The sequence below is a fragment of the Haliotis asinina genome, chromosome 3 (genome assembly GCF_037392515.1).
Source record: "Haliotis asinina isolate JCU_RB_2024 chromosome 3, JCU_Hal_asi_v2, whole genome shotgun sequence".
NCBI classification, from domain to species: Eukaryota; Metazoa; Mollusca; class Gastropoda; order Lepetellida; family Haliotidae; genus Haliotis; species Haliotis asinina.
The window spans coordinates 73,696,193-73,768,281 of NC_090282.1; the positions used below are offsets into that span (position 1 = coordinate 73,696,193).

Genomic DNA, 72,089 nt, shown 5'->3' on the forward strand with positions numbered 1-72,089 from the left:
ACTACAGTCAAGGACATGATGCAGCTACTTGGAGTTGATATTATACAGTGTATGATCTAAAGAAATATGAGACGTCTTTACTTTTTCACACTAAAGAGTCGTATCCAAAATCAATGCAATGTCTGCCTGACACTCGATTATTTACATATCGGTGTCATATAGCGGTAATAGTGCTGATTGCAGCAACAAAGAACAAATAAACAAACGAATAAACTAATCTAACCAAAGACCGACATTTGTAAGCATTATAACAAACAAAACAACATCGGAAGCATACTCATACGGGCCGTTGCTTCCAAAATAGTCACTACGTTGGTGTTGCGTGTACAAGGTAATCCTTGTGTTAATACTATAGTGACAAGTAGTTCCCTATCAGAACTGTATCTGTACTGTAATGTATTATTGTGCGTTAAGGATTCCATGTCTGTGGAGAAGACGTACTGAAATCATTTGCTTATCCATCTTTGTCAAATGTCGCTTCGACTCAGATGAACATGCCATTCTGATTGACAATTGATTCAATCAAACAAATTCATGTTGATCTGATTTGTTCATGTGACGTTCATTATGATTTACGATCATAGATTTTCATGCCAAAGTTAAGACTTTACAAAAACAAATAATTGACAGAGAAAAATCACAGTCGTTAAAAATGTTTGTTTGTCTTGGACACGGATCAATGGAGGAGCACCTTCTCGAATCCAAGATGGCGACTTCCTGTATGTCCGCACGCACTTGTTTTCCCATTATTGATTGAGTAAGTTTTAACCAATGAAAACACGCGAACGTAAAGGAAGACAAATCATGTCATTACTTTACCTCTTGTTGGAAGAGAAACAGAATCGCTCAAGCGGTGTAATTTTGGCGTAGCAATTATTCTTGTCATAAAATTCGATTATAGAAATGTCAGTAAACCTATTTGAGATCTTGAATAGCATGACTGGAAGAGCCAATAGGTTTTGATGGTTGTAAATACTAAACTGAAAAATATCAAAGTTTGCTGCGATCGTTCCCATTCATTTTCTGAGGAACCGACATTCGTCTGGAGCAGCTGAACGCATTTGATCTTGTTCAGTGGGAGCAACTCTGCCAACAACGTTTACAGATGGTTGTATCTGACTGCAAATACACTTTTCTTTATCCGAAGTGCTTTTCAATAATTAATAAAAGTAACATATATCCATCACTATAAAAACAAAACAAACTGAAGAATCAGTTTGAATTACAAATTCCAAGTGTGTTGAGTAAGTTTTTGGTGAATTCAATGTTTCAATCTGCATTTTGGGGGCCATAGATCCAGCTGCAAACGCTTTCATAGCCACCAATAAGGACGCCTTGTTGGCACATGGCAATGGATCGTGTTTACCTGCAAATAACCTTATAGATTTTTTCACTTACGCCAATCGTTGTATGCGATCATGTTTCCTGGTAGTAAATATGCCTTTTACTTCACCATTGACATATGTCAATCATATTTGTTATCACTCAGATTTGACATTGATTCACCTTCTCGACTCTCCTGCTGTGATAGATTGCAGCTCCAAGTCGTCATATCCCTGTGTCTCCCTTCCGTTCTAATTTCCCGTAACGTTTTTACAATCCATGTTCTATTTACCTGTTTTAATTTCATTTCAGTGAAAGACTTGACATATATATGTATTTTCGGTGAAAAAATAAGAGTATTTTTAAGTTGTGTTAACACAGTATTCTTAATGTAAATACCGTCTCGACGTTAATATTTGTGCGACCACGTCATATAATTAGTCTGTATGTGTGAATACAGTCATTGAAACGTTCTAGTCTATATAGATCATACATATCGATATTTCCATCAAAACTTATGTGTGAACTGACTGGATTTATGTAAATTTATGTAACACCATCGTTGGAACAGGGTACCGTTAACTATTCACAAGCACAGTGTTGTTACGTTTTAGAGTGATCCATCCATACTTGCTTATGAAAGAATTGACTCTGCTATAAGTTTTCTCTTTCACTAACGCGCGTGCCAATCTTCAAACGTATTGTAGTAATGATTCTGCCCCATGTGGGGAACACATATTTTTCATTGTCTCAAATATCTTTTCATCAATAGTATCGCTATCAACATCTGCGTTTAAGGTTCCGTAGAAAGAACCATTCATCCTGTCAACGTTCAAATGCAAAAGTCCAGTAAAGGTCGATGATTACACGGAAAACCTCAATAAACAGTTATCAAACAAAATAGCGTGTTTTTGTTGACTCCTTTTATGTTTCCGTGTGACATGTGTTTTTATAAGCTGATTAATGTTACAATGTACCCACTGGTTTCTGAGTACTTTCAAGGAGCATCACAACTGAAAACAAAGAACGATACAGCTGGCTTTCTACGTCCTTGACCCAGTGGACGTAACATACTATAACAAAACAGACTGCTGTGATTAAAAGCCACAGATCTGCATATATTTTATGACGGAGCCATCATACAACCACGTTGTTATCTGGCTATTAAGAAGAGGATGTGCTTAGGAGCTTCCACTGTGATAAACGCTGAACGATGGGAGAGAGAGAGATATTAGCATGTGTGTGCGTGAGAGTGTGTGTGTATGTGAGTAAAGATACACTACAGGGTCACATAGGGCATATTACGATATGAAATATGGTTCAGAATTTAGTAAATGACAACAAAGAGGTATTCGTGATCTATTACAAAGCTGAAGTTAGTACATGCATGTACTTATAAAGCGGATTTATTGCTGCTACATTTGATTTATCCCAGATACGATCAGTAACTGTTTACGTATATAATAACATGAAGCATTACGTTTGTCACGACTATCAATGCCAAGCATCCATTCTGGTACTCAAACACGAAATTGCGAGACTATTCTTCTAAGAAAACGGAAGACTAACCGTTCTTCAGACCTCAAAGAAGCAAAACACTAAAGACGAGTTTTTTCCAATCAATAATTATCGCTTCTGTATAAAACCTGAAGGAAAATGTTTTTCAAAGTTGTTTTCTATTATTGAGAGTATTTCATTGTTAATTTTAAGAGTAAATCTTGCATTCTGAAACGGCTTCTACTGATGCTACTGGTGCTACTACCTCTACTCGTAGTGGTTGTGGTGGTACGAATGACACACAAGTAAATACCACAGTGACTGTATATATTATCCAGTGTAAATACATTATTCCTAGTATAAAACCCTTCGGTCTTAGCTAAGTTGACCAAAAGTGACTGCTTACTAACGACGATGAAAGACGACACTATCCAGAATGATTCGTTTCAGTATGGTCCAAGTTGTGTTGGCGTAGACAGCAAATAACGAATAACTTAGTGATCAGTAATTTCTGGGTCTGGTCTGTGGTTCGATGCCCAATAGAGTCGTGACAAAAGATGCGAAACATATTTCAGCTGACGTTATACTGAAGTATTGTTGAATACCGCGTAATACAATGTCATTCTAATGAAGATCACCCACTGCTAAAAACATTTGTGCCAATGTCTGGACAGGACTATATATACTATCCCAAAAAAGAGAGGCATAGGCTATTTGTATTGTTAAAAATCTATTAATGACCTTTTGTGTTCAAACATTCCTCAAAATATGTAACAAAAATGCTGATGACATGCACAAAAATCTATTTTACCTGAAAATGCTGATTTTAGTGATATTTCTTACAAGGATTACAAAAGCATAGCCATAACGCAACAGAAATCACCTTCTAGTTGAAATTGTGCAGCAATGACAATTCACTGTCTGGCAATAAAAATCCAGATTACTTTCAGAAAATGGCATTCGTTTTGAAGGAGTTTCAAGGTCAAATCTCTACGTCACTTGCCATTGAAAGAATTCATGCTGAAGATTGCCAATCTTCTGTTACCAGGCGTCTGAATGTTAGTCTGAGCAAGATATTATGGTTTGCAGCTCGTTGCATCAAACATGTATAGCAAATGACCGCCCCCGTACAGGTAGACCTCGAGTTACCACTGCAGCCCAGGATCGGTACATCCGGGTACTACAGTTGCGTGATCCTACTGCCACGGGTGAGAGCACGGCAGCCAGGATGTCAGGACTTTTGAGAGGATATCCGCTCAAACTGTACAGAACAGGTTGAAGAGATTGGTCTGAGAGCCTTTAAACCCGACATGGGGGTCGTGCTACGTCGTCACCAACGCACTCAACGTCTTCGTTATCTAAAAGTATCCATTTGGTATCAATCACCTTCTCTATACTGGTGTAAAACGTCATGCACTTAAGTTTATTTGTGGACTAGTTATACATGTGTTAAACACATTTTCGAAAAAAAAAAATCTCGTCTATGCTTTTCTTTTTTGGATAGTGTATTATAGACAGCGCATCTATTATGCGTGTGGTAGCTAGAACTGACGTAGTCCTCTAATGCCCTGGTGCAGTCAAGGTAACAGAGCAATCTTCATCATCACGGACACGGGATGCGGTCCACCTCACGTACCTGCGTCTCAGAGTCAAGCAGATTTTCCATTACAGGTGAAATGTACGCTTCCAATTAATCTAGTGTACAATACATTAGCTGCGAGCCGGCTGCAGAGATGTCTGTGTGCCGTTGTCCTATGCAGTCAGATTGATGATGTAAAGTAGAAAACATAAAAGTGTCTTGACTAATCACACATGTATCTTCATGTGGCAGGAACACATTAACAGAGTGTATGCCTGTAGAGTTCCTAATGCACAAAGCGTTAAGCTGAAAGAGGCAAGGAAAAATAGTTCCTTTAAAGAGATAAAACATTACGTTTATCCTGTATCACGTTTCATGTTAGTGTGTGTATTTTTTATTTTGTAATTTTACAGAACTTCTCTTCTGGGTATGAGGTTTGTCAGCATGTGAGCTGAGGAACTATAATATCTACAGTTTTGAGCAAAAGAGGATAGTGTTGAAGTTCAAATTAAGAAGGTTCAAGTGAATCATGTCTGTATACAAAGCGCGAGGGAGGTGGAGATTTGCCGGGAGTCTAGAGTAAAACGTTGCAGTGTACATATCTCGAGGCAGAGATTTGCGGCGTGTCTAGAGTAAAACGTTTCAGTGTACATATCTCGAGGCAGAGATTTGCCGGGTGTCTAGAGTAAAACGTTTCAGTGTACATATCTCGAGGCAGAGATTTGCCGGGTGTCTAGAGTAAAACGTTTCAGTGTACATATCTCGAGGCAGAGATTTGCCGGGTGTCTAGAGTAAAACATTTCAGTGTACATATCTCGAGGCAGAGATTTGCCGGGTGTCTAGAGTTAAAGGTTTCAGTGTACATATCTCGAGGAAGAGACCTGCCGGGAGTCTAGAGTAAAACGTTTCAGTGTACATATCTCGAGGCAGAGATTTGCCGGGTGTCTAGAGTAAAACATTTCAGTGTACATATCTCGAGGCAGAGATTTGCCGGGTGTCTAGAGTTAAAGGTTTCAGTGTACATATCTCGAGGAAGAGACCTGCCGGGAGTCTAGAGTAAAACGTTTCAGTGTACATATCTCGAGGCAGAGATTTGCCGGGTGTCTAGAGTAAAACGTTTCAGTGTACATATCTCGAGGCAGAGATTTGCCGGGTGTCTAGAGTTAAAGGTTTCAGTGTACATATCTCGAGGAAGAGACCTGCCGGGAGTCTAGAGTAAAACGTTTCAGTGCGCATATATCTCGAGGCAGAGGTTTTCTGGGTGTCTGGAATACGGGTTTTCTGTATACACAGCTCGAGGAAAAGGTTTAGCGGGTGTTAGTCTGCACTTTTGCCGGGTGTCAAGACACGGTGTTGTACAACTCTTCAAAACTTGAGGCCAAGGTTGCGAGTTGCGAAGGCTCAGTGTACATAGATCGAGTTAGGGGTTTGCGGGATGTCAATTCTTTCATCAAAGATAGAAAAATCTGTAAACATATGTTACTACAAATTCAAGTAAATGTTCCGGTTGAGGTTCGTAGAAACATGTCCTTGTCACCAGTTATCAAAGTCAGCGTCCTGGCCATATTTTGAGCTGCCTGTGCAGCTGAGATTTCTGACATTGTAAACTGACGATTAGGTGCCCCATTTTAAGTCTGCGTTCCTTTGTCAGATGGTATTTAACCCCCCAGAATGCAAAAGAACTACAATTTTCACTTTCCACAGAAAGAGCAACCCCACAAGTGAAACATTTTATATTTGGTCAGTTACTGAAAGGCGCTGCATCATGTTTTATGCATTTAATCTGGCAAAGTATACATGAGCTGAGACCATCGGAAACCCGTTTTCAGTTCCATATATATATCCGAACAATTTTGGTTGTCTTAAAGCTGTGGCTGGTGCTCGAAAAACACAATAAAATTATTTCGATCTCACTAAAAATGCTCTATGGTAAGGTATATGAATGTAAATAATAATTAATTGTGATACAAATGTAACTCATGCATAACATAGATTAATCAAATGGTGCTAAATGATTTGACGCATGATACTACGTATACTACGACCAAACAGTAACATGTTTTCTGACGATGCGGGTCGGTGTGTTAGCCTAGTGGTTAAAGCATCCGCTCGTCACGACGAAGATTCGGGTTTGATTCCCCATAGGGATACAATATGTATCAAATTTGATATTGCTGGAATATTATAAAGGCGTCGTAAAACCACTCACAATGTCAATAAACCTACACGATATCGTCATATTAATATAAACGCATAAACCATAAAAACACCAGCAATTATAAATACATATCACTCGATATCTTTAATTACTGAGAGATGATTACTGATCGTAAAACGTCCAGTGTTTTTGGATGGAGATCAATATGACAGCACCGATACAGTTTCAGACTGAAGCGTCAGAATACCGACAAGGTATCTATCAGACACGGTTATGACACTGAGGCGGTAGGACCGTGGCAGTGAATCAAAGATAATGGGTGCGAGAGAGTAAGTTTCGACAGAGTCCATACTTTCTCTGAGAGATTTTTTTCAATGCAATAGACAGCTCCCTTCGCTTGAGTAACCTAACATGCCATTACATATTCTAGGTTCCCGTTGCGTTGCCTTGTCCTACATTCGCGCTAATCAATTCGCTGATGTATGGGGTCGGCTAATCTCACTCCGCTCACGACGCTGTCTTGGTTTGTGACGTTGTCGGGAACTATTCACCTCACCATGATGGTAAAAGAAAGTGGTTTCACATGTAGATATGACATCAAGCGACCGATGTAAGACATAAAAACTGACGGGCTGAAACAATGCGATGCATTGCAAACGACTATAACGGTTGTGTTCTGGAGCATATGTGTGCTGTGAATCAAGGTTACACAACAGCAATGTTTTCCTACAGACTAGTCATTGTTAAAAGATAGTATCCATCACATATCACTTGTAGACCTGTGTGTACTCAGGCCTTGAAGTAGGAACAAAAGCAAGAACATTATGTAGTTTAACCAACTTCTATTCTGACTACAGAGATGTGAACACTCAAATTTCAGTCCCGTAACAAAATGTCAACCGCTAGAATTTCTCTGTGGTGATATTCACAGAAGGCATCATGTCAAAACGAGACCAAATATTGCCACACATGGTCAGTTTTAATTCCGCCATGAGTGTCCATTTATGAAAGCATAAAATTCCTGCACATATTCATCCAAACAACTGCCACATGTCTCAAGCCCTTCTGAAGGCTGCCCACGTTTGGATTATGTTTCACAACGTTCTGATTGTACATTTCCTGTCAATTCAAATCGTCAGGTATACTCTCTTTTGCTTGACATATGTGTACAGTGCACATAAGTGGGATCATTTGAGAGAGCAATATCGAAACAAACATGTCAAAATGTTCAAATTTTGAAACGCAATTTATAGACAGAACAAAAACGTGATCATGAATATTTCGGGGATGTTTTTCTTATAAAACTGTGTGCTCAGTTGTCACTAAATAAAAATATTCCCTGAATTATTCATGACGCCCAAATTCGTTTTTCAGTATACTCAGAGGTTCCTTCAATCACAATTACATGGACACGTAAGAATTACTACCAGCACATCCGTCGATTTCCGACCCTCCATTACGGACCAGTAAGTTTCGTCAGGGATAGTCTTGATCCAGCCCATCCAATACGCTTACCGGCTAGGTCTAGCAAGAACTATGCTCCCAAATCGATAAGAATCTATTTATTTCATTCAAAAGAAGAGCAGTCTTTCGTTTTGTTCGTCACGGAAGGACGACAACAACTGACATAATAAACGGGACGACAACCCACACCACACAAGAATGGAGTTAAATTTTTACACCATATGTTTATGAAAAATTAATATCGAAACAACTCAAACTAAGTGAAACACTGATAGTTCGAAACCACCTTTTTCCCGAACAATACCTCCTTGGCACATCTACATTCGTACAAAGGGATATTACTCTACAACCCAGTAACATTATGTTATTGTATGAGGCGAATAAAGGATCGCGTGATTTGGCTGGAGAGCTGATCGATAGCGTGTCTAGCGTGATAGCGTGGAATGGTGCTCATTATATCCATCAGGGGTTGTGCAGATTTATCTGTTAAGCTGTAGTGTCAGAACTAAATGGGTTCCACATTGAAGCCTTATGAAGTCAAGTTTAGCACCTGACTTGGGTTTTGGGGACGAAGTATCACCTTTGAAGAACTGGTACGTTGCTCGCACAACTTAGATGTTTTTGAATAGCAGTATTTATATATAGCAAATAGAATTACTAATAAAAATATTGTGCAAAGAAATGATGTGTTATTGTGTGCACAAAATAAAACCAATAACGTATGTGTTTACCATTGTCCGTAAAATTGGTTAAATGCATATACATGGTTTATTCTTGCAACCGACCAATCTGTATACCACCACATTTATAATATATAACTTGTACATGATAATAATCGAGCCTGGACCAGGCAATCCAGTGATTGACGTCTTTGAGAGTCATTCTAGACGTTGTATAGGTGAAGGTGTATTCTGTAATGCTTGGTAACGGTGTTGACCATCCAGAGATTGGTTGAACACCATGGACATCGTTCTACGCAACTGGGGCATCATGTCATGTGTCAACCAACCCACCCGATCCCGTTAGTCGCCTTTTACGACAAGCATGGGTTACAGAAGATCAGTTCTAAAGCGGACTGTCACGAGCATACAATTGAAAGATACCTTGTAAGATTCAGTTAGCGTACAAGGAGGCTCTGTGACTGTGTGGTTTCTTTATCGAGATGTACTTAAATCGAGTGTTTTTATTCAGTGTAGCCTCGTCTGTGAATATAGTCAAGTAACGGTGGTGGCAGCACGCCCAATAATATAGACAAGTAACGGTGGTGGGAGCACGCCCAATAATATAGACAAGTAACGGTGGTGGCAGCACGCTCAACAACATAGACAAGTAACGGTGGTGGCAGCACGCCCAATAACATAGACAAGTAACGGTGGTGGCAGCACGCCCAATAATATAGACAAGTAACGGTGGTGGCAACACGCTCAACAACATAGACAAGTAACGGTGGTGGCAACACGCTCAACAACATAGACAAGTAACGGTGGTGGCAGCACGCCCAATAATATAGACAAGTAACGGTGGTGGCAGTAGGCCCAATAATATAGACAAGTAACGGTGGTGGCAGCACGCCCAATAATATAGACAAGTAACGGTGGTGGCAACACGCTCAACAACATAGACAAGTAACGGTGGTGGCAGCACGCCCAATAATATAGACAAGTAACGGTGGTGGCAGTACGCCCAATAATAACCCAGTTAATCCTATCCTTCCTCATCCACTCAAGCAACTTTAATTTGGCATGGGCTGCTGAGGATCATTTCTATTTAGGATGGACAGGAGTTGTAATGACGATGTGGTTGAAAAGGCAGATGACTACAAAACCATTTTAGAGTGAGTGTATGTTTATATTTGGGCGGAAATCGGAAAACATTATGATCCGAGAGGTGAATCACCTTCGTGGAACCCATGAACATGTGTATGTTGCTGATAAACCTAGAAAGGTCATCATCAGGATCGTGATTCGATTCCATGATCCATAGGTTCCTGTCGTGACCAAGGGGCTTAACTCTGAGCAGCGAATGGCTTCTTCTAAGACGACAGTCCCACCTTTGTCCCCAACAACAACCCCCAGATGATTAAACAGAAACGCAATGTATATGGGTTGATTTTGATTGAATGTGACTCAGACGTGAAATGGGTGAATATTATTTTAAAAATCCAACATCCTCTCGTTTTTTGTACATCTCTTAGGTTGCTGATTCATCTAAAATGATTGATGCGTTCATTCATGTTGTATCCTGCTACATTTCACTTGTAACATATCACATAAACATTAAAAAGATTACATTTTTTCTTATCCTTGCAAGAAAATGCACTTCCCTGAGAGTTAAGATGAGATTTGATAGTTTCTTCACTTTTTATAACTGAATGTACAGATGAGCCTGGCTAGAACACTTGTCAATAAAGAGTATTTCCATGCTATTTGAAATGCCTACACTAGGCTATTGATAGCGTTCAATGACTCGCTCTCGAATATACCAAGGTTTACTCCCTGCCTGCTCTTGGAGTTGGGATGTAGAACACACAGAGACAATAGTACCCTTTTTGCCAATACCGTAATTGGTTGCATTCATTCACCAGTCGGAGACCTGGCGCGGCAGCCTCTAATCACAACATTATCCACTGTCGTAAATGCCTTTATAAGTAGCCAAAAACTCCCGAAAATGTACGCAGTATTAGAAATGTCCTTTAAGATTTATTTGGAACGTGAAGATGGTTTTGTTGCACGAAATCTCGTGTCGCCAACCATCCCAATAGCCAGTGTGATGCCTCTGTAAATCCTATCCCGCCCAAAGGGGAAATACGATCAATACCCATTTAACTTTGGAAGGACTTGAAAAAGGCATCTTTCTTTTCTACATAGGATGGACATTTCGACTTCCTTCCTCAATAAATCTCTCAGGTTTTCGATATTGGCAGAATTTGGTTCCACAGTGCGTGCAGGCCTTTGTGATCTATAAAATAAGTTTAAGATTCTTCGAATTTCATAAATTTACGAGGATTTTGTAATGGGGGTCTCATTACAGATCTCGGCATGATAGCTAGCAACTGTAGACAACTAGGAAGTGGACACACATGAACGTAATTTATGACTGAACTATGAAGAAAGGTCGGAGAAGGTTACCGATGATAAACAAGTCTGTGTGCTTTGACAAAAAAGCCTTGTTGATGTCTATCGTGTAAACCGGCGTCCAAAAGAAACGCCACCAAATATTTGCTGGTATAAAACCAAACAAAAGCACATTATGATACCATAAAATGTTTTATTGTAAAACGCAATCATTCAGGCACAGTATTTATAATGGATAACAAGAAGAGAAAACGACGCATCTCGTGAACTACTGACGCATGAATGACATTGAGGTATATTATCCAGTATTCGGTCACCAATGCAGAATCGACTGGGTGTTGTTGCAACTTTCTTGGCACATATTGTTCAATACCGGGTGTAACATACCCCAGCAGTGATGCAGGTCTGAACTCGGCGTCGAGCGGAATAGGAGAGTCTTCTTACGTCTTGATTAGGAGTCCGACACCAACTGCCAAAACATTCCTCGTCAATGGCTGATTTCAGCCTTTTCAAATACGACGTCCCAGTTGACCCCAAAGTGCTCAATTAGGGGCAGTTCTTGAAGAGCTGGAACCTGATTTCGTCACTAAGGAGCACTCTACCGCTGCTGCCAGTGTGGCACAGTCCTGGTCCATCTCATCCTGGAACCTCAGTGTTGGCAAGTCAACACCATGCCCTTGGAAGGTCGATAGGCACCGAGGCCATGACAGTGGAGTTGTCTGGCCAGAGTCTGTCTGCTGACTGGATGTCCAAGGCTGTTGGCGATCACTGACATCACAATGACGCATTGGTTCCACGGTTGACACACTCATAAATACCAGTCTTCTTGTTTCGTAGTGACGTTCGGTCTACTACTCTTTGATTTGTCTGTATGTGTTACTGCCGGTCTGTCGTAGACGTGTGACAAGTTTGACGATGGTGGGTTTGCAGCATCCCATGGTCCTAGCCACATGCTCTACTGTTGCTCTCACCTATGGCATGTCTATTGCGCTCTCCTTCTGCTCTAATGTTAAACGAGGCTTGTTCCTGGTTGCCAGTCGATTAACATGATGTAAGAGAATAAATCTAGTCAGCGTTTATACCCTAGTTTGATACGTGTAACTTTGTTCACGTGTAACTTTGTTATTGTATGCGTATAAATTCGTTTTCTTTTCACAAAATACGAAATGCAAGTGCTTGTGTTCACCGGGAATGAGATGCTGTGTTTTTAGCTATTTTCAAAAAGACTGACGATTATTTTGACTATTTGGACACTAATTTATATTCTTCGTCGTTGGCTTTGCTGGAACTTGATGTTTGCTTCGGCGTGTTTGACTCAAATTAAATGACACTCACGTTCACACTTAACTCAGCACAGGAGTGAGGTGAATCAGACCAATTACGATAAGCTGCCCTTTTGACACAAGTTAGGTGATCAAGTTTACTCCCGTGATAATGAGCTACCGAATAAAAGGCCCTAATTTGCACAGGATATTAAATAGTGTCTAGACGGGCACTGGGCACAGATACAATTGGTACGGTTTTAGCTGTCTATGCCACCTTCTAATGTTCTCGACTCCATATTGCAGTTACGTAATGACATTTAAAACGTTCCAGGTGTGAGTTCATTTTAATCAAATTAATTACTCTACAAAATTCATCCTGTTTTCATATCATATCCATACTTATTACCTAAAAAAACAATCAAATCATATATCTTGCATTGGATATATACAACGAGTGACTGTAACGTTTTTAGCTTACAATGATTTTTCCTGGATTGCTAAATATGTTTCCACAAATACATGATCTCTTCCAACGTCCCAAATCCTCCTGCCATCTATATGCATGGATCCCGCTTGACAAGAAGGTTTCTTCTCTGTGGCACAAATAAATTCAATGTAATTTAGTCACACATTTAGTGTGTTTCCCACAGTGCTTAGTCTTTAGATTGTCACCATGCTGCTGTAGCAGATACGCATCGTATTGGCATTCAATGGTCTGACCTTTCGGAAGTAAGTCCATCTGCAGGAAGCCATAACTTTTGCGTCTTTGGACGAAGAGCTGAAAGATGTTTCCACTGTTGTGACTGCGTGTTAGACTGTGTTTGGTAGTGCTGAAGGCAAGGATTGGTATCACAAGCTACATAAAATTTGCTGCCATGGCTTCGGAACAACAGAGATGTGTCTGTGTGGTTTCTGATCAGGAAGCAGAACCACATTTGTTTTACGTCTCTTATAGCAATATTCCATCAATATCACAGCTGGGGACACCAGAAATGGGCTAACCACTGGGCTACCCTACTGTTCGCGACTTACATAATAGTGCGGGTAGGCAACTTGGCTGATTTGTTCATAACTGGTTGGTTTGTTAATTAAATTTTCACTGATAACTGGTTTATCTCGTCAAACTTCAATCGTTTCATTTTTTAAAGGTAGCTTTATAAAGTTGGCATAATGTTTGAATATTGCTGGAAAACAGCAAAGCAAACTGTCGGTGCATGTTACCTCATTAATTATAATTACTCATGATACTCTTTATGAGCACGCTTAGATGCATCTAACAGTTAGTGCAAGTGCAATGAAAATGCGATATGATCTTTTCATCTGCATTGTTTTGTGAGTCGATAAAAAGTGATCTCCCCTGACAATAGCGTTTTCAAAAAATAAAACATCGCAAATGGAATATGAATTTAAATAGAAATAATGGCACAACTGCATGATTAGAAATGAATTTATATTTTGAATTTTGTTGAATGAAATTCAGCTAATGTTCGTTCACAAAATGCATACAAAGTATTTGGATGTGCACAGGCCACGTCATGGGGAATCGCCATTATGTTGTTCGACTTTAACTTTGGTAATGTATTTGCTTATGTATGTACATGGCACGGACACTCAGTGTTGTTTTAAGACGCATGGCATTTTAAAAGATGTTTCTAAAAGGTTACAACAAAATGATTTGACTTGATTTGATTTGCAACAAAATAGTCTGACTGACCCAATACAATTTCTTAACCAAACAAAACCTGCCCTTAAAATATATTATGGGATTGACAGAGTTATATTGATCATACATGTAAATCGTTTTCTTTGTTTCCCATACTATTCACAATAAAATCTGTTCACGAAACAAATGCTTTTTTCTTAAAATTTCGTATAAGCTTTTGAGATATTTCAAAAAAAACGCATCCAAAGGTGACTTTTCTAAATTAGTGGGTGTTTTGAATAAATATCGATGGATATAAATATCAATAACAATAAGTGTATTGTAGACTTTGCTGGCATGAATCTGTTATACAGTTTAAAGAAATAAAGAAAGTTCAATTCAATTCATTTTATTGTTTCGGCGGTCTCTGGCCCATTAAATAAACATAAAGGCATACATATATACATCGGTAATGGAAATGTAACGTATATGTCATTATGGTTTACATTTTGTCTTTCATTTTTATAGACTCTTATCGAAATGGCGTGTTTACAAAACTTACGTAACATCCAAACCGTTTCATTGTTAGTTTCAGACATAAGTATCTAAAACAATATAAAATTTCAATTCTTAATCTATTTCTGTGGAATATATTATTGCCTAACTTTCATCAAACAAGGTGCATTATTTCAAATCGATTTCATCTTCTTTAACACTTAAGGTGCACAATTTACATATCTTGTTTATTATTTCTACGTCAGATATCTACCTGTAATTGGGCGCTGCCAGTACTTAGTAAAGCATCGTCTCAAACTTCAGGGTTGAAAAATTTGCTATATATATTTCTGAAAAAAAAATGTTTATATAAAGAATAATTGTCGCTTCTGTTTCATATGTGTGTTTATAACCTAAAGACGCTCTGAGCGTTACTGACACAGATACATATACAAATAACGAATGAAACCAAGTGTATCATGCCACAACTGTATGATAAACAATCAGAAAGATAGACAGAAAGAATTGTCAAGAGGGATTAATCGACCTTTCATGAAAGTGTCAAATTGAGGAATGACACCTTACGCAAGTGTGTGATGCTATTTCGGATGCCTTTTGTAGCATATTTTGGTATTAAGTCTTACAGATACCATAGCTTTTTCAAATGGTTTTTAATTTGTCCTTAAGATTATTTCGTTGTAATAATACGTATCAAAATATATTCCATGATGTGGTTCTCATTAGGACCTTGATTAAAATGATCGTTCAAGAAGGGTAGCTAGATACGTCTTTGAAGAAGGTTAGACCCTTAAACGCATTTTCTATATACAGCAAAGTAGACATTAAATGAAGTGACCTTGGACTATTTGTTCCTCTTAGTATTTTAGGCATATACAACTGTCTGTTGACATGTTCCTGTCTCAATGATCAATAATAAGAGGGATGAATTTTGGTGGAGTGACCTCTTCGGCAGATACGTATAGACACATTTATGGAAACATTTGAAAGACAGCACATTGCAGATAAATGTGATAGATTTCATCGTGATAAATACGTAACAACTACAGGAATGAAGTTGAATGTAAATACTGTACTCGTGTACGTTTCGCCGGTATGATTATGTACAATTGCACTATATTGTACACTATGTGATCGGATTGTTTTTCATGATTGTGTATTTTATGGCGGTATGGGATATCGAACATTCTGGGACATTCTGTGGCATTCGTACCGATACGGACATGACTAGTGGCAGTTATGTAATGACGGACACGGAAAGACAAAACGTAGTCGTCGTACGTAGAAAAGAAAAGCGAGGAAAACGCATTCCTCTTTTGTTGTTGATCATCATCTGTTGAGATGATGGCATTGAAAGAAAGGCGTTTTTAACAGTTTTCTGTCCTGTATTTTCTAGTTTGGTGAAAACATTTCAGCAGCGTGATGTATGATATACACGCTTACATTTGTTCATTCAGATAAAGGATGAAGAATACGACTAATACTACACAGATGTTTCATACTACACACCATATTATTGACATTACTGACAACAATTAACAACAATTAACATTTCATAGATTATCACTAATTTCTCTTTTATCATGAGAGAAAAAGTAACATTTAGGACTGAAACTGAATGTAATAATGTAAGCACACACTCACGCACGTACACACACGTACACACACGTACACACACGCTACGTGATAATCAGTATACTGAAGACGTTTCAACACAAGGCAAAGTTGCTGCGTATGTTTTTATTTTTAAAAGAAGTATTTCAGATGTAACAGATGTGTAACTGGATATATTCCTTGACAAAGGTTTCATGTGTGTACGTTATTTGTGGTGCTGTTCATGGTAGATGCTGACGGGGAGGATGTACCTCCAACATGCACTATGCGCCCTCAGTGTATGCCCTTGAGTATAGTCAGTGTGACGACCTTGCGGAACATAGCGAATGTCTTGGTGGGATATTTATTGACTTGTATGTATTATCAACTTGCTGAGGAGTTATGTCCCTTAGCATCAGTTACGTGTAGTGCCTGTAAGTGATAAATGTTGGTCCGCGGATGCCTTGTTTGTGGTCACTGTTATTATCTAATCTTCTGTTGTTATCATCATCATCATCATCATCATCATCATCATCATCATCATCTTGTTAAAATTCAGCGTCATGTTCAGTGAATGCCGTCCGTACAGTCTAAAAAATCTACCTTCCTTGCCCTAGTATCTATCCATTTATTCGCGATTCTTTGTGTCGAGAACTGAACACAGGCCTTCGACATGGCGAAGACATGTGTCGTCCGTATTTGTCCAGACGTGCCAGTCTGTTCGGATGAAAGGTGCTATATGTCTGCAGCACACGTAGGGGAGATTTGCTGTATTGCTGATATATACATATGGAAATTAATTAAGCAACACCAAATTCAAAGACACATAAAAACTTAACAAAGTTTAACGAAGTAATTTTGATGATTGATTATTCAATTTTGATGTATTGACATACAGCATGAGCTTTTCATGGGTTGATATGACGCGCGTGAAGCTTGCACAGCGCACGTGCATTGCTTTAACCTCAACTTTCGAAAAATGCACTTTTTCCCTGGGGTGTTTACAAGCGCAGGTTGTCGATTGCATTCGGTTTTTCATTCATTTCAATGTCATGGCACGTAGGAAATTATCAGAGGCCACTCGTTGGCAAATAATCGGCATGAGGAATGCTGGTATGTCTCTAAGACAAATCGGGACTCAAATCGGATGACATCATTCCATAATTTCAAAACTTTTGAAAAAATACCGGGCCACTAATGAAGTTAAAGACCTGCCTAGACCAGGAAGACCCAGGAAGACCACAGTCCGGGAGGACAGAGCTTTACTGAGACTTGTACGGCGCAGGTCCTTCGACTCGAGCTCTCGGTTGAGACAGGAGTGGCTTCCAGGGAGACCCATCTCGAACAGGACTGTTCGGAATCGTCTGAAAGCTGCAGGATACCGGGCAAGGAGGCCAATCAAGCGACCCAGACTGTCTCCAGCCCATAAGGCAGCCCGACTGGCCTGGTGTAATGACCGTTTGCACTGGAACATTGCCTCTTGGAGGAAGGTCCATTTCTCAGATGAGAGCCGGTTCTTGCTGCACATGGTGGACGGTCGTACTCGGGTCTGGAGGCAGAGGAACACAGCAATGGCTCCACGGAACATCCAGGAGACTGTGGCCTTTGGGGGAGGTTCCGTTATGGTATGGGGGTGCATTTCCATGAACTGCAAGTTGGATATCATTACCATCCGTGGCAACCTTAACGGTGTTCGTTACCAACAGGAGGTTCTTGACAGGGCTGTGGTACCTCATTTTGAGAACCATCCTCTGGCAACGAGACCCATATTTATGGACGACAATGCTAGACCTCACAGGGCGCATGCTGTAAATGATTTTTTGCGGCAAAATGCAATTGACAGAATTCCATGGCCTGCCATGAGCCCTGACCTCAACCCCATTGAACATTTGTGGGACTTTATTGGCCGTCGTGTGAGGCAGAGAGACCCACCAGTCCATAATCTCAACGAATTGACGGCTGCCCTGCATGAGGAGTGGAACAGGATCCCCCAGAATCAGATCCGGAGACTCATCCAAGGAATGAGGAGGCGTCTGGAATCGGTGGTGCGTGCGCAGGGAGGACACACTAGATATTGATGAAAGTCGGTGTGCAGACTCTCAGATGACTGTTCTTTCTTTCCATGTGACATTTGTGTTAATACACCTGACAACAACGTCTGTGGATGAATAGTAAATTGTGTCCATTTTTTCATGAATTTAAGACAGTTTTAAGAATTTGGATTTCGTTGCAATAAAGCAAAGTCTTGATACTTTTTCCCTTTAAGTTGTTTGTCAGAGATCGTCTGTTGAATAAAAAAGTGTCAAACTATATCAACCCGGCATATTTTGATTGTCAGAACACTTCAAAGTTGCTCCAATAGAAAAAATTGGGGTGTTGCTTGATTAATTTCCAGGTGTATATATGTACTTCCTCGTCACGAAAACAATGTTGCTGAATGGATCTATCTGTCCATCCATTCATCCGTCCGTCCGCGCATCTGTCTGTCTGTCTTGTCTGACTGATTGATTGGTTGATAGCCAGATGTAACTAATCAAAACTTGTCCCTAATCAATGTCTCCATCCCATGTGTGTGTGGGCGTGGTCGTGGTCGTGTTGATGCAGGTTAATATGTATATATTACCTGTAATTGGATTGAGGACATTTATTACTTTTTGCTTTAAGTTTGATCTCGAATGATACTGTCAAAGTAAATGGATGATTATTGTTTTACGGACTATCTACAATTTTTTCAGCAAAATCACAGATGAGAACGCATGTAGTGAATCGAACGTAGGGCGAATACTTCAACCACTGTGCCTTTCTTGAATTCCAAGGGTATGATATGCTCTTTAAAAACGAAAGACCAAATGAAGAAAAACGGGAAATACCTAACGGATTTATACAAAATGAATGTCAAACGTATAGCCAGGCACCATTACAAAACTATGGAACAGTTATCACACGCAGAGCTCAAGACGTGGCCTAACACGGGTCAGAAGGGAATAGGTCCCTATTTATACAGGTTCGTCACAAGTAACAGACACACCACGGCTTCAAGTACAGCAGTATCAATATTGATTATGACTTCAAATCGGACAGCGCCGAAGGTATTCGTCCGAGACGACCAGTTTGAGGAGTCATTTTGAATGATCACAAAGACACGGCGTTGATATGAATTCACTGTTTTTGCTTCTCCGTACAGTCGGAATTGCAAGACGGAAGTGGACAGGTGTGTTGGTGGCAGTGTGTAATGTTGTGGGCTGACATCCCAAATGCCAATAGAACAAACCTGGTGGAGGCCATCTCCAATACCGGTACAATAGACAGGTTGGTGAAGTGGAATGATGTGGGATGCCATCTGCAATATCGGTATGACAGGTTTGTTGGCGGTGTTTAATGATGTAGGCTGTCATCTCAAATACCAGTACAACAGATTGCTTGTGGAGTGTAATGATGTGGACTGCAATCTACAATACCGGTACAACAGACTTGGTAGTGGAGAGTGATGATATGGGCTGCCATCTTCAACACCAGTACAGGAGACGTGGTGGCTGTGTGTAATGATGTAGACCGCCAACTGTAATACCGGTATAACAGACATGGTGGGGACGTGTAATGATGTGGAAAGCCATCTCCAATACCGGTACAACAGACATGGAGACGGTGTTTAATGATGTGGGTTGCTATCTCAAATACCAGTACGGAGTGTAATGATAAGAGCCGTCATCACCTATACCTGCAGAACAGATTTGGTGGTGGAGAGTGATAATGTAGGCTGACATCTACAATACCGGTACAACAAACTTAGCCACAGTGTGTAATGATGTGGACCGCCATCTCCAATACCGGTACAGCAGGCTTGTTGGAGGTGTTTAATGATGTGGGATACCATCTCCAAGACCGGTACAATGGACTTGGTGGTGGAATGTAATGATATGGACCACAATCTCCAATACCAGTCCAACAGACTTGGTGGTAGAGGGTAATAATGTCGGTCGTCATCTCCAACATCGGAACAATCTTCTGCAATCGCCAATGCCGGTACAACAAACTCAGTGGCAGTCTGTAATGATATGGGCCACCATCTCCAATACCGGCACAACAGATTTGGTGGTGGAGAGTGATAATGTGGGCTGACATCTCCTAAACCGGTACAACAAACTTGATGATGATGTGTAATGATGTGGACCGAAATCTCCAACACCGGTACAACAGACTGACAGTCCAGTGATCAACAGCATGAACATCGACCTATGCAATTGGGCTATGATGACATGTGTCGATAAAGTAAGCGAGCCTTACCACCCTGTCCCATTTGTCGCCGAGTTGCCGAAGACCAGTTCTATCTAGGATCATCACAGGTCTCAAGCAGGAGTAATACGATGTAGTTCTAGAGAATGCAGCACCTGAGTTACATCACAGAGCATGCAAAACACAGTAATGTCCTTGTCATGAAAAACGAGATGAGTAAAGCCACTCCGCCCATCGTCAATGAAAAGCAGACACATTCAGCTTCTAAAAATGGTTTTAATATAAAGCCAACCCAGGTTTCGACACACAACATTCGGGACGTCAACTAGAGATTATCAGATAAAATGTCTGAGACCGCCACCAAAGACAGACTCCCACCTGCTGACCAAGTGAGCTAACGAAAGGTAAGTCAACAGTGAAACACAATAGGATATAAGTAACATAGGGCAATAGTGTGAACAGATACCCGCGCAAATGGCAATATTTGCACCAAACAAAATAGAAACTCGCGTGCAAATGAATTATTGCTTCAGAGTAATTTACAACCATTTTTAGTGCCTTTTGCCTACATTCATTTCACATTTTACTGTCGACTCTGATTTACATGTCTCAGTGTTTTAGAAATAAAGGTATCATGATCTCGCTTTATAAACACACTGGTATGCAGTAACACAATAGTAAAATATATGCGTCCCTCCCTATACATTCGCTACAAAATTCGAACCCGACATAAGTTCTGCTTAGTTGCACATCGGTTGACTGTTTCCAAATCCTGTAAGATGAATTTCTGTTCACGCCATAACTAGTGCAGATCGGTTGTATAATATTCTATTATACCCAGACATTAACACTGGAATATGGATATATGAAATATCAGTCCACAACACTTCACCAAAACACGCCTGAATAAAATGTATGTCTAACAGATCTTAATTTAACAAGCGTTAATGTGTATTTATTACTTGTCAAATACTCAACTCCAATAAAATGACCAAACGTGTAACGTTCACATTTAAAAGCATCTTGAACATGCTTTCATGTGTTGGTCAACAATAACCCGAAAATATTCACCCACCGTTTACTGGCGTAGACTATTGTGAATAGCATAACAATAATTATGTATCAAACATCTTCACTGGTAAATCTACGCTAGCCCAATCACAATGTCAAACCTGCTGACATTGTCAGAAAATTGTACCATCTATCACATGAAATAAATATCATCTACAAAGTAAACAACGTATTGAAAACAAAAACACTCGTGAGAATCCATTTTGAGAATTAAGACCATTTGCATTCATGATGATTATTCCTCGACCACCATTGTGTGTACACAGAAATACGACGGGGAAAACTAGGAGACGGGATTATATAATACCCATTTCGCTTCAAACAGTGACCCGCCATTCATGTTTATGAAAACATAGAAAGGTCAAGGGTTGGATGAAGAACAAGTCGACATCCGTTGCATAAGACAACATACACACTTCACCCTTGGAGGCCCCCGGAGAACCTTCGTGTTAGGCCTCAAACACTATTTGCCTTACTGCACGATCGTCCAACCTTCATTTATGACGTCATTGTGACGTCATACCTGTCACAGGCTTGCACGTCCTTGAAAGGGTTTCCAACGTGATCAAGAGGGGCTGTGACTCTGTGTCACGTGACCAGACAATTCTCATGTGAAAACACCCTGTTGTTGGTCTCTTAGCAACCTAAGGGTGGTGCCAGCGTTCACGTAAAATGACGTCAATTTCCTTTCAAACCGTCCAAAATTTTATCTTGGTCTACATATTCGAGAATATGTGGTGCGTTGACAAGGATTCCCACTGTTCCACCGAACGTGACGAAGAGGAAAATGAGCAGCATCATCCGATCCAGAACCCGTGCGACGTATTTCCAGTCACCGAGAACCTGTTGACACAAACATTAAGATATTAAGATTTGGAACTTACTGGCAAACAAGGATAAGTTGAGCACCGAGCTGACACAGTTGACACAATCAGCATATACGAGACCCGTCCACAGGCGCTTGCCAATGCTAGCGAAGGGGCCCCAAGTTGTCCGCGATCAAGTGTAGTGCGATGGATGGAGCGCGTGGCTTAACCAGTTTCGTCGTCATGCACTGCATGTGCACTAGCCTACATCTGCTCTCTCTTTCACAAACCAAATGGGTTTGCTTATTGCCGTGCACCGACTACCTTTCGTAAACGCGTCCTCAGCACCGGTCCAACTTATCATTGTTTGCCAGTAGTATCGGAAGTGGAAATTGGAAATATGACATATGACAGAAACTATATCTTGTCAACAATGAACGTTACGAAATAAGTGTGTTAGCATAAAACCTTGCTTGTTTGTTGTTTAACGCCACACTCATCAATATTCCGGCTTTACGGCGCAGTCTGTAAATAACTGAGTCTGAACCAAACAATCAAGTGATTAATCAACGGCATGCGCATCAATAGGGACATGTTTGAACCATCCCATCAGATAGGTCGCCTCTTATGACAATCATCTGCGGCTAAAGACTAATCCTAATCAAGGTTTTCATGGGTCTTTAACGCATAATCTGTCCTTACTGTTTCATAGTCTTCCTCTGTTTTCAAGTGCTTGTAGATGAATCTCACTGCTTCTGTTGCCTTGTAGAGGTCCGGGGTCATCCGGAAAGCTTCTTCCCCGTCATCAATGCCATTGCCGCGGTCCAGCGGAGGATTCAATTTGCAGTGAGGGTGGTGGATCTCCGTTAGTTCTAGTAGGTCTGAGGTCATATTCAGAGGTACCCGCCTTGTTTCTGGTGTATTCTGATACGACGGTGGCGGTGTAAGCTCTTTCTTCTTCCACCGTTCTTCATGATCCGGTCTTTCCATGAGTAAAATCTTTGGAATATAGTAAAGAAATATCTTTCGCACCCAATCTGGCATCTGATGAGTACGAGGGGTCCTGTAATTTCTATTTATTATAACAACAGTCGACAAGATGGCTATAATATTCATGATAAACGTAAATAGTAAATATTTGGCTATCAAAGGTATCCTCAAGGATGGAGGGAGGATCTTTGAAACTAGCAACAAAAACACGACCAACGCCAGCAAGATGGATATACACAGAGTGATTTTTTCTCCGGCATCTGCTGGCAATGCGAACACACAGACGCTGACAAAGCTGATGAGAACACACGGGATGATGAGGTTCACAGTGTAGAACAAGGTCTTCCTCCTTAGAATGAATTTGAAAACAATCAATTTGCGTATTTCACGTCCATTTGTTTCATTCACAATGGTTCCCGGACAATCGATCAAATCCCAGGTACCGCTCTTCAGATAATCTGTCAGATCCAGCTTTGTTCGTCCACCCTTGAACCCAAAAGACAGCTGGTTTCCCTGGAATGTCCAGGAACCGAATTTCATCTCACATTCCTGCTGATCGAAGGGAAAATAGGCTACGTCAATTGTGCAAGAACTCTGGTAAATAGCAGGGGGGATCCAGTTGACTTCTCCAGTGGAGTAGATGACACAGTTGGACTTGTAGGTTACTTCGTAGTTACCGTCGGCGCTGTATGGATGAAACAATCATATATATAGGTCAATGTTTCACTTTGAACTGTATGGAACCATAAACAAATCCATACTGTAGAATAGGCTATTAAAAGTCAACTTATAATTTGACAAGCTCAAATAGAGTCCGGTTCATTGTTTGTTTTCATTCCACAAAAATGACATAAAATGACATATGAAAAGCCAAGCCATGTTGAATATGCATTTTCAGTCTTTGATCGAAGGGAAACACTTTTTGTGTTACGAAACTTATAACTTATTTCTCTAAAAACTGTTTGTATCGATAAAATGTGAAGTATGCACATTCAGTAGCAGAGAGAGCCCGAGAAAACCTTCATTTTGGTGGCGATCAATCGCAACCATAGCTAAACTAAGGGTCTGATAACATAAGTACTTAGAAACTATGATTCTCCATTGGTGATTCGTTCTGATTCACGAATAATAATTATTATATCTAAAACATACTGCTATCGATATCTAAATGGAGTCATTTGTTAGGTAAATAAAGGGTTACATTCCAGTGTCAATGACGAGGCGGTTAATATTTTCATAACGTTTGTACAACGGAAATATTTCTAAAAGGTCGATGGTATCTTTTTGTTTGTTAATAGCTTTGTATGTATATCACTATTGAGTGAAATGATTTCATCCCGGGTATTAAGGGGGCGTTGAATCATGTGATACTCACTTATTAAATAGCACGATATCTGGTGTCCACACCGACTCCGGTCGGATCCGAATGGAGTCGATGTTCCCGTACTCGGCTGTGTTCCAGAACAGCTGCGTGTCGTTCCAGTACTTAAACAGAGTAGCAAATATCACTCGTCATGGTTTATATTATAATACACCGACTAGTTTCTTTGACATCACACATAGGTTATGCGATATGCATGTGACATGGATTCCATGGGTTCTTGCAGTTTGGTTTGTTTGTGAAGACATCGAGGAATGCTATGCGAATGAATAAGGAATTCTCTTTATGGACAAGGTTTGCCATGAGAGAGAGAGAGCGAGAGAGAGAGAGAGAGAGAGAGAGAGAGAGAGAGAGAGCGTGTGTGTGAATGCGCGCGCGAGAGAGTGAGCGAATGTATGTTTGGGTGACAGATTAAGTGGGTATGCGTGAGTATGCGTGAGTGCGTGCGTGCGTGCGTGCGTGCGTGCGAGGTGGGTGTAAGTGTTATGTGGTCCTTGCACATCCCCACTCCGAACAGACCAATGTTTGTTGTATCCCTTAATGCCGAGTGACGGGTAGGGTAACGAAAGTCTATCTATTAGCCCATTTGCGGCAATGTCCCATCGGACATTCGTGATAAGTAGTGTTCTGTCCTGAATGAATCATTGTTGAACCAATGGACGTACAAAATAATCACAAGTTCTTCAAACTGGATGAAATATCACCAAGCGTTAATTAGCATGGTTTGATCATTTCTTTTGCAGTCTGGACTACATTAAATTTAAACCACTGTCAAGAATTATAAACAGAATATATAACGAAAGAGAACAGGTAACTATACTTCCGCTGCGGATTTTACTCTAACGCATATTTACAGATCTAGAATCATCATACTGTTCTATATCTATATGCTGTTCTATATCTGTATATAACATCCTGGAACTTTTATTGTTGACTACTGATAACCAAGACGGTCCTGAACTTTTTGACAGATGTGGTAGAACAGATCTTGGAGATCCTTACCATTTGCAGCCACACATTCGTCTTCATCACCTGGTTCTTTTCATCCTGAAAGATAAGTAAAGGAAACCCCGCATATACTATTACTTATTGTATTATCTGGATTAATTAAACTGTGAAAGAGCTAGTGTTTCCTGAGACTTTTTTCTCAAGAATCTTCTTCTGAATATTCTGTGAAACTGAAAGTCCAAGACATCCGGCATTGTGCTCTCATATCAGGAAATGTACTTACAGTATTTCCACTAAAACTGATCTTACTCAGTGTCTTAAATGATTCGTGGTCTTACGTTCAGAAAGTACTCAGACAAGCACACGACCGTGTTTAATGCTCCAATAAACGCAAACAAGCAGTTGTTTGAATTGTATAGAAACTGCAAAAAAATGACATATTCTGGGAAAATGGTCAACAAAGTTCACTCTAAGAGGTCAGAACTACTAACAGACTCATCAGACATTATTGGCCATGGGTATCACGTGAGTGGAGAAGAGTACTGGTCACCTATGAGTCACGTTTCCTTCTTCACGAGCCAGTGCTAGGACACGTGTCTACAGGCCCACACGTGAAGGTTACATCAAGCCATGTGTTCCGGGGAGGAATGGTTTTGGAAGTGGGATCGTTATGATTTGTGTTGGGGTAACAGGTGATGGTGATTGAGTGGAACGTGAACAGGACGGCAGGCCCTGGAACGACGTTTCAACAAGATAACGCCAGACCACACGCTGCTCGTGTTGTATAGCAGTATCTTAATCAGAACTAAACAAATGTGTTCCCCTGACCCTCAAGATCCCCCTGATTTTGCCCACCACTGAACAAGCCTGGAGAGACGTTTACGAAGTAATTCGAATCCTCTAATAACGCTTGATGAACCAGATTCTTCTTCGGGTATGGATTGATCTTCAGCAGGACTTTAGCGACGTTTAATGGACTCAACCAGGCGAAATTGCCAGGGCTGCATCAATGCAAAAGGTGGCCTCACTCGCAACTGTTATTGTCAAATGTCACCATCACACACATACGTAAATCGATGTGCATGTTGTCAATTACTGGGTTGTCTGGTCGAGGTTTGATGAGCATACCGCCATCATGTACCTTGACTGTGAATGCGACGTGGAACGGTATATATTTGGAGTGAGTTTATTTTTACTCCGCACACAGGAATATTTCAGCTATATGGCGGCGATCTGTAAATAATGGAAATGTGTCATCCAAGTCAGCGACCCTGGCCACTTGATCCCGTTAGTCACCTTTTACGACAAGCGTGGGTTACAGAGAATCAATTCTAAACCGGACTGTCACGGGTATACAACTGGAAGGTACCTTGTAATATTCAGTTAGCATACAAGGAGGCTCTGTGACCCTGCGGTTAAACCCTTAAATGTGTGGTTTCTTTATCGAGATGTACTTAAATCGAGTGTTTTTTTTTCAGTGTAGCCTCGTCTGTGAATATAGACAAGTAACGGTGGTGGCAGCACGCCCAATAATATAGACAAGTAACGGTGGTGGCAGCACGCCCAATAATAACCAAGTTAATCCTATCCTTCTTCATCCACTCAAAGCAACTTTAATTTGGAATTTGTCTTCTTGTAACTGACATATCCTAAAGCTTGAAGCATATCAGAGGACGTAAATGAATGACACGTTCAATCCAAGATGAGATACTAGTGACTTCTGTAAATTTTTCCTTCTGCTTTTTCTAGACATTCTCCTGATAATTTGAATAGATTTTGTTGACAAACCAATATTTACAAAACTACAAGTTGAACTTTTTTCCTCTCCACTGTAAACAAGAAAAAGCCAATAAAATGTCATAATCATGTTTTGTTGTTTGCTGTCAAATATTTAGACAGCAATGGCTAACACTTCATTTTATTTGCACTACGCAATCACATGTTATAACCACTAAATTGACGTCATATTTACCTGGGGCAATGTGACGACTATGGTATTACAATTTTTCTTCTACAAAAAAGGTTGTCTCTTATATTTGAAAAGACTATGCTGGGGCCTCTCAAAGATCAACGGGTAAACGTCCGCGAGGCAAACATAATGCAAATGTGCAGTCTTCATCGTCAAAGCCATATAAAAGATTTTCTATTTGCTTCAGTGAATAAAGGGCCTTAGTGTGGGACACATCCTTACGAGATGATGACCAAAAAGCCCTGTGTTATGTCATCATTTCTTTGCAGTGTTTTCATTAACGGCATGATATCTTAGTAACTGCCATGAAAACATGGGCTGAAATGTTGACATTTACTCTTAAGTAATACACTGACAGAGAATCGAAAATGAAAAGAAATAACATTTTCAAACACAAGTGTTGGAGTGTCAACAGAATATTGCTGTCGAAATATAAGGCTACAGCTGAGAGAATTCCTGTTAAACAAAGACAATACAAACCAAACCTATAGTCTGTAAAAATAATATTTTACAATTATGTGTCACACACAACAAAGTAACGATAAATCATTAGCTAATTCTGAAAATGTCCGCTTGAGGCTCCTGATAATCCGTTTCTCATTAAATTCGATCTTCAGTTTCATATTTACCTGCTTCGGTTTGATTTAGAAGGACCAGAGAAATCCTGGCTCATACCTTTAGCACCAGACGTCATAATAATACTGCAGTTGTCTAATGGATGCATTACGACAATCATTAATAATTTTTGAAGGATTAAGTAGTGGTCAACAATCGATGTCAATAAAATACCCGTAATGGTTGACTTGCCAGATTTATTAACTAAGACGATTAAGTAATTATGTGGAACAGCAGATGACATACAGGCTCCACTTGAGCAAACTCGAAGGGGATATAGACTTGGATGTTATTCCGAGCAAATGACAGGCGTTCCCATAATGGACATTGTCAGTACATGTCTCGGAATGAATTCAATGGATCTGCGATGGGGAGGAAGTCATGTGACGTCAATGCAGAGTCAATTAGACATCTATGAAAATATAAAGCCGGTCTTCATCCCGATTTGAACCATCAGTTAGATTCAGCGTCAGATTATTAGGCTTGGAAGGCAGATGGTATTACGGTAGTCCCAAGAGAGGTAACAATTTGCTTTTCGTATCACATGTAATCTTTACAAGATGCTTTTAAAGTTTTTTTTAAGGGACGAGGCGTGAAATTAAACCTTTATAATGCTATCAAATATTTGCGTCGGTTTGATCCATTAATCAGCTGATACGACTTTACTTCCATGAGGCTGTGAATACCTTCTACAGCAAATACCGTTCAAGGGTAATATCAAACAAAATACATGGAATGACTGTAGAAAGTGTATGCTATACTTACCAGGCTTATAATCTGGCTTAGCTGTAAACTGAAGTCTATATGGAGGGAATCGTTAACTTCATTTACTGGTCTGATGAGTGGATTGTACCCGTTCTTCGAGAAAAGGTCGTACACCAAGCGGTCTTGGTCCGCCGCTGAAACAATCATCATCATCATCATCATCATCATCATCATCATCATCATCATCATCAACAACATAATAATAACATAACGACGTTATCTGTGTTCTAAGGTTTATATATACTTCTATTTTTATTACCAGCCATTCATTTGAAAAGGGCCAAAACAGAACAGGAATCTGTTGAATGCCAGTCAGAATAGGTTCAGTCAGTGCGACATGTCACTGGCAGAATGCACAAACTGTAAAGCGGACTCTGGATGGGAAAAACCTTCTGTCTCAGCCAGCTGTTATGCAAAGTTTGGCTTCCCCACTCGAAATGTTTGTAGTTGTTCCAACAGCCTTAATTTGCATAACCGGCATATGTAAACATCCCAACATAAATCGTTTGATCAAAGAAAAAGGCCAAAGTGACATATTGAAGAACGCCACATGTTTGATCTGATATGTGGGGATGAAAGCGACCAAAATCTTTTGTCAGTACTATTTTTGGTTTGACATGTCCAATCCTTTTTTGTACCGAATTCCGAAAGCCCCATAAAACCCGCACAACGAGAGATATAATGCTGGCCCGGCAAGTGCGCCACCAAATCTAGATTAACCACCTTAAATACTATGGAGAAAGCACGTTCATTCCCAGAACGTATTTGAAACAATAGGAATTAACATCAAGTGGATTTTCCGAAATACAAAGGACTGACTTCGATTTTGACACTCTTGACACTACACCAACATCCGACATGAAAAGCTTCGTTCTGAGATCCATGAGGTGTAAGCTGATATACTGAGATATGTCTTCAGAAGTTTAGCACAATAAGCACTGAACACAACTCTAAAGGTTACTGAGAGAAAAACAGTAAAATGCTACACTTCTTCATTATAATAATGATACGAACGTTTTGGTAAAACGTTGAGACAATAAACAGCAATCTCCCAAAAGTCCCGTGTTTATTCAACTTCTGTCGATCTGTTTCTTTGACAGGGATAAACATAAATATGTGTACCTTATGAACTTAAGGTAGATCGATGATCAAATCATCGAACAGCTAATTCCCCTACAATGATTTACCCACCTGAAGTAGGAAATAAAGGAGAGGTCGCCTCATGTGGCGCGTGGCAAAATGACAAAAGTCAACATTCCCTTCATGTCCAGTAATATCCATGCACATCCAGCCTTTGGTGTTTACATCTACGAAATTTTGCTGTACAATCAACCATACCCTCTACGTTAAGATTTCATTCTAGGTTGAAATCGAATGTGTAAAAGAATAACCAGACGTGATTCCGTTGGTGAAAAGAGGAAAATCGTATGACAGGATCACTGATCAGTGACGACACCAGGTGTTCGCGAAAAGGGAAAGCAAGTCATGTCCTACTCGTAGCACCCGGCATTTATTAACGACTGTCATGTATGACTCGTACTCTGAAGGTTTTTTTATTAAAGGTTATAACACATCTTGCTTTCCAAACGTTCTATTGTAACGAAGTGTAGGACAGATGGGCAGTTGTCATACGAACTTGAGTTTACGGTTGTACCATCGAGAGGGCAGAATACGTTCAACATTTCGCGATCGCTTCCTATAATCTCTGCGGGACAATGATTCATAAACACGTTCTTAAGATAACGTCGAAGTCACACAATGGCACAGATTTTTGAAGGATGTGAAAAGTGGTCTCGTTTGCTTCTATACCGCAAAATTCATTGCAAAGGAATCATAATATTATTTCCCCAAACGTCTGAAAACCTCAGATAATTTTGCAGCTTCTACTTTACAGCCGCTTACAAATGCCAGCTCTGGGTTCACGTGTGTTGAAGGTATCACGTCATGTTCATATGTCTCTCAGATGCACTGTTTAACGTTTTCCTGGATGTTCTTTTTTATGTCTGATATTTATAAAATTTTCACTCTACAGAAAAATATACTGCGATTAAGAATACATGCAGGGGGGATTTTGTTCGTATTTATGCTTTGTAAACACCTAATGCATGGTATAAATGGTGTTGACAAACGGGAGATGTGCTGTGAAATGAATGAATAAATGAAAGTATGAGTGGATGAATGAATGAACACGTGTCGCAGATGGCATAACACATTTGTATTGAGACACTGTTAAATGTACACCACAGAGGATCTTAAAATTCCAGAAAAAGAAACATTGTCAGTGTATAAAATAAGGCCCGTCCGATCCCCACGAGATGGGTTAGATTTCTTACGGAGAGTCTAAATTTACAGTTAGCCAGCTCGATGGGTTGGTGAAAATTACAGATTGTTCCATACATCTGAGTAATTTCTTTTGGATTGTCTGGTCTGGTTAAATCCATTTAAAGATGGTAACATTTTTCTTACAAGCCCTGGTGTCTCTTCGATTAATTTCATACACTGACACTATGTATTCCCAACACATCATACTTTTAGTCAGTTTTGTAAGATGAGACCTGCAATCAAGGGTTCGGTCTTTTGAACTTACATCCAGTGGTTAAAGCGTTCGTTCTTCATGCCGAAGACACAGGTTATGTGTACAGTGTGTAAAGCCAATTTCTGGTGTCCCCTGTTGGAGTATTGCAAACGGCACCTCTCTCGCTTACTTTTGACCTTATATATATATTGTTATGTAACACATAACATTATGGCGTGAAAGAAAGACCATGACAAAATGACATTCTCGTCAAGAGAAAGCGACTGTCCAACAAACATGCAAGTGTAATTAGATACAGATGGGCCCATCTGTATCATTTGCTTTCACTATTTGGTTGTTTTGGATTTACGGTCCGTTGCAAAGCCGTTTTATTCATATTTCATATACAAGGTCAGCATATACCCCCACCATCATCGATGTCTGCATTATGAATTACAGATATGGTAATGCAAAATATCCATAAATAGTTTTACGTGTCTGGGTGCCCTATTGGAGGGTTCCCAGATTCGACCTGAATATGTTTTGGATGTTTGTACCATATACACCATGTAGGAAAAGCATGTGAAAATGTGTTGTATATGTACAGCTTCCGTTTCGGTGTAAAGATTTATTAAGAATTCGACAATTTTCACTGTGTTTCAACATTTCGTGAACTCATCACAATAGTCTTGACATAAGTACGAATTTGTATCACAATTCATCGCTTCGTGTGTAAACAGTACCTCAAGACAGCATAGAGTATTTTGCAAAATCTAGTTTAGAACAGTTGACTGAAGTAAGTGGCTATAGCTACATACACACAAGTGAGTCTACACTTTTGATGGGTAGTATATAATATTCAATACACACATATCATATCTTATCTCCAGATGAATGATAAAGACTGTAATACAAGCAAACCTCCGACATACCAAACCAAAGAGGAATGTGAGATACAACACAGCACGCACACTAGACTGAAAGTTGAATTGTTATCCTCGTCGACCGAGAGGATCCAATAAATCCCACCACTCACTGGAAAATGAAAGGAATATTCCTAATTTCATTCCGCACATAACCCACTGTTCCCGTACCAAACAAACCACTGCGTGAAACACAGTGATCATCCAAGTGTAAATGTAGCTCGGTTCATGGCCCACACTGTGTTAACTATGCCAGTGGTACGCGGTATCAACAACTTCGACGCCTGTTCTTCATGCTGGCACAATTGCTCCTGGCTTCATCGCTGCGCAAACATTTGCAATACAGGTAATAACTACATTACCTAAGTAATATTGTTCTTGCAATGAGCTCCAATCAAAGGGAGTCACTTGATTATTAATGAAAATAGATAGCCCATATGCTTTGGCTTTGGGTACAGGGGGTGTCTTGGTCCGTTTCAGCAGCTTCTGTTGATGAAGATGACTCATTAGTCTATCTACATACTATTCCCTATCATGTTACATGTATATGTTTGCTGATGTGAAAACGTATACACTAATCTAGTTAATATTCCCATACTATTCAATGGGTAATTTGATGAAATCTCACTGGAAAAATCTACACTTTCGTGTTGCATCACTTACTGTGTAAGATACTTATCTAAAAGATATACCCATACATTCTCGTCACATAATAGACATGCAACCTGCAAGTAATAAGTTTTTAATACCTATGCCCCATTCCGTCTGAATTGGCACAAGCTAGACAGGACTTTTAGTCTTTAGTCCCTGCATTCATATAATTTTGATAGCAACATATAAACTCATTTAAACTGCGAAGGAATTCCAGTGAACTGGGATAACCTCAGGAAGTCTACACTTGCTTCATATAGGACTTTAGCATTGCAGGGAGGGCTAGGCTGTAGGGGAAATAATGTAGTTCATGGACTGTTCTAGACTAATGCTTACTCTCCGAATATATATAATTTAACCCCTATAAATTGAAAAGGAGCCCCAGGGAGATGAGAGATTCCGGACTGTGAGACAGACTAGGACTGTGAGACAGACTAGGTCTGTGAGACAGACTAGGACTGTGAGACAGACTATTAGGACTGAATAGGCTCTGTGTTTACAGAATCAGCGTGGAATGGCCTATCTAGGTCGCGGAGACGCTTGTTGTGTTTTTGGTTGGCTGGTAAAGTATGCTTATAGCAAAAGTCTCTGCAGTCATCCTCTCACAGGCTTCCTTCCACCAGGCACTATAGTTAATGAGTCTTTTGTTCTTTTGCTTCAGATGAGCATGGAACTCTGCCAGGAGGAAGCTCTGGCACACATTCAGTGTCCTGATTTTGGACGGGCTATGACACACGTGGCAAGGTACACCCTCTTTAATTGGAATAATATTCTCTTTCCAGATACTCCCATCAGAAGGCTGGCTGCGATGGTTCAGGAAATCGAGGATAACGTTGTGGAATCAGTCTCATGAGGATGAAATTCTCGTAGGTGGTTCAAAGGGTAAAAAGACGATGTGCCCTCGCGCCTTCAGCACGCGCGGTTGCCTAGAAACGGAATTCTGATCGCTCCTGCTCGGTACTGGATAATGAAATCCCATAGCATTCAAAAGCAAAACCTGCTCAGTATTGACAAAATCTTTAATTAACTGTATTGATATTTCTTTAAAAGGGATAACAAAAAGATATCGGTGTCAGAAAGGAATACTCGACCGGAATATTTGGAAACATTGACTATTATTCCGTATGTTTGCTGTTAAGATAAGATCTTCAAGGAGGTCATTACGAGTTTAACTGAATATGAAAACAGATGGCATACCGTTGAAATGAAATGATATGCGTTGGATTGGTATACTGTTTGTGCTATTTATGCATAATGGGAAAGAGTAAACAGTTGTGAAAAGATGCATTGGCTAATAATACCATGTTTCTGAAGTTAGCAGCTGACGTTTATTTTTCATGGTGACATTCATTTCATTTATTAAACATCAACCAATAAATAAGGTAGCATGATGAACAGTTGTGTTGATTAGGATTTCCACGTAGGTCATTCAGTAATATCTTCGTTTTAATTGATTTTTGATACTTGAACAACACACGAGAATGATAATTTTATCTGTACTGCTCAAAACTATTTTGACATTTCCTTGGAACTGTAACATATAAAATCGCAGTGTTTATCTGGAGCCCCTCGGGTGAGGAAATATTGTTGTTACTTATCAAAAGCATTCTAACCCTCGTCGTTGCCCTAGAGAGAGTACTGAAACTCCGAAACGGCCATTATGCTCACCACCTGTTGAATCAACCCACATCGACTCTTAAACTGGGACATGATTACGATCAATATCTTCACGGGCGAGCTGCAAGTACGGGAGCGATCAGTGTGTTTTGGTTATCTTGTGCAACATCACATGATATCACTTCGGGTCAATTTATCAGCAGAACATGCCAGAATGTAGGGTTACACAAGATCGTATCGTGTTGGAATCTAGTTGTCGTTCGGGATATGACTTGACAGCCCGCAGTACGATATCAGAGGCAGGTCTGTTTGTGAAGTGATTATTAATGGGTCTCCTCACAAACACTCACGACATTCACTACATGTCACGGTAAATATGAGCAATCTGCTGACAAACAAGTTAATTACCTGGTCTTCCTATATATAATATGAGACGATCTGTTCACATAGAAAATAATAACCGGGTCTTCATGTATCTAGTATGAGAGGATTTGCTCACGCACAAAGAGGTCAGCTACCGGGTATTCGTATCTGTTCACACATAAGATAATTACCGGATCTTCGCTTACAGAATGTGAGAGTATCTCCTCACACATAAGATAATTACCGGATCTTCGCTTACAGAATATGAGAGTATCTCCTCACACATAAGATAATTACCGGATCTTCGCTTAAAGAATATGAGAGTATCTCCTCACATATTAGATAACTACCTAGGCTTCTTTCATAGAATTTGAGAGGATCTCACATACAGCATGGGTAGTCGGTATACCTGCCGTGTAGAATATGAGAGGATATCACGAACTTAATAACTGAATCTCTCCACATACACATACCACATCACTCGGGTGTGTACTTATGTGCGTCTTATGAATAAGAATGAATCTCCTCAAATACGGCAAGACTCACTAGGATGTGAACTTGTCATGTGAATATGACTGAATCACGTCTTATGAAACATAGTATATGTTTGGATCTCCTCACATACAAGAAACCCGTGACAATCCAGGTTTTCATCAACCCATGCTTGTCATAAGAGGCGACTAACGAGATCGGGTGGTCAGACGCACTGCCTTGGTTGACTCATGTCATCGTATCCCAATTGCGCAGATCGATGCTCCATCGCGTAGATATTGCTAAGTGCGGCGAACCAATCACACAGCAGATCAATAAGTGTTTACAGTTACCAATGAAGATGAATGGCGAAACGAAAGCTATCTCTTGGGGACTAACAAAAAAGTGAAAGATGTATATACATTTCTATATGAAATGCAGAGTCTTCGAGCATCGTACTCTCTGTCCGTGATCGTTATCTACTGGTCAAGCACATAAAGTCAAGCACAACTGTGTCGAATTTCCTTGAGTAGAATGTACAGTTCTCTCGAACCAAAAAGCTTGATAGAGGCGTATTCCTTATTTTATCATCATGTAGAGATTGGTATAAGACCGAGTATTTTCGAAGACCCCTTCAACTTCGAAATGGTCAGTGCTTGTAATTAGACCCCTTAGTTTAAGAATGTATATTAGCGGATTCAACAGGTGGTGAACATAATGGCCGATTCAGAGTTTCATTATTAGCTCTGGAGCCGATACGCGGCTTCAAGTACTGAACTCTTAACACGCTGTGACGACATACTGTATGTTATATGTTGGACTACCCTCCAAGATAATTTTGATCATTGTGAAACAGACAGACATCAACACGTCATCACACCCAGCATGGTTAATTAAAGCGTTCGCTCGTCATGCCGAAGGCACGGGTTCGATTCCCCAAATGGGTACGCTGTGTGAAACCAATTTCTGGTATCCTGCGCCGTGATGTTGCTGGAATATTTCAAAAAGTGGCAAAAACTCCAACTCATTCTCTCACTTTTGATGTATGACCCAACATAGAATGTGTTATCAGGGTACGACAAAGGAAGACTAACAATTCAATAACATCCGACACTTTCCAAACTATTAATATCAGTCGAACTTATTTCTTGTTTCCCCTATTGGACGTCTACCCAGGAACCAAAAAAATATCGTTTCGCCTATTTTGGTTACTGGACGTCTATCAGGTAACCAGAGATTTATCGCTTCCCCTATTTGGGTTACTGGACGTCTGCCCAGTAACCCAAAATTTATCTCAAAGCGAAGTGTAGGGGCGGAGGGGAAGCCTAATAGTTACGCTGAAGACCTTGGTTCGATTCCCAAACGACGTGTGAAGACCATCCTTGATATTACTGGAAAATTGCTCAATGCGGCGTAAAAGGAAACTCGCTCACACAACTGGCGGTGCAAACAACAGATGCCGTCTCTTCATAATTACACATTCATTGCTGTCCATTACTGAGTGCACGCTACACCAGACACACTCAGTTCCTACGGCTACTAAACGCAGATCCTCCCCCTTTATAGCTGGATTACTCTATTTTGATATAAAAGTTGGGTTTTATTGCTTCTAGTTTAATGTCAACTCTGGCTCAACGTTTACGATGATATGATGTGTTGATCAAAGATACATGGCCTTTGATGAAGCCTGTACATTTATTGGGACGTCAGGGTGACGCTTCTGCGGCTACAAAAACTGATTTTTCTCTTCTATTTTGACCATTTGATATTCCCATGAAATCTTCAGAAGTACTATTATGGTTGTTTATGGTAATGCGAGTCCCTTTTGTACTGAAACTTGACGACTTTCGTTGATGGCTAAATTGTCTGATGAGAAGAGCTGAAAATGCATGCTTGATTGTTTTTAGAAATATATAACCGCTGTCTCAAAATCACATACAGACTCAGCAGTGTGAGACAGCTATAAGATACTCAAGATCTGAACCTGAACATGTTGGTAAAGGGAATCTCTGTAGATATGTGGCTTATATGAATACTGGACATGGTAATCACTATTGTTAGAGATCATTTCTGTACAGCCCTTCAGTGGTGCTGGAGGCATGGTATGGAAGTACGGTTTGTACTTATACCAGTCACGATCATTTGTATTTCTCGTGGACATCATGTAACAAGCGTGCTCCTCTACAACTCAATGTACACCAGTGTTTCAGTAGACCATGATGAACACTAACGTTTCCCTAGAAGATATGAAGCATATGTGATTCTGCAGACCATAATGAACTGTGAATGAAATGTGGAATACAATATACAATAGTGTTTCCTTAGGATGCAATAAACACTAGTGTTTCATCAGAATACAATGAACACGGGTGTTTCATCAGAACAGAATGAACACAGGTGTCTCATCAGAATACAATATACAGTAGTTTTTGTAGTAGACCAAATACACACTAGTGTTCCTGCTGAATACAATAACATAATTGTTTGAGCAGAATACAATATGCACTAGTCTTTTAATGGAACACATTAAAAACTAGTGTTTCCGAATACAACAAAAACTAGTGTTTCAGTAAAATGCAATGAGTAATAGTGATTCAGTCGAATGCAATGAATATTTACGTTTCAGTAGAATGCAGTCAACAGATACAAATCATACTTCACACACCAGTGAGTTAGTAGAGCGGCGTAAAACTAAACTCACTCACTCATATTTCACACACCAGTGAGTTAGTAGAACAGAATAAGCGCTAGTGGTTTAGTAGAATGTAGTCAACAGCTACAAATCACACTTCATACACCAGTGAGTTAGTACAACAGAATAAACGCTAGTGTTTCAGTAGAATGTAGTCAACAGATACAAATCATATTTCACACACCAGTGTGTTAGTAGAACAGAATAATAGGGTACAACAAAACAGATGATGCTTCAAAAGAATACAATAACCACTAATTCTTTGTAGCATACAATAAAGAATATAACTACAGTGGAATACAAAACAATTAACAGTGCTTCAATAAATGCAATAAACAAAAGTGCTTCAGGAGAATACATCAAACAAATGTGCTTCATTAGAGAGAGTCAAACACAGGAAACCGATAAGACCGTTTCAGAGCACATGCTTAACGAGGCTGTTCAAGGCCATAGAAACTTTTTCTGTCGACACATAGCTAATATTTGCTGAAATAAGTCTGTTCTTGGGCAACGCTTTTCTATTGCTTCGCGTGGGTCTCCATCTCTCATGTACGTTCGCTGGAGGTCCTGGGTGTACAGTCAAGGCTAAGTGAAAAGCACGACGAAGAGAGAGAGACGTTTCTGCCAAGTTATAACCAGTGCTCATAAATCATTCCATGTTATGACGTCACAACCCGGAAGCAGCGAATGCAGGCCGAAAGTTTTCCTCTAGTCTGTCATACAGGCCCTGAAGCAAATATGTCCAAGGAAGCCCAGGCAAGCCTAGAAAAAGTGGCAAGCCTAGATTTACACAGCTTGAGGAAGAAAGTCTCAGGGCTCCTTTCGCATATATTTTATCTTTTCTTTTACTATGATTTTTTTCTGTAAAATATATTCATTTCAGAGACCAGTGTTCCATCAATACCATCCAATAAAGGTGTTGAAACAAACCATCAAAGACTAATGATTAGAGATTAATGTTTCTCTATTCTCAATACGCATCCACCACGAACAGTAAAGGAAAATATGCACATCACTTGAACAGCATATAACAAGACACATTCTTTATATCGGAGTCGTGTACAACGGTCACCAATATTCAATCGAAATTATAGTAAACTGTATTCACAGACAGACAAATCATGGATATTGGCGAGACAATCTATTCATAGCGTTAAACTAAGACGACAAACAAGGCCATCAAATAAAATCTCGCTCCAGATTGGTGTCATATGTTCAAGCATCAATATATGTCATCGGGTACAATGGCCAACAAGGTCATTCAATAAAAGTCTCCTGACATGAACGTAGTGTCATTTATACCACACTTTAATCACTTTATGAATCCAGTTTGATATGCATGGGTGTTCCCTGCTAGTACTTAATCCACCCGTGGTTCCCAGAAGTGAAAAGCGTTGTCCCGGTGTCTTTCTTAACGCGGTAAATGAACTCCTGTAGAGCTCATAACCATTCAATCAAATACATGAACTGAGTATGTGTCCTTGTAATAAACATTGTATACGTTGGCATGTATGAAATCAACCCATAGAGTGCCAAATACAAACCTTAATCCATTCTTTCCCTATCTTCGACAAAGACCTAGGATATGTTATAGTCTTGTATATCTTGGCGTTCGTATTAATAAACCACCTGTCCATGTTAAAAAAGTCTTTTAGTTGTAATATGATATGCGCATAAATACCATATAAACAAATATCACATATGCGTATAAAACAGGTATTTATGGAAAAAATAGTTGAAACTTCATTTGCGCGGATTTGGACACACCCAACGAATGATATAGCATTGATTTCAACGTTTCATAGCAATGGTCAGGAATAGATATTTTCTTGTCCCCTCTCTCCTCCTCCCCACAGCTAAAAAGCTCGAGCCCCAAGCCTGTCTGTGGCGTTGGGCTTTGATGTATCTCTAAACATGTCTGTAATTGATAATGTTTCCCCACCACGTTCATGTTATCACATGTGCTTCCCATATGCATTTGTGGGCTATCTTCTCAATGGGCAGGGAGTCTTGTGCATTCTGTTTTTAAGCTGACTGTGTCCACATGCATTTTCATCTGTGCAAAAACGACGGTAGCGTTTTGCTTTCAAACTTCGAAAAATATATTTAAATTTGACACTGACTGTAAACCAGCTGCCTTAATATAACACACATATATCTCACAAGTACACATGCATATTCACATTCTGCTTTGACGTCCGTGTGCACCACGAAATGTTGGCCCAATAGCCCAAAACGTTTGATCAATGAGGCCTGTATATTGGTACTTTGCCATCCTGTCTGCTGTCTTAATGTACCGACATACCACATTGCTGGTATCAGCATATTATATACCGAGATGGGGCCAAAATAGTCTCTGGCCCAATTATGCCTTGACATGAGACTGGTCAGATCCCTGTAAGCATGAGACACACCATGTCGTTGGTCCCAAGATGTCCAACAGAAACATGTGGCCTGGTGGCTGAGACACCAACACACAAGGAATATGAAGACTGACAAATTGACTACAAGTTACAAAAAGGAAATGTACTGCAGTATCCTGCACCAAACCCTAACAAAAGGTTCATATGAATATGCCGTTCTGTCATCATAGGTTATAATATTTCTAACATTTCACGTGTGTTTTATGTTGTAATGAAATCATTCCCTGATACCAAGTCATATGATGCACTTCTTGCATTACAAGCGCGCTGCATCTATTCCTGCTACATCAGTACTCACAGACCCATACACCTGTTGACCAAGGCTGACACCAAAGTGTGGCAATACTGGGATATGCTTTCATGCTATTTGAAATCTTTCTCTCAGAGTAGTTCAGTGGTCATTACTTAAGGTGACAATACTGTGATACGCTGTCATGCTACTTTCAGCCTGTCAGAGTAGTTCAGTAATCAATCCTCAAGGTGACAATACTGGGATATGCTGTCATGCTACTTTCAGACCGTCAGAGTGATTCAGTGATCATTACTCAAGGTGACAATACTGGGATATGCTGTCATGCTACTTTCAGCCTATCAGAGTAGTTCAGTGATCAATCCTCAAGGTAACAATACTGGGATATGCTGTCATGCTACTTTCAGACCGTCAGAGTGATTCAGTGACCATTACTCAAGGTGACAATACTGGGATATGCTGTCATGCTACTTTCAGACCGTCAGAGTGATTCAGTGATCATTACTCAAGGTGACAATAATACTGGGATATTCTGTCATGCTACTTTCAGACCGTCAGTATGTTTCAGTGATCATTCCTCAAGGTGCCAATACTGGGATATTCTCACATACTACTTTCAGCCCGTCAGAGTAATTCAGTAGTCATCACTCAAGGTGACAGTGTGTCACTGATGCAGGGGCCAATATATCTGTGAGGGTATCCATGTCCGGGACAAGTCTGATAGTCCGGGAATAGTGGGTATCCAACATTCCACTTTACTCTCTGAAGCTGGAGACGGTTCGGGTGACATCCAACACCCAAGCTCGCTACGAACCATACACGGTGATTTTGGGGGTACAGTCACAACAACAGAAAGAAACTAAGGCAAGTGAAAGAAGATGCATCCACAAATTCATGTCTTTCTTAAAACGATCAATACTCTTTCACCTAACTGTTATGATCTTACACCACCTTGTGCCTCTGAAGCCAGCGGATACGACCTTAGAGACTGAGTGAGTTTGGTTTCATGGCACAATTGGCAATACTCCGGCAGTATCACGGTGTGGTTACACCAGAAATGGACTTCACACAGTGGTACCCACGTGGGGGATTAAACCCGGGTTTTAGGACCGAACGCTTTAACCACTAGGCTACACCATCGCCCCTGACCTCAGAGAAACTTTGAAAAGTTGCAAAAGTATCAAGTGCAAAACAACAAATCGTATATTCTACCACGATAAAACTTTGGACTTTACTCCTCTATGCATGTACAGGATAAACTTTGGTCATTTTTTAAGAAAAGAATAAAAAATTATGAAAAGCTTGTTTCTGTTTTTCGATCTTACACTTGGATCTAGGTTTTATCAGATTATTCACTTCCGTCAAAGGTTTGACTGTAGTGGCTTAATGCCCACAAATTAGACAGATTTATCTTTGATAATCCTATTTGCTCTTGTGGCTATCAGAACGAAGATTCTCATCATTTCTTCTTTTCCTGTCGAAGTTACTTCGACGTAAGAAGTAACACGTACTTCGGATGTAAGGGCTGCGATCTAATTCAGTCTTACCGGGACATTCCAAAATATCTACAAGGGCTTATCTTGAAAAGCTAAATCCTGTCCATAAAAGTACTTTTATCAATCCGGAACGATTCACCAAATTTGTGTCGCAACAGTTTCGATGTTTTAGTGTTAAGTGATATGCTTCTGTCGTTTCATCAACTGTATAGATACGATTGTGTATTCACTTATTGATATCACTTACATCAAATACTGTCATTAGAAAGAACAGTTGACATCCTATATGACAGTACACTGCCATCAGTTGGAGCCAGAACAGCTGACATCCAACATGGCAGTGTAGTGTATTGAGTTGGAGAAAGGACGGTTGATATCATACATGACATAACAATGTCATGAGGTTGAGAAGAAAAGGTGATATCTTACTTGACAAAACTTGTCATGAGTTGCAAATGGAACGGGGACAGTAGATGATATAAAATGTTACTTTGCTACTGTGGATAGTTTCATTATTTCCTTTGGTACCATAGTACTGATCCGAGTTGTGATGGTGAGGTTATGCAGGTACTATATCTCAGGTGAACTTTAACAGTCAGAATAGACAACGTGAGCACTACACAATAAACGTGAGACTAACCAAATTGCGGGGTCAATAACATACATTTGAACACAAAAAGTGGCTATTGTTGTAAAAGTGCTGGTTCAACAAAATACACTGCGAGCATCATACTCACCAGCTCGCTGAATTCTTCAATATACACATGAACACCAGACTAACCTGATTGCTGGTTCAACAATATACACATGAACACCAGACTAACCAGATAGCTGGTTCATCAATATACACATGAACACCTGACAAACAATACTGCTGGTTCAACAATATACACATGAACACCACACTAACCAGATTGCCAGTTAAAAAACATCCACATGAATTTGAAACTAAAACCACTGACAGTTCCACAATACACACTGCAAACACAACAATAGCCAGATTACTGTTTCCTCAATGTACACATAAACACCAGACTAACCAGACTAACTGTTTCAACAATTTACACATTAATATGAGACTAACTGCCAACGATGCCAACAACCACGGAATCATTGATCCATTCACTATAATTTATGCCACAGATACACAGAACTGATAAGTAATATGTGAAAACAAAAATGTAAATAGTGTTTGCGGTGCCACCCATCAGTGGCATCTACTGATGAGGACGCAAGAAATTTGTTGTGACACTGATTCATTATGGTGAACTTTAGTCTCACATTTCTGATTCGCAAAGTCAGTTGTATATGAACACCAAATGAACTACTGGGTGGGGTAAGTTAAACTAAGATTAATTAATCAGGCACGACGCCCTGTGTTCTCAAATGTCAAACTATGTAATAATCTGTTTCAAAACAACAACACACCGTTGTATATGTATCTCGAGAACTACCACAGATGGCTTCCGTTATCCAACAGCTGTTCCTTATGGATCAGATCTTTCACATCCGCCATATGCACGGCCCTACAGTATACAGCCTTTAGAATGACAATACTAACACAGTGAAATAGATACATCTCTTCTTCCAACGCGAGGAATTCTCCAGATGAAGTTGTGGTTAATACAGCTACAATAAAACTCAACTTCCCCCGACTGCGGTTTGGACAACATGATAATCATCTGTTTCGGTTTATTATCATTAGGTATTTTGCAGAAGGTTTCAATCCACATATACGTGTTACACAGGTATTGATGTAGGGTCCACTCTATACATTGTGAATGATGGTGACATATCTAATACTGGCAATACGTCTCCCAGAATTAGATATAATCCACGAAAACAGCCTACATTATGACATAAACTGCACATTTGACGTGAAAGTGGTCAATGAATGATAAATATAAACCAACACACATGAGGAAGCACTAGAACAAAGACCCAAGTTTTATATTCCGATGTCAGCATGTTAAATATACTCGCGAATATGTGAGAAATGCTCAAATAGCCAAATATTAAATAAGCTCATGTACAATTCATTGATTGGCTAACGTTAAGGAATCGACTGTGCAAATATACGCCTCATTTGGGATCATCAGTGATAAGGGCAACACATAACACAGCTGATTCACAAGGAAACCAATATACGATAACCAGGCAGCTGATGATGACGCTAATATGATGATTGAATGTGTGATGCCCATCTGACTAATCCACGGCTGTCTCCTGTGTTGAAGTCCTGCTTGTCGCACTGCCCATGTCGCGGCTACAAGTATTGATCTGCATGTGCTATCATTACCACTTTCATTGACGCACACACGAATGGTCCTAGGACGTGTTGGAATAAGCAACTGACAAGATGGCATGAAAATGTTTCCTTTGTATGTCTGGATCCTTGTGACTTTCAGGAATAATGCTTAATGCGTGGGTACTCAAACATCACTGTGCAGGTCATATTGACTCAGGTTTTCAACGAATGAAAAAGAAATTATGCTTTCTCATATGATGGTTGCTTTTCTCCTGTATTCATGATGGTTACTGTCATACGAATGCATATAAGGTGTTATCATTCTAATAATTGCTAATAATATTAATTCGGTATCGGTGTCAATACAAAGATCATTTGTATTTGTTATCTGTGTGTTTTAGATGTTAAAATGGTTATACAGATAAATTCTGACCCACTACAAAATCGGTATGCATACAGGAATGTATGTGACTGTTCATAACATCGAAACGATTAATTATTGCCAGTATAAATGAAACAGTGAGTTATCGAGTGACGTGTTATGATATTACTTCCATCCATTGACTGACTGCACAGGCATTCAAATTAGACACATACACAGCCGAATATATATCCTATCAACATACACATCTTGACTCCACATCTTGTATATATGCGTACCATAGTGACAGCCATGCAGTACAGGGTTCAACAAGTATCTCGGATTGATGATAAACTCAGATATGCTAACGATTTCTTCCTCGTACGCTGTATATTCAAAAGCCCTCAATCTAGTGGAGTGATGGGACGATTGTAGTAAAGACTTTGTGTAGCAACCATCATGGGTCAATACTAGAGTTGAGAGTCTCGCAGCTTAGACGGTGTGGTTTTCTCAATGCCTTGGTATTGAGAGACTAGCACAACATGTCTGTCATATATCACTGGTAGTGAATACAGCTCACACGTTGCTTTATTGCATGTTTCTTTGTGACGAATATGTTATTAGGCTGTGGCTGTGAAGATGAGTATGAGCTGTGGTCTTACCGGTGTGTGCCGTATGAAAGTCTATCGTTCTAGTCATTGGAAATAATAGCCTTCCCATCAACGTGAAACTTTATCCTAATGGTGGGATTGATTGAACCCATGGGCTGGCTATTGATCAACTTACAGCATGCTAATATAATGAACGGCCGTGTCTTCAACATTTGTTCACATGTGACATTAAACATTCCCGCGTTTACATTTTGCCGACGATCATAGTCAAATTCAGTCCAGTCAACATAAATTCCACAGGAATATCCGTAAACACATGACACAAAATACATGGCGACTGGAAGCTAAAGCCCCCTCCGATCAAGCCCACAACGGCGAACACTTCTAGGGTCAGTTCGGCAGTGTTTTGGTGATGAGGGAATGAAAATGGTTGAAGATACGGACGCTGCGAGATGCTGAGCGTCAAGGGGATGAGTGTGTGAGGGAGAGCGGTGATTATTGTGAGGGCTTGAATCAATGGAAGTTGGGAAGAGATGGCGCTTCAAGGGTGGCATTACTAAGTCTGTCTTACCTCGCTCTTCGTGCTGTTCTCTGGCTTCAACTAAAACACTGACCAGCGTCACCGCAGTTAATAGTAATCCCGAACTCCCGACCTGCATAGTGCATGATCTCTCCAACTCCAACTCTCACTCCGAGTCAACATAACCTATTACTACAGGTTTTAAGGTCGGTTGTTGTTCGGTGTGTCAAGACACTCAGTACGCATGCGTCAAGGTACTTCCTGTAAAGTTTATAGTTCCCATGGCAGCACGTGCTTTGGAATATCAAAGTCAGTTAATCGGACGGAAAGTGTTTGGTTCTGGCAATGAGACAGTGGGATATGTGTATCTATTGAATATTGTTTTAGCGTCCTTTTTCAACGTATGTTTCGTGTGTGTGTACAGCTGATTCAGTTGTGGGGGAATGGCGAGAGGTGGCAGAGGAAACAGCCGGCGGCCAGAGTAAACAGGATCTCGCGGAGGCTGGAGGAGTTAGCCACGTGGGCGCTGTGTTGCCACAGTCTCTCCGAATTGAGAGATAGTCTTAAACATGCATCACACACACACACAAACACACACACAAACACAAACACACACACACAGAAACACACACACAGAGACAGAGAGAGACAGAGAGAGAGAGAGAGAACAAAAATATTCATAGTAAATAAAGACACAATACAATGAAAGGGAGCCCTGTGACTCTTTTCAGTTTCAGTGGAAATCTAGACACATTTCCTAGCCTTGCGTGGGCTTTCATGAATGTATTTGCTTCAAGATCTGTATGACAGACATATTGTATAGCCGATGAGAGTGAAATAGGGTGTGGAGCTGGATTATTATCATTATTATCCTAATTATTTTTTTACTGCGAGAGAGAGAGAGAGAGAGAGAGAGAGAGAGAGAGAGAGAGAGAGAGAGAGAGAGAGAAAGAGAGGGCAATAGAAACCCGAGTGAACGCTGTATCTACTAATACCTACCTCCCTCTTGGGTTCATATCCCAAAATTAACCATGATTAGGTTTCTTGGTGTTAACCCTTTGCACGTTGCTCTAAACCTGAACCCTTAGATGGTTGATGACATGCCGTTTTGTTAAAAAATGATTTTTTGTGTGTATGATGCAAATCTTTTATTTCTGTTATATGAGGTATCCTTCAAAATGGATGCAGAGAGTAACAACAATACAACATTCATGAAAAAGAGGAAGTCAGTTTTTTTTTAAAAAAATATCCGCAACAATCTCCAAACGTGATATGAAACATTGTAACTTTAATCATCCACGCCTGCATATTTGTGTGCAAGGGAGTGCCGTCCAACTCGAGTGCCATTATACTACCTCTGAGGCCCATGGGGGAATGCTTCCTGAATGACTCTCCTACAGCTGTGAGTGCCTTGTCAGTGAACTCTGAATACAGCAAAAGCTAGTCATTGGGCTACGGGAGGTAATTCCAGGGAGGACTAGCATAGCGTGAAATTCCTGACATTGACAGGATGTAACACACCTAATGCAATCCACAAATAAAACTACCCGCCGTGTCAACGTCAGATTAATGGCATGTTGTTGATTTCAAGATTACATGCTGATAATCGAGCTAACTTTCGTCATGACACGTCATTGCCATGAGTTGATTCAACGTTATCCTTTACACTAGCCAATATGGTGAAATAGGGTCGATCGCCCTCGCGGGTACAGTGAGTGAATATAGTTTTACGCCGATTTTAGTAGTGTTCCAGCAGTATCACGACGGAGATACCAGAAATGGGCTTTGTACATTGTGACCGTGTGTGGAATCGAAAACGGGTCTTCGGCGTGACGATCACGGGTACCGTTAGTTATGATACTGCCGTTGTTACGTATACTATATCAACGAGTAGTAACTTGCCAGATACAAATTCATCTAAGATTTCGATCATTTACAATTAAATCTATTTGAATATCGTGTAAAAGAAAGAGTGAGTGAGTGAGTTTCTCTTTTTGAAAAAAATATCAGAAAACCTCAATATGGCATTGGGCTTCAGGTAGATGAGTCATGTGAACACAAAATATTAGATTCGAGCAGATGATCAGTGCCTTCTTGCACAGCAAGGGACATTAATTGACCCAAGGATGTATGTAGTGAGTAGATAAAATCGTGTTTCTAAATACGATTAAATCTATATACTTGTTTGACTATGAGGCCGATAAACTAAGAAACTATTTAAAAAACTGAAGTTGAACCTGAATGTAAAACCCGATTACTCAGTGAAGATCATAGGCAAAACTGATCTTCATCATCCACTGTAAGAGGCGACTGATCAGGTGCAGGCTCGCTGACGTGATTTGGCCCGAGTCATCATATCACAGTGGCATATATCCATGGTTGATCATGACGTCACTCACTGGATTGCATGGGTTGTTTACAAACAACCGACAACAACAAGCATTCAAAGGCAACAACAACAACAACAGCATCAAAACAACAACAAATAAACAGAAGAAAACCCCTAAAGCCAAACAAACATATCGATGACATCGTTAGCTATTCAATAATTCCAGCTGAAACTTATTTCTAAGTTCCTAAAACGTCACTTACAGAAAGAAACACAAACAAAAACCTCAACCCCCTTCCCTCAACCCCCCACCCCCCAGCATACACACACACACAAATATAGGATACTGGTGGAGGTATAATGCAGATATGCCGCTCGGCCATGACTCAATCCTTCTATCAATTTTATTTCGAATAATGTAGTGTAAAGCACAGCTTGCTCGACAGCTCCAGCTGTGCCTGGCGACCAGCTGTTGTGTTCCCCCGCCGAACCATCGTACATTTTGCTGTGATTACTTCAACCCAGACTCCACGCTCAATTAATGATCACATTCCGCTATAATTGACATGTAAACAAATTAGATTTATGTTGCACCATCGGGGCAGATGTAATTGACATATGTCAGTTGTGTTGGAATATTTTACCCCAAAAATCAATCATAAGCTCTCACATTCCTCTCACGTGAAACGTGAGCTGGACGAGAATATGAATGAAAATTCGTTAGAGTAGGGAAAAAAACCAACAGAAATGCGAGATCAATGTGAGACATGTTTTCGTTTGAGTGTAATATTGAATTTGTATGTGAATGAAAATCGAGATAAGATGGAGTAGTTATGAAACACACATATTACAATGATTACACAACGTTCATATGGGTCAGTGAAGTGCAAGTGGTTAAATGGCTTGCTGGAGTCCTTTGTTTTAACTTTTAGGTTTCATTAACTCACTAAGTCACTCACTCGCTGACTAGTCACATTAAGTTAAAGTAGTTTTCACCCTCAATTAATATCTGCCATAATTATCGACTCGAAAATTATGTTAAGTAAACTAAGTCCACTTAGGGGTGAAGGACACAGTAATCAATATTTTACTTACAGTGCTTGTCCAGCTATATCCCGTAAATATATTGTACCATCACAACTGTGGACATGAAAACACGTATATGTGGTTACCTATCTAGCTACATGACGTAAACTTAATACATAGAAGCTATCTAGCTATATGTTGTAAACACAGAGAATCTATCTCTATATGTACAAGTACAGAGAATCTATCTAGTATCTATATTTGGTAAATATACAGAGCCTCTCTAGCTATATGAAGTATATACAGAGAATCTATCACGTTATATACTGTAAACATTAGAGCTATATGAAGTAAATCCATAGAGACTACCTATATATGTACTGTAAATACACAGTCTATGCAGCTATGTTTGTCCTGTCCTGTCAGGGCAAAGGACATAGGTGAAGGTGAACTCATTACACAGTTTATATTAGAAATAGTTACGTGTACATACGGGTTTATTCAATCAACACACAATGACGGGAAACGTAAAATGAACGTTGTACATATCTACACAATACAATGAATACAATTCTAGATGCTGTAGGATGTGTTGAAATATCACCGGAACGCACACTCTTGCACCACAATTAGCACATCCTGGTTGTCATCAAGATAGAGAACCGACCCAGCATGCTATGAGTGTTTCTAGAGCAGATTGAAGTGGGAATCGGTTGGTTACAGAGAGTGTCCACGCAATACGCAGTAGAATTAACTCCCATGAAATCAACCTCTTGTTTCTCAGATCCAGACCAGACTATTTACTGGCCACATCGATATAAATGCCATCTAGCTTTCTGTGGAGTGAAACAATATTCATGGTATTGCATCCCATCACAGTTTCCTTCATATGCTGCTGATGTATGCAGTCAGTGTCCTACTTTACGTGGCTGCGTCTGACTGTATACCTTTTCATCAGGGACGTATATTAACTAGCGCTACTCTACAGCCGAGGTGATGGGGCAGTCTAGTAGGTAGCCTGGTCGTAAAACCCGGGTTCGTTTCCACACATGGCTGCAATAAGTGAAAACCATTCCTAGTGTCTCCCATCTTGGTTTTGCCGGAATAGTGGTATATTTAACAAACTCATAAAAGTACCATAAAAGTAACATACGTCCTTTATTTGTGTTAAAATGTATTTCAATATCACTGTACATAATGGTACACTGAAAATCACACATGTCTCTCCACGCAAACCCCACCCCCTCCCCTCCCCTCCCCTCCCCTCCTACCCCAACCCCTGGGAACTAGGACAAAATGTGAAAAAAACCGTATCTGATGGAAACAGCAACAACGGAAGGGACACAAATCGATCACGACACCTCTGTAATTAAATGCTAATGATGTACTTTCCAATTTCCTTCCTTTCTGTTGGTCTACGGGTCAAAGCACTCTCGTCGTTGTAATAAATTCAATAACATGACCCAGAAAGTACCGATACGAGCATCATCGTACAACACAGGTCGACGCACCGTCCTACCCTCCTCTCAACCCACACTGAGTACAGAAAGAAGATACCGGTGCCTCGTAAACGAATTGATACAGAGATTGTTTCTCCATACACCCACAAAGCAGGCAGGTTGTGAAATATGAGAAATGTTCCTGACAGTTTAAAGCTATTAATAGGGGAATACCTTTCAAATTTACTTTGGCATTAGTATGATGTATTGGAAAATAATCAGGTTACCATGGTTATCAATTGTTAACCGTCAACACAGATAGTTCACTCAACAAACCTTGTGTGAGTCCCACAGACGCCTGGCTGAGAAGGATACCACTATCAATCATTGTCTAAATGTATGTATATGTCAGTTCATAGAGCCAAGAGACGATGCATTGTTCTAATGACGTCGGTTCGAGACATCAATGTACAAATAGGGCGGGGAGCTAGTCCAGATACTAATGCAATGGCTCTCCATACTGAGAGCATGGACTCGAAATTTTGCACCATTTGTATAAGGCAAGGCCATGTCTGGTTACTCCATCTTGATATTGTTGTGCAACTTTGCCAAACGCTACGTAAAACAAACTCACTACCTCTCAATAAGCACATGGGATGTTTCGCTAAATGCCAAATAAAATGTCATTTCAATCATTGCACGCCATGACACATTGAATACATGTACCAGGTGTTCGTTAAGTGCCTGATCTGAATATAACAAGATTCGCTATAAAAATACCATGGACTTTTTGACGAATGTATGGAGATATGATGTGATCCAAGAAGGGGTAATCCGGCCAATAAGATTACAGTGGTACTGCAATGAAATAGACAACACAAGTGCCATTTAACTGACATGGAATACCATATTTTGTTTTAAAATTACTTGCGTCAACTACATGTGACTTTACAACGTCATTGCTGTCTCTCCTTATCTTAAGACCAGTTTAATTGAGTGAGTGAATGGTTTTACACCGCTTTTAACAATATTCCAGCATCAGACACCAGACATGGGCTTCGAACCCGGATCCTCCGTGTGACTAGCTAACACCTTACGCACTAGGTTACCCCACCGCCCCAAAACAGTTTAAAGGTGTTGTCACCGTGAACATTGCATCAAGAACTGTGTTCATCTCCATGGTGCCGTCGTGAGGGTATCGTTTGTTAGGTGTGCGCTGAACTAAAAAAATGAAGAAGAGCAGAATATACATTAGATATTGTGAAGAACAAATATCATATATGGCAACAGCAAAGTACTATGGACAGTTTGGAGGCCAGTGTCAATAATGCAACATCTTGTTCTCTCTGTTGCCGTTCATGTTGGAGTAAATTTGGTTTTATTAGGAAAGGCAATGTTAAAGCCTATTTTTCAACATGTATACAATCCTGATATTAAGCAGAGAAATATTCCGGTTAAAAGAATACAAATAATCTTAATATCGAAACAAGATATGACCAAGATACAAAAGGATATAACTATGGCTTCAAGTAGATACATAACCATGATGTCCAGAAGAGATATGTAACTGATATCAAGATGGCATATAAACCTGATATTATTGAGACAAAACTTTGATGTCAAGAAGACATATACACTCAAACCCTGATTTCAATAAGGACGATCTCCCAAGTATCATGAACAAATATAAGCGTGATATCAAGCATATACAACTGTGTTGTAAAAAAAGACGTAATCATGGAATTAACCTTGATAAAGGATTTGATGAAATCCTGCTTCCACGAATAGACACAACACGATGTACACTCCTGATACCATGCATCACATGCAGCTTTATCCCCGATATCATATCAACAGGAAATGAAATCCCGATATATATCCGTGCATCAAGACGTATAGCCCTGACATCAAGAGGACATGACAAGAACAGCCCTTACCCTTGGAATCAATACGTGTCATCCCAGATATCAGTAAGAAATATTACCTTTACAGCGTTTGATAATGATATCACACAGTGGCATCTACCCAAAATGACAGTAAAACAGTTTGTTAGAACACTTAATTCCTACTATCTCCAGTTAAAGATGTCAAATGAATACAAAATGCAACAGACTTAATATGTAGTTTCAATTAAACTTCCAAACAACTCAGTTGCTTTTTATCTTAAATGGAATTTTTACAGTGATCGTATACTGTTGCTTAGGCAAATTATACCCTCGGTAGGGCCCGCATCCTGTGGTTAATTGGATGCACTTGATGAGCAATTGAGGGACATACACAAAGAGCATTGAGGTAGTAAAGTATGCCTAATGCCTTGAATATCAGTGCTTTGGGTGGAATGAGTCATTTTCTGTTTGGCAGCCTTGTATATGTTCTTTATTTCCTTAATGATTCAATTCACCGGTTGTGTATGATGTTCACAGTACCAGGACCAATGGATATCAGCATAGAATGTCTGTGAACTATGTAGGGCATACAGAGTAGTGATGTTTTATAACAGAACCGGTTTGTACACGGGATTAGTGCTATGTTTTGTCTGTGTTTGTGCTCTGTTTTGCATTGCTTAATTGGATACACACAGACACAGACACAGACACACACACATATATATATATGTGTGTGTCATTCTACGCTGATGTATATATATCCTCTCTCTCTATATATATATATACACACGGATATATAAATATATGTGCGTGTGCGTGCGTGCGTGCGTGCGTGTGCGTGCGTGTGTGATGTACATGGTACACATGATTAGGATGACGTTTAGTGCGTGTACTAATTGATGGATGTATATTCTATCCTCTGGAGAGGCAGGTCTAGATAAGCAGACGTAAGGATCCCGGTCTCTTATGAACTATTTTTCAGAATTTATCTTTTAAAACTACTAATTGTTACCTTAGAGGCTTGTGGAAATCTATAGACCACGGATTGTGTTTGTTGCCTACCTGGTACACGGTACTTGAGACTACGCGAGATCTGGATAGTACTGGATGTACAGTAAATTCCTGTTGTTTTCTGACGTACAACTGATTGACTCTTGAGAAGATACACAATACACGACATGTTTTAGATCGCAAAGTGGCGTACACAACATGCTTGTAGACATCGAGCCGCTGATAAGCATAATGCACCGAGAGCAGAACACCTTACAACAGCAACAGACTTGAAATACCACAGAGCTAATGCTAACGTTACGCTTCTCTCCTCAAGTAAAGTAAAATACCGATTACAGCATCCAAACCTGAATGAATAGGGCGAAAAACGTACTTGAGTTACGATTCAACCAAGTTGAAGTGGAAAGGCGTTAAGCAGCTATTATGGTTTTAAGAAGGGTACAGACTTTATGGGGCGTTTTGCACCCATGCCCTTAAAAATCCCCACCATACGGTAACAAATAAAGGCCGGAACGAGCTTGATGTTGTCTTGTACCTCCCATGTGTACGGTAAACAGTGCCAATTTCTATTCTTCTTTTTCATGCCATGCACATAACCATTCATAGGAAACCATCAAAATATTTACAGGATGTAGACAGGAAAGGAGCATATATCTGTAAAGATGTGCAAGATCCCATTATCCAGTCTATGAAGGAGACAACGTGTAGATAGCGCCGTGTTTATCAGTAAACACAGACACTATATGGCATAGTCGGTGTAAACATGGGCGATTCTCACCTCCTCCAATGAAAAGCGACACTCACTTCTAGAAAATGGCTCTGGCTTAACCCAAGGGAATATTGAACAGTAAGTGTAGGGATTCCACAAAGTACGTTGAAGGTTATACGTTTAAAAAGAGCAAGATTTTAATCAACATATGCTTACAACGATAAAATGACGGAAAAGGTTCATCACCAGAAATCGCACTAACGTTCACTGATGTTCTTTTTTCATCTAAGACGGATCTACAAAGGAAGCGACATGATAACGTTATATTCTTGGTATTGCTAAACTGTTTACATATTATCTCGATATCGAATCCGTTATTTTTCGCATTTTGTGTTCCAGATGGTATGCGGTGGAAGTAAACTCTCTTTTTGAACAAGCATGCTATGAAGTCTGGAGTACAAAGATCTTAGCAAACGAATACTAGCATCTGTCACGAAATATCGCATTCAGAGGCCGATCAAGCCACACGTAACCTTTTGAAACGGCGTCCTTTATATACCACCTTGGTCTACCATGCAGACCCTGAAACAAATCTGTCCAAGAAAGCCCACGCAAGTCAGGAAAATGTGACATAATAATAACGTTATAATGTGTTGCCTGATGTTCTCTCTCTTTTTACCATTCACACTACCTTTGTGCCCAGTGCTTATATAATACTATATGTTTCGGTTTGTCACTCAGACTTTCAGAACAATCGGTGTGTTTCATCCGAAAGCAAAAACGTTGCCACCCATAAAGCTGTGTGCAACATTATCCCCAAGGAAATATGGATGAAAAGTGCCAAACTTTGCAAAAACGGTACTTATACATGTAAATGAGATACTTCGGATGTTGTCTAGTGGCTTGGAAACCAGGAGTTGTTTTCTAAGCCAATGAAAAACACCAAATGTGTCTCAGTGTACTGATGCCATTGTCACAAAATGTTCAAGAAGACGGGTATCTTCTGCCCTATCGTCAGCAGTCGCTGACCTGTAAAGCTGCAGCAAACACTGACATCCGTAAAATATATATATTTTACCTATATTCCTTGTGTGCTTATCAGCAGCTTTCGACTGAGCTGGTGACTTTACCAATGCCCATAGGAAGGGCTGTCACGGATTCAGATAAACTCCAAGATCAGACAACATCACTCCAATTAATAGCCTGAAGTTAAACAAAATAAAGTGAATGCTTGCCCTTGTAAATGTCTATCTGAATCAGGCTATTCCTTATTGCAAATGTACTGTTTAACAAAGAAATGCCACAGGTTTATGCCCCGTTTCCCTCTTCGCCAACTCTTTAGAAGGGCAATACGAGGAGGGAAGACACTATTCTATGCGAAATCAATACTGACTTGTTTTACTATCCTGGCCTGCTTCAAGTGGTGTGTTTTGTTTTGGCTTTGGCAACCCCGGTCTGTCATAACACAAACCAGTTAAACAGTACTTTTGGGGTCCGTTCTGTGAAAACAAAAAGAACACAGGTCAAACCATTTCAAATTACGTGTTCCAACACCCATCCACATTTGGTGGACACGAGTGCATAATACTTTTGATAACAAAAACTATTCATTTCCAAAAAGAATAATTGTTCCTTCAGCCAATAAGTGATCATTATTTCTGAAATTGTATCGAACCTCAAAACTAATTCTGAACAATTATCATACCATTAAATACGTTGATGGTACTGCACCTTTGGCCTCCCGAGTAACCTTAACTAGTTCTACAGTGGGAAATCCACGCCAATGTTTCAATTCTTCTTCCAATGCATTTATACAGGTCTGATCGGCTAAGACCAATATGGAGCACTAAAAGCGTTGGTCCAGGCACTTACAACTGAGACAAAATGTGTAATACAGACCTAAGACGACCGTTTACGCCAGTAAAGAACAGGGATTACAAGGCCAGAGATAGACGGCGGTCCACACACCCACTTCTTTTCACAACAAAATCACTACACAAGTAACTAAGTCACGCAATAGTTCCAACCCAAAGTGTACCTTCGTGAATCTTCACGACAACATGGCTAGGCCGTTAATGAATTCTATTTGGAACCGTCTATTTTTGTAACTGTGTACATTTACAACATGTTTATGACTAAAAGACAAATAATCTGTTTAGCTTTAATGATAAAAGGTATTTAAATTACATGCTTGATTTGTTTTTGTTGTCTTTTTTAATAGGTAACCCTGCAAGTTTCAACATACCGTCTTTAGCAGATATTGGACAGAGTTGGATTTCATATGAATCTCAAATATATCTATTTGATGTTGTTGCCATGAGAAATTGTGTTTGGAAGAATGCGCAGGGCGATGGAATTTGTGTTTCAAAATAAAGTTACCAAGTTGTTTTGTTATACAACTTGGACAAAATGGCAATATTGTGTGCCCACCGAACATTATGACCATCTTCCCTATCTTTATAAGGTATCTGAGGAAGATACTGTCGGAACGGACAATGCACCCACACGATTTGTCATGTCAACCGAAGAACATATAGAAAATTAAAAAATTACACACAGTATTTGTTTACTGTGTTTTATTTAAGGATGTGAGGGGAATTAACGAATGTATACTTACTACGTCATCTGGACGTACGTTATAAAGAATGCGTAATTAGTTTCACTGGAATCTTGTCAGTTAGAATTCGAAAATCGTGCACGAATACTTCCACACTAAACGGATGTGCATTTAGATATTATTGATGAACCCCTGAAAAAAGCACAGAGGTCCGTAGGTAAGAAACACAAATACATGGTACTTAAGTATACTTAATGTTGTCATCATGGATTTGGGGACAAAGGAACGACGACGAACGTTTATTCTTCTAAAACTGTACATCAGGTGGCATTAAGTCCACGAGAACGACTATGTCTCCGATTAATAAAGGACAGGAAATCCAACATTACCCACATCAAAGACTTTGGTAATCTTCGATATTACCATATGCCATCCGGCGACTTAGCGTAGTTAATGGTTCTAGTATAGCCATAAAATGCAGTTAATAACCGAAACTGCTCAAGGAGAGGTCTGAATTTCATTCCACATCCTCCTTTGCAACTCTTTGATACAAGGCCGAGGGTGGGGTATTTGGTGACCCCTTGTACATCATTTTGAAAGTAAAATCTCAAACTGCATAACGTTGTAGCTAATACTATGGATAAGATGCTGGAACTATGCTGCAAACCACCTCTAGAGTGTCATGGCTCATTTACAAAATGGAAATAAAATTCTACGCGGAACCTTCATAATTTGTAAGAAAGCAAAACCAAACAGACATCACACGCCTTTGGAAGACATGGGAAGCTGCTAGAGTTTATTGAGATAAAAATAGACAAGCTGTTCAAAGAACTGACACCAAGTAGATTGTTTTGGTATTATTCTACTGCCTCGGAACCTCTTTAACCACTTTAGGGTTAGGCACCAACGCTCGGTTGCCAGATGGTGTGAACGTCTTAAGCGAAGCAAATTACAGTTTGACCTTTTAGCTTCCTGGTTACGACCTTTGTACTGGGGGATTCTGGATGGTCATATCTATAGATGTCATCTAAATATTCTGTGAGATTGCTGCATCACTGTTGTATCCATGGATGTAATACACGTGTACTTGAAGAATTTAAGAAACGATTTGTCCCCTTAGTTCACCGTATATACAAGTTTACTCTATTATTGTGATAATTGTCTAAGATCGGTTCTAACGGTGTGCGTTGATTAGAATCGATTGTGACAGGGTTTCTGTCAACAGTGCATGATAGACTGAAAGTAGTATTTATGTACATGTAGCTTGAAATATCAATGATATCAGAATAAAGATGATTTCATATTGACTCGTTTGATATCAGATCCATATCTGGAGGATCTAGAAATATATTCCACAACTTATTAGTGCCCTCTTATTCGCTACCATTAACTATGACCTAAACACCTAGACGCCTTTCAAAATATACAGAAATCTTAGTTTTGTTAGTCATAATCAGATGTAATTAAATTTTATATTCAGTATCATAAAGTAGGATATGCAAAGATTATTTTCCCGCATTTTCTTTTCTAAGAATTCTACACAGAATAATGTCGATAACAGAATCAGAATCTGTATCTTTGGAGGACATTTAAAACTGCACAAATGAGATAGCGTAATTAATTATTATGACTTGCAACGTGTACTCGCTCTCAGAAATTATCACCAGTGAGATGCCCGTCTCCAGACCCCACTGACTTGAGCGAATGCGTCATCTAATACCATTTACTGAGAGACAAATGACATGTGAGGAGACAATTATCGCAATTGGCACGTTGGGAATCGCCCCAGGAAAACAGTGCTAGTGTCGAGCGCAATCCAAGGGGAGCAACTCTATTTCATAGCTAGCAAATTTGGATAAGAAGAAGTGAAAACCTGTTTTCAGCTCACGTTCTTTCAGCGACCGGAAGAAAATGGAAGGCTTCAGATATTTTGTTCATTGTTGGTATTACTTTCTTAGAAGATTCTTGAAAAAGTATATATTTTTATCTCAACGCATCCATTAGTAGAGAGGTCACGTGATATCCGGTTGAGATTTCTGCAGTTACTTTCGTTCTGAATGAACAGCACTTTGTGACCTGGGAACAAGACATAGGGCGGAATGTTCACCAACAGGTTTAAAACTGAAAGGAAAACACGCAATTCAACCTTAGATATTCAGCAGAAAGGTACTTTCACCGGTACAGCTGAATCCGTATTTACAGTCACATAAGAAGCACATGTGGCAAATTTTCGCCTGCAGATTATATATAATATTCAAGAGTAGTCTTGAAGAATTATTGAGTGGATATATATTTTTACCAGTGGCTTGAAGCAGATGCAATACAATTTTCACCAGTAGGTAAGGAACAGGTTTTATAGAATATTAAAAAATAGTCTTGAAGAAAAAAATGAATTCATATTTACCAGTAGTTTGAATCAGATATAATATAAATTTCACCCGGATGTGGGAATTTGTAGGGAGCAGCATCACGTGTCTTGTAGGAAGAATGACAATGATGATAGATAGTGTAAATGACATACTAGTGTTAAGAACTAACACGAAATCGCCAAAAAACAAAAATGGTAATTGACATAAAAGTTTGTTCAGATTTAAGGCATAAACCGAAAATGATATAAGAATCATCACCTCTATTGACTGATACTGTTTTGATGTTCGATTTTGTGTAAAAGCTTATACAACTCGTCATCCCTAACACGTGACAATGACGCGTGCTCAGATAACCATGACAACGGACTCCATTGATTTCCGAACGTCGCTTTAGCCATGTAAGAATGTAAATTGCGTTATTCAGGTCTCAGCCATATTACGTCATAAGCTGTAGAACAAAATTTAATAACATCGCCGGTATTCGTGAGAACTTGCGGTAACTGTTCACATTATCAAACATTTTCTCCCCAAATTCTAATAATCTTTATATGTCTTTTCTTTGCTGCTCTGTTTGGGAAATTTCCTTTGAAATATAATATCATATGTTAGGTCACTTTATTGCTCTCACATATGATTTGATATTCTATGATAGATCAAGGTGATACTGTAGTCGAGATATTGATGGTTATTGATTCAATGCACAGATGGGCTGTACATTAACGGCTTCAACAGATGTGGAGTGGGGTGAGGACAGCTGTAGGGGAAGGAAGTCTGCCGTTACTGACGATGCAGTTTCACCATCTCAGGAGAATACACTGACGGTGCGCCGGTAGTAAAACAAAAGCAGCGGCAGTAAAATGTAAACACCTGTGTGTGATTAATGACTTTTGGAGTTTTATTTTAGTTGTAGCTAAAGAAAAATAACCCTTTGATGTGAATTTATTTTGCGCTTTTGATGATGATAGTACGATATAAATATCTCACCACATTAAACCGATTTTCGGCATGGTTTGATCAACTGAAGTCATGTGTAGGCAGGTAAGTAGCTCCATGAATAAAAGTCAATATATCGATGAATGTGAAACATTTGGCATTGCCTTTGATTAGTAAATCTGTCTTCACAACCTTACAACCTTATGTTCTTATAAAATCGTCTAATAAAATATTAACTCATCGTTAAATCTCTAATGGAAAGAATATTTGTGAACTCTATAATTGGGTTTTTACGAGTCGCATGAATTGCGTCGCCATCATTTGTCACATTCCAGTCGGAATTTGTAGTTGAGATTATCGTGCCACTGAATTTGATGATTGAAATAACTGGCATTAAAGCCTACTCGGAAAGAGTGAGAAAGACATGGTTAACGTCGATTTAGCCGTATTCAAGTGTTTTTTTTAAACTTTCCGCTTAAGGCAATTCGTACTCTGTAATAGTTTATAACAATAGTGTTTGGGAAAAATACTTAATAAAAATGTATTTCTCTAATTTTGTCACGCGTAAAAATGGAAATCACGTGGTAATAGTATTTGAATTGTTTTATAATGCAGAGTGAGTGGCATTGCTTCGGGGATTTTAGTTCTTACGTCTATGCAGATAAAGAAAATTCTTTTTAAGGCATCAGGACTTGATGGGAAACCTAAACGTAATATTTCAACTCGGAATGACAATCAGAAGATGACACCGACCAGCCTAATATAGGAGACAATCAACGACATGAACAGATCACTCACTGAAAATGTATGACACGAATACGTGATAGTAGACAGGAGGGTAGTCCGCTTGATAACAGCTCTCCACAGAGAGATACAGAGTTTTGGACACTGGGTTGAATGTGGAGGATGTTAAGCAACTTTAAGTTATCTGACTGTCACAAGACAGACATCTCGAACCCACCTGACGTATCAGAATCGATGTCACATTTCATGTAAGTGTTGCTCAGATACATTGCTACAAACCAAGTGCTGAATACAGAGTCTCTGTAGATTTTATATCTGTGAAAAGATTTAATAAATCTTTCGCTTGTTCCACGTTCTTTCTAATGGCTGTATGGGAAACGACTGATCTATACTACCAAGAGTTGTCTGGCCAAAATGGAAAGCAAACATGGATTCGACAGAGGGTGAACACAAAACGCGCGAGTAGCTGTGCCCCTCCATTGATTGGTTCCATGTCGCCATTCAAATCTCCTAGCCAGGGGTTAACCCCAAACAGTAGATCGGCAAAGGCCGACCTTGTCGTTTTATTCAACTCAGTACTGTTTGCACAGTCTTTGTTATGGTAATTCTGTCTTGAAACACACTCACAATTGAAACACCTAGAGCCGGATTGCTAAGTCTCACGTTGATGGAGATCAATTCACACCGACATTTATGACGAGTTATCTTCTTTAGAATCTATGGATGGACACGTGTTCGAAGTCTAAGGAACTGATGCTCGGACACTGGTCCACCACGTTAACTCGAAATGGTGTGGAACACTAAGTCGCCAGAAGGGTTCATACGATATAAGAATGAAGAGGAATGGGCTCTGAACATATCGTCTCAGAGCTGAATCGGAAAACTTGACTGGACATTTAATAGAGGGGCTTCAGGGTGATGGGATAATGGGATTGAAGGGGATGGAGAGATGAGAAAATTTTGACCAAGTTTTATCTTTGATTACACGATGCCATTTAGAAAGTGGTCAAATGCAACATATGTCATATTTGGGATTTCACTTTCTTAGTAAAGTACAAATTCTAGTACTTCCGCTGAGCGGGCTAGGCGGCTGACTTTGTGTGCTGGCGATTAGGTGCCTGACTCTGAGGGTGCGGGTTCGAATCCCGGATGGGACTCAACCGAAAAAAGTACTAGAATTTGTACTTTACTAAGAAAGTGAAATCCCAAATATGACATATGTTGCAAGTTTTATCTTGATGCAAAATATACACTTCTCACAAAACATTAAGCAACAAGTATTTTCAGTGCAATATCTTTACCAAATCTCGATAGCGATGTTTGCTGGCATGGTACTGAGAGGTAACACAACCATTAGTGACTGTCAAATTGATTTATCTGATAACACTGATAACATCACCCGAACACAACCATCCTCATAAACAATACGCAAAATGTGTGGCATGAATGTTCCCCACATGTCACACATGATGCAGTCTGATCGCTTAAAACCTACCAATCATTCCTCTGTCAGAGCATGCAGGTCCTAACTGCATTTTTATGGATGATAATGCCAGTCCAACGAAAGTAATGCCCGAGAAAGAGGTGTTAATGATGTTGTTTAGATCAACAGCATAACACATATGGAATGGCCTGCAAGGTAACATGATCTTAATCCCACTGAACAAGCTTCGGGTATTACTGGAAGTCGTGTTTCATGTTCACCCCCAGACTATGGATGAACTTGATAAGGCGTTACAGAGTCCACAGATCAGTCCACAATGGCAACGTAACATGCACATGCATTTGGAAATGCAAAGGCGTGAAGAAGCTTGCATCTGTGCTCATAATGGTCACGCGCTTTATTTAACACTGCGTCTCACTCCAGAACTGACTTAAAATTTAATGTCAACATCTTGCTTCGTCAATTTAGCACATTTCGCACGACTGTTTCATGACTATATGCTTTTGATGATATGTAAGTCTATTATTGCTCAATACAATTTCATTTTGTTAATCGTATGTACATATGTTTCACCTTTCTATTGCATCATTTAATGATTTGCAATTTCATTAAATGAAAATGTAATGAGACTAAAAAATTGTGTTGCTTATTTTTTGTGAGGAGTATATAGCATAACCATTTTAATAGCCTGAATGCCTCTCTGAACTGACCAGTCCATAAATGAGTTCGAAGTAAAATGCTTCACTTAACACAACACTATTAAACACCCGTCTGTGGGAATGACTATCCATATGTATGATAACGATGAACACAACTATTACAGTTTAGTTAACAGGTTAACCAGGCGGTGGGGTAGTCTTCAGGTTAAAGCGTCCGCTCATCACGCCAAAGACCCGGGTTCGTTTCCCCACATGGGTACTATGTGTGAATTCATTTTTGGTGCCCCCTTGCCGTGATATTTGTAGAATTTTGCTAAAGGAGGCGTAAAACTAAACTCATTTAAGAGCTACCATGCTAATTTCCAGAGTACACCTCACCACAAGCATCCAGACTGAAAAAAAGCATTTTATGATACAAGACAGCCATACATATCATATGATAATCGCCATCAGATCATACAATTACCTTGTTTTCTTGATTTGACGTGTAATCATCTAAGTGGTGTAAAAATGCCATGATTCACATTATTTTTCATTTCATAGAAATTATTCATAAATATCCCAAAACAGAAAATAGAAGTTAATATTGTTGTTTAGATATACTGCTCTTTAAACCAGAGTTATTTTCATTTGATGGCAGGTTTTTGTGGAATAAACTTAAAATGAGGGTAATTTGGCAGGGCGTAGATGCCATCGTGATTTACAACGATTCTTGATAATATTCTCAGATATGAGAGACTTTACCTAACCCTCAATGGGTCGCCAATATTTGCACGAAAGACACATTTGTCGATTTGAAAAATTCACTTAAGTAGTTTTATAGATCCGACAAAATTTTTATTCTCCCATTATCTCCAAGAAAATTACTGCATCTAGACATGATCAAAGAGTTCTTTTCGTGCTGCAGGCAAATAAAGTGAACAGGCTGCGTGAGACTGGATTCCGTGTTCGCTTCAGCTGATCTGGTTCATATTTTGTACAAGAAGACTGACACCATGGCGAGCGTGAAGTCGTTATTCTCAGAGCGTAGGAACCCTGATAACTGTTGGCGGTAAGATCCCACAAGCCATGGAACAGGCATCCGTTGACATGTTCAATAAGGTTCAGCGAAACGTGTTATCAGAGATCCTTTGGGGTGTGGGAAACGGTGTTATATTTGATAAGGGACAGTCATCATGATCATTTTGAATGCACATATGAACCTCATTATTTAATCGTAATGTTGATGAAGCGAAGACATGACAACGTATGAGATATTCGTCAATGTGGGTAAATTGTTTGCGAATATGGTTATATTCGTGTGCCTCTTGTTTGTACATGAGCTCAAGAATGTAAGCAGGGAATATTTATAATTTCAGAATACGATTTAAGTGGTTTAATGTGCACTCCTCAGTATTTGATTTATACAGACGGTAGCGATGATGATGTGCGCATCTGGAATGCCCTGAAGAAACATTGTTGAAATGGACAGATATTTGTACCACAGTCGACTTAAACACGAACTGGTCTGAGTAAACCCTGGGTAGACTATACGAAGTAGTCAGATCGGAACTAGAGTGAGTGAGTGAGTGAGTGAGTGGGATTAAAATAAGCATGCAGTAGTGTTTTTATGTAACGGTGTCTGAGAGTACATGGCAGCGTGAAACCTGAGTTTCGGAGGAGCATTCGTCAGTGAGGTATTATTGAAATTAAATGGTACACTTTAAAGTCGGTGTTAATGTACTAGTGTACTAGAACAGTTATGTACTTATGGTACGTTTTAGGGTTAAACAGTTTGTTGAAAGACTTGTCTAATTAGGCTGTGCTCGTCTTCTCTGATGCCAGATTTAGGCACATAAACAGTCTAACCAAGTAGTTCAGTTCTGTTTGGTTGTTTACATCTGTTCAGTTTTCAAGATTACAATCTGACGGAACGTCTTTAAGAAGTTCCTTTCAAAGAGAAATAAAACGTCTCAGGGCTCAATAAAGTCATACCTTGCATATAACTGAATATTGCAAACTGAACGAAAAGTGTGAAAAACGTGTGCATGGATCATTAGTCAAGAAATATTTGTGTCACATCGGCTACATTTCAGTCATATCGTGACGAGAACATTTAACACTGAAATGCAATATATGTATATAATAAAAAACCGTAAAAAAAAAACAAAGCACAGTAAAACAACTAGAATATCACAATTAGATTTAAAACTAGCGTGGAAAGTGAAAACTAATGTCACTATTTGGACAATACAATATAAAACAGGTTATAGATCGCCAACAACTGAAGGTTGATCACCATACTAGGGACCTTGAGGACTTACAGTACCTTTTCTACCTGCTTGGCGCCGAGATAGATTTGCACCATCCCTTCAGCTGCTATCGATTGTAAGAAATGTTAAACAAAATTAAAACAGCAAGAATACTACGTTTAAAAAGAGTGCTAAGTTTACATTGACTTGAAAGTTTTGGGACCTGCATGCCCTCTCAGGAGGACAATAATTTTACCATACTTCAACCCCCTTTGAGGGTACAACCACTAACAATTCTAGTTACTACTCTAAACTACCAATCATTAAAATACAACTACCTACAGAACACAATACTCAAAATCCAACAATGAAATCAATTCATTTAAACAAAACCCCAATAATTAAATGGGCACTGACTGTGTCAACACAAACAGTTTGTTGAAAGACTTGTCTAATTAGGCTGTGCTCGTCTTCTCTGATGCCAGATTTAAGCACATAAACAGTCTAACCAAGTAGTTCAGTTCTGTTTGGTTGTTTACATCTGTTCAGTTTTCAAGATTACAATCTGAAGGAACGTCTTTAAGAAGTTCCTTTTAAAGAGAAATAAAACGTCTCAGGGCTCAGTAAAGTCATACCTTGCATATAACTGAATATTGCAAACTGAACGAAAAGTGTGAAAAACGTGTGCATGGATCATTAGTCAAGAAATATTTGTGTCATCTTCGTATTTCTGCAGTCATCCTAAATCTTTGCCTGAAGAATGCCAACATGTTTGATCAGTGCATTAAGTCTACCGCCAAATGATTAGTGTTCTGGAGCTAAGATTAAAGACTTGTGATGCCCTCTGGAAGAATGACTGCTTTCAATCAGTTGATGAGTATTCATTACAGGGGTTGGTAAGTACGTAAAGAGGAAAAAAGCAATGTTTAGACGGAAAAACACCATTCCAGACCTCCTAATCTGTGCATGTTCGAATCCGATAAACATATTGCTGGTTGAGCATGATGAGGAAAACAGATCCACAAACATTTCGTTAAATGTTTTACGTTTTAGAATTGTCATTGATATTTTGCCTAATAAACCACAGTACAACATTACGATTGCTGCCGGGCTGCTGTATCTTACATGTTCCTTAAGTGAATGACTCTCCAGGCTCCGTGTTCTGTCATTATCCTGGTGTACTGTTTACTCAGTCTGTACACCAGTGCGTATGGTAGGTATTTACTGCGTTTCATGTTTTCTGCACATATTCCTGACGATTCCATGTTGATGATGAGCTTGACAACCAGTATGGAGTGTTCAATATACATGAAGTGGCAACGCCCATGACATTTGCTAAAGGTGTCACCGGCAATGGTTTGTCGTAGGCACGCATTTAGAGAGAGAGAGAGAGAGAGAGAGAGAGAGAGAGAGAGAGAGAGAGAGAGAGAGAGAGAGAGAGAGAGAGAGAGAGAGAGAGAGAGAGAGAGAGAGAGAGAGAGAGAGAGAGAGAGGGAGAGAGAGACAGACAGAGGGAGAGAGAGAGAGAGGTAAGGGGATTGGGCATATTAATTATGTTACGGATTACGGTTCATAATTAAATCAATGACAGCGTAGAAGAATTCGTGAACTATTAAAAAACGGTATTTAGTACAAACATATCATTACAAATCGGATTTATATCTGCTCTTACATTTGATGTGTACGATCAGTGACAGTTACTGTTTACAGATATGGCAGCATGAAGCATTACATTTGTCACGACTATTAATACGACTATCATTTACATAACCCACCAGTTGCAGACGCGGGCATCATGTAACTTAATATTTACAGCAGTTATTAGTTTCCAACAATCCACATTTATTTACTATCCGAGACTCGTGGTTACTGCTGTATAAATGTTTGCTCTGACTGTTACGAAGAACGCATCCATTCTTTGCTGTCTGGTTGGTAATAGAGGACCAAACACAAACCTACCATCACGTCAGTGGTCATTAATGTCCGACATGATAGATTGCCTGTCCATCTGTATCATATGTAAAGATTCAGTTATGAGCTTTTAGCGTTTGCATCACATACACAAGTCAGTGTTTCAGTTAATTTAGCTCAACATAACTTGTCAGTGTGCGTTCCAACGTCAACGAACTTGTATTAACTTTCCGGCAGGCTCAGGTTTACGGCCAACCAAGCCGATGTTGGACATAATGCTATCGAACATCAGCTAACAGTGAATATTCATGTTACAAAAACGATACAACCACTAATATCTATTCTCAGTTTCTATGTTTTACGTTTACCTAAATAATAATTATAATCCTAATCATTTTTATTCAATGAGTCGATATCAAGATATGTAAATATACAAATGGTTTTATACCATTCTTACTTTACGCGAAAGCAGCTCTGATTGGAACCACCATATGTTCAGTTATGGAGTAAGGGTGCTGTGAACTAAATGTTACCAGTTTCCACATACATATTGTGAACCCATTCAATTACACGAAAGGAACAAAACAGCCCATACATTAAACGGATATTTTGCTGCGAAGAGTATATACGACTGTCACAACAGAGAATGTCGAGCTTTAATAACGTTATCGTGGAAGTAGCTGTCAATTAACCATATAAGAGTAAGAGATATGACGAACAAAGTGCATTACACGAGTTTCCCCGTGACGACTGGAAACCCAGAACCGGTATGGTAATTAACCCATTAACAGTGCTCATCACGAATCTCCCGTCCTCACCATGCATTCAAAGCTCCTGGGATTACACTGACAGATCGTTTTTCAATATGGTGAAGGGGAGAGGGGAGAGGGAGGGTGTAGCCGTGGGTGCTATTAATACATGCACAACATCTACTGTGGTTATTTTAGGGTCATATTCGCAACACCAATTTAAGCTCTCGGAGGAGAGAGAGGTTTGTCTGGTAGTGAGGGAGAAGATGTTTTGTTAAATTTAGCCTTACGTTTCGCGCGCAGCTGTGCTACTAACACAGCTTAATGTGTAACCCAGTCACTGTTATTACTTTAGGTTCCCTTTGTACACAGACACTTTAGAGTCAAGCTAGATAGCCCGTGCGTATTTTGCCTCTTCACTCTACGCTGTTGTGGAAATCAGTCACTACCACCGTACTTATGAGAATATTGTACTTTTTTCTATATTCAATGACATTCATTCATACAGAAATGTTCAATATTGTGTCAATGTTCTTTCTTTACATTTGTCTATCTACCGATCTATCTATCTATCTATCTCTCTATCTATCTCTCTATCTGTCTGTCTGTATGTCTGTCTATCGAACTTTATACCCATGGGTAAATGGGTACCTATGCCAGGTAGACTAAATGTATTTTCCCATTACTATCTACGTAAATAGGTTTCCGTACAAACACTGTTCAACAACAAAGCTTCTTAACGGGTTGTTTACACAAATACAACCCTTAGGCGAAGGGCACATTCTTGGTTTATCGTACTCACAACTGACAGACATTGCAAGAACACCGCCCCACATGCATGCTTTCTACAAACACACCGACAGCAGCAACAAGGGCGATAGGCACCCTTGTCACATGGATGGAATTTATCAGTTCATTGTCTGACCCGCACTTATGGGGAGAAACCTTCAAGAAATCTCGACCAAGGTCGTTTCTATACGATTCCGAGTTGATCTAAGTTGGGCAAGTCAGGGGCTATACTGAGCATACCTTCTTGCACTTTTTGCTGAACCGTTGAGCGAGTTACCTATGCTTAACCAGAACCGATATTCTTACTGGATGCCAGAGAACTATATTTAACCGACCGCGTGCGTGTCTTTACGTCAATGTTACGATGATCGTGAACACATGAGACGGATTGTCTCAATCCGAGATATTTAGATTGTATGTCCACGGAGTGTCGCATGACAGATGGTTTTCTGGTAGCACGTACCTAGCTAGAACATGACTCGTGTGCAAGACCTGTCACTTGGCATGTCCTTTGGTGCCTCTGAGATAACATATTTTTCAAATAAACAATATTTACTCCAGGACAATCGGGTATATTTCACTATTGTGCAGCTGTATCCTTGATAGAGGCGACGAGGTAGCCGGGAAGTGAAAACTGTCGCCCGTAGCGCCGAAGTTTGGGTTCGATTCCCTACATTGGTACAATTTGTGACATCCATTTCTGGTGTTACCCACCGCAATATTGCTGGAATACTGCAAAAGACGATGTTAAACTATATCCACTACACCTCTGTCAGCACCTCACAAAGGCAATATCCCCATCAATTTTTCAGTGCATTTGAATTTTAGAAAATAATCTCATTCCCGAAAAAGTTACTTGTTCGGTTCTTGTTGCTGCCTGTTGGTATGAGAGCAACGAGTAATATGTGGATACTTCCATGCTGTTCCCTAAGGACATCGGGTTACAAAACACATGATTCCTCTGCCAACATATGGTACCTGAAACAGGTACGTGTTGACGGGGTGATAGCGCTGTATGCACGTATAATTAGATATGTGAGGCGGTAGGGTAGCCTTGTGGTCGACCCGGATACGATTCCTCCTAATACATTTAGTTCCCACTACCAATTCCCCATCCCTTCCAAGTACGGTCGTTTGTTGCACAAATATTATTCTAAATTCTGAGATTTAAATGCTCATCTGACAAAGTAAAATTATGATGATTCGCAATCTTCATTGCACTTTATTTGATTTACTTTTATGTTTAAAGTGAAATTCATTGGTACATTTTCACTGCAAACAGACTAAAGTATCTGGTTATCAGCACATACTACAACGACCTCTGAAGGTGTTCCTGTGCAATCCATTGTTCTCCCAAAATGGGCTAAACATGCAAGACTTAAAGATAACGATCGGAGACCTGCTGGTGTTCTGATGCTAGTAATCTACTGGTATTTGAAATATTTTCAAAGAACATAATTATAAAGAAGACTATTACGCGAACACGACAAGAAAAGAAGACCAGCAGTGAAAATTTGTTAAGAATATTTTTCCAATCCGTGATGTACTTATTTTGTAAGCTGAGTGAGTGAGTGAGTTAATATTTAACGTCACATCGGCAATGTTTCAGCCATATCGTGACGATTTTGTAAGCTGAATCATCAACAGAACCCATATTTTGTTTTCCATTCTAATCCTAATATGGGACTGTCTTTGGAAAAAAATCGATACTTTTTTATATTTTTGCAAGATTGTTGATAACGTTTTAGACATTGTCTCTTTCTCAGCCTAAATCATAAATTGTAAAACTCATCTATATTCTTTTGATGAAGTCACAAAAATGCAACTGTTCCTAAAATAGTTAATCCTTTTTAGCCATTCTTTCAAAAGAAAAACAAGCGTCGCATCTCAAAGGAAAACATCATGGATCTCATACCGATTCGTTCTCCGACTGAATGTGAGCTCTGAACGAATTCTTTGAAAAACATTAGTGCCTTAATGCATATGACGTTAAATCATTTAAAGCATCTAAGGATTAACCTCTGAAAGTGGGTCATCAAAACCCACATGATCAATATATTTCAATCAGGATTCGCCACAGATTAAATCAGTCTCGAAGCTGTGAAAAAGCCTGAAATCAATGAACTACATGATAAATCGCGGGAACGGGAGGTAACCCGCCAGAAAATGTGTCATTTCCTGAAAAGGGGATTTATTGGAGGGATAAGGATTATACAAGAAAGGGTAGTGGCAGAGAATTTATCAGAATTACAGATCAACATGGGAGATTTTCCGTCTGTCTCTACCGTCACTGGAGTGGGTTTGGGTTATAAGCTGTAACTACAGACAAAACCGCACAGCATGGTGCCACCTTCTGTTACATAATGCAGGCAGGCATGAAACTGTTTGCTGTGATAATACTACTTGTTTTAGAAAGTGTCTGACAGAAACGAGGTGAAAACCCCCCAGGTAACTAACGATGTCTATAAACATCTCTCACTCTAGAAGCATGTGTTGGCTTTGACGTAATTTGCGTCTCAACACATCGTCTGTTAACACGATTTGCGTGAAATCAGCAAAGGGTGAATATTGCTTGACAGAGAGCTAAGTACATATATCAGTTGTATTTGTATGTTTGTCAACGCGCAAGTCAATATGACGTAACAAAATAGGATGAATGAGTTAGTATTTAACGTCACATCGGCTACATTTCAGTCATATCGTGACGAGAATATTTAACACTGAAATGCAATATATGTATATAATAAAAAACCGTGAAAAAACAAAGCACAGTAAAACAACTAGAATATCACAATTAGATTTAAAACTAGCGTGGAAAGTGAAAACTAATGTCACTATTTGGACAATACAATATAAAACAGGTTATAGATCGCCAACAACTGAAGGTTGATCACCATACTAGGGACCTTGAGGACTTACAGTACCTTTTCTACCTGCATGGCCCCGAGATAGATTTGCACCATCCCTTCAGCTGCTATCGATTGTAAGAAATGTTAAACAAAATTAAAACAGCAAGAATACTACGTTTAAAAAGAGTGCTAAGTTTACATTGACTTGAAAGTTTTGGGACCTGCATACCCTCTCAGGAGGACAATAATTTTACCATACTTCAACCCCCTTTGAGGGTACAACCACTAACAATTCTAGTTACTACTCTAAACTACCAATCATTAAAATACAACTACCTACAGAACACAATACTCAAAATCCAACAATGAAATCAATTCATTTAAAAAAAACCCAATAATTAAATGGGCACTGACTGTGTCAACACAA

General features: G+C 39.6%; 1 protein-coding gene across 1 annotated transcript; it reads right to left on the minus strand.

Annotated features, from left to right (window-relative positions):
- Positions 1 to 20,601: 20,601 nt before the first annotated feature.
- Positions 20,602 to 46,283, minus strand: LOC137278435 (acetylcholine receptor subunit beta-like 1). The gene is made up of 6 exons (XM_067810762.1): positions 46,079 to 46,283; positions 28,887 to 29,020; positions 25,592 to 25,636; positions 24,584 to 24,693; positions 22,921 to 23,893; positions 20,602 to 22,255 (listed from the first exon to the last, which is right to left on the minus strand). The coding sequence occupies exons 1-6, from the start codon at positions 46,164 to 46,166 to the stop codon at positions 22,091 to 22,093; spliced, it is 1,515 nt and encodes a 504-aa protein (XP_067666863.1). The 5' UTR covers positions 46,167 to 46,283; the 3' UTR covers positions 20,602 to 22,090.
- Between the last annotated feature and the right edge of the window lie 25,806 nt (positions 46,284 to 72,089).

What these genes read in the sequence shown, in the direction of transcription:
- LOC137278435 (XM_067810762.1), bottom strand. Translation starts at nt 46,166, where the DNA reads ATGCAGGTCGGGAGTTCGGGATTACTATTAACTGCGGTGACGCTGGTC. An exon ending in AGAACAGCACGAAGAGCGAG is followed by an intron (nt 29,021 to 46,078) that starts GTAAGACAGACT and finishes TGATTGTTTCAG; the next exon opens with CGGCGGACCAAGACCGCTTG. An exon ending in CGAATGTGTGGCTGCAAATG is followed by an intron (nt 24,694 to 25,591) that starts GTAAGGATCTCC and finishes ACTCTGTTTAAG; the next exon opens with TACTGGAACGACACGCAGCT.